Source organism: Nansenia antarctica (genome assembly GCF_963989245.1).
Source record: "Nansenia antarctica genome assembly, chromosome: 14".
Lineage (NCBI taxonomy): Eukaryota > Metazoa > Chordata > Actinopteri > Argentiniformes > Microstomatidae > Nansenia > Nansenia antarctica.
The window spans coordinates 24,275,834-24,346,056 of NC_137684.1; the positions used below are offsets into that span (position 1 = coordinate 24,275,834).

General features: G+C 44.0%; 5 protein-coding genes across 7 annotated transcripts in view; 1 reads left to right on the forward strand and 4 right to left on the reverse strand.

Annotated features, from left to right (window-relative positions):
• Positions 1-4,988: 4,988 nt before the first annotated feature.
• cnot1 (CCR4-NOT transcription complex, subunit 1) lies at positions 4,989-27,051 on the forward strand. Of its 2 annotated transcripts, none has more exons than XM_080544922.1 (48): positions 4,989-5,050; positions 6,529-6,821; positions 7,121-7,228; positions 8,359-8,457; positions 9,077-9,145; positions 9,333-9,387; positions 9,591-9,794; positions 10,227-10,395; positions 10,964-11,090; positions 11,206-11,316; positions 11,426-11,596; positions 11,706-11,833; positions 12,260-12,500; positions 12,723-12,842; positions 12,977-13,099; positions 13,222-13,373; positions 13,523-13,691; positions 13,925-14,126; positions 14,367-14,492; positions 14,914-15,038; positions 15,149-15,435; positions 15,584-15,661; positions 15,826-16,066; positions 16,198-16,338; positions 16,458-16,637; positions 16,753-16,869; positions 16,997-17,107; positions 17,204-17,281; positions 17,663-17,861; positions 18,187-18,338; positions 18,497-18,793; positions 18,883-19,023; positions 19,139-19,363; positions 19,481-19,675; positions 20,223-20,365; positions 20,516-20,624; positions 20,786-20,955; positions 22,552-22,783; positions 22,921-23,169; positions 23,640-23,803; positions 23,989-24,106; positions 24,221-24,322; positions 24,450-24,623; positions 24,744-24,956; positions 25,202-25,382; positions 25,485-25,617; positions 25,784-25,918; positions 26,155-27,051. In XM_080544922.1, exons 2-48 carry the CDS (start codon positions 6,720-6,722, stop codon positions 26,231-26,233), a joined length of 7,245 nt encoding a protein of 2,414 aa, XP_080401048.1. In that variant the 5' UTR covers positions 4,989-5,050; positions 6,529-6,719; the 3' UTR covers positions 26,234-27,051. The 2 variants fall into 2 exon arrangements, with proteins under 2 accessions (XP_080401048.1, XP_080401049.1); XM_080544923.1 differs by having other exon boundaries at positions 8,365-8,457.
• Positions 27,052-27,121: 70 nt separating this feature from the next.
• On the reverse strand, positions 27,122-33,404 carry setd6 (SET domain containing 6, protein lysine methyltransferase). Its single transcript, XM_080544951.1, has 9 exons — positions 33,279-33,404; positions 32,935-33,024; positions 32,624-32,768; positions 32,271-32,412; positions 31,517-31,711; positions 30,627-30,750; positions 30,222-30,402; positions 29,515-29,657; positions 27,122-29,219 (listed from the first exon to the last, which is right to left on the reverse strand). The coding sequence occupies exons 1-9, from the start codon at positions 33,303-33,305 to the stop codon at positions 28,893-28,895; spliced, it is 1,374 nt and encodes a 457-aa protein (XP_080401077.1). The 5' UTR covers positions 33,306-33,404; the 3' UTR covers positions 27,122-28,892.
• A 408-nt stretch (positions 33,405-33,812) lies between these two features.
• On the reverse strand, positions 33,813-39,354 carry LOC308170165 (cytochrome P450 2F2-like). Its single transcript, XM_080544926.1, has 9 exons — positions 39,174-39,354; positions 38,500-38,662; positions 37,921-38,073; positions 37,637-37,797; positions 36,993-37,169; positions 36,403-36,541; positions 35,732-35,919; positions 35,415-35,556; positions 33,813-34,706 (listed from the first exon to the last, which is right to left on the reverse strand). The coding sequence occupies exons 1-9, from the start codon at positions 39,333-39,335 to the stop codon at positions 34,513-34,515; spliced, it is 1,479 nt and encodes a 492-aa protein (XP_080401052.1). The 5' UTR covers positions 39,336-39,354; the 3' UTR covers positions 33,813-34,512.
• Positions 39,355-62,205: 22,851 nt separating this feature from the next.
• On the reverse strand, positions 62,206-64,421 carry LOC308170343 (cytochrome P450 2K1-like). 2 transcript variants are annotated; one of them, XM_080545115.1, is made up of 4 exons: positions 64,245-64,421; positions 63,434-63,621; positions 63,110-63,251; positions 62,206-62,753 (listed from the first exon to the last, which is right to left on the reverse strand). In XM_080545115.1, the coding sequence occupies exons 1-4, from the start codon at positions 64,279-64,281 to the stop codon at positions 62,566-62,568; spliced, it is 555 nt and encodes a 184-aa protein (XP_080401241.1). In that variant the 5' UTR covers positions 64,282-64,421; the 3' UTR covers positions 62,206-62,565. The 2 variants fall into 2 exon arrangements, with proteins under 2 accessions (XP_080401241.1, XP_080401242.1); XM_080545116.1 differs by having other exon boundaries at positions 64,318-64,416.
• A 4,397-nt stretch (positions 64,422-68,818) lies between these two features.
• The window catches only part of LOC308170342 (cytochrome P450 2D3-like), a 6,844-nt gene continuing 5,439 nt past the window's right edge, over positions 68,819-70,223 (reverse strand). The window contains exons 6-9 of the mRNA XM_080545114.1: positions 70,221-70,223; positions 69,779-69,966; positions 69,455-69,596; positions 68,819-69,349 (exon numbers count right to left, since the gene is read on the reverse strand). The exon at positions 70,221-70,223 is cut by the window's right edge and continues 136 nt beyond it. Of these exons, the coding sequence (XP_080401240.1) occupies positions 69,162-69,349; positions 69,455-69,596; positions 69,779-69,966; positions 70,221-70,223 (521 nt within the window). The 3' untranslated portion in view covers positions 68,819-69,161. The remainder of the gene's footprint in view (positions 69,350-69,454; positions 69,597-69,778; positions 69,967-70,220) is intronic.

The following is a 70,223-nucleotide window of genomic DNA, read 5'->3' on the forward strand; positions in this document are numbered from 1 at the left end:
AGCCTATAGTATCTGTTTTGGCTGGTGTTATCCCAAGGCGTCCATAAGTCTTTCTGACCACCACTGATTGCTGTGCCACAACAACAACAAAAAGTTGTTGGTGTTTAAGCCAAGAATAGCATTTGAACATGCTGCTTCTTTCTGCTACCTGAGTTTTGATCACCTGTCTTTTGGTCTTGTGTTTATCTCAGTCTCAGTCTAAAGAACAGGAATGTTGCTGTGATTTTTTTAACTGATTTGACGGCTGAATGCTGCAGGCTATTTGTCGATGCTATCCTTCCCTCTACCCTCTTACCATTAAATCACACCAGCGATGAAATCACTGAGAGAGGGGGGGGGGTATTTTGATGCAGCACTCATAGAAAACTCCACATACTTTTCCTTCTCGGCCTCGTAGTATATGGAATGCAGTCTACCAATCCTAACACTTCAAGAATACCTCTCCCACCTCGTTGTAGTTACTGAATAACCTGATCTCCAGACAGTGAGACGGTTCTGTTGCGCAACATTACAAAAGCCTTTCGAATGAAGTCAATGTCCTTATCCTTTGGTGCCACCTACTGGCCAACCAAGAGCTGGGTGCTTGAGAGTGCTGTTACCAGAAAACGTTTCTTTTTCGAAAAAAAAGTTTACTTTTTGTCTAATGTTGGAAATGTACAGAATTTATTTACTTTATTTTAAGTTCTCCATAATTTATTTCACTTTCTCTTTTGGTGTTTGTGTCTTAGCTATGTTTTTTTTTTTATATGTTTGCTAGTAATGATATACTGTTGGTAAAAAAGTGAATTATGGCTATTGTATGTCCATGCGAATCCTTTTAACTTTATTTACTAGGGCATTGGTGATTCAAAGATGAACAATGGATAAAGTAGAACTTCACGTACATGTATCTTCAACAGAATACATGTTGCCTCTTCACATTTGTATGGGTGGATTCAGTGGATTGACACAAAATCTAATTTGTTTTCTATGTTTTGGACATGGCTCACTCTTCCTCTTCTCAAGGTGGGCATAGATTGATACTTTGAACAATTTTCAAGAAAGAATATTTGGCTGTTGACCGTTTGTATGAAATTAAGAGAATAATATTTATTTTTTTATAAATCTGTCTTAATTGACACAGAGAATTTGTACCAAGTGTATGTGAGAAATGTAATTATGGCTACTGAACCAGTTATTGTGAGATGTGTATGTTTATCCCAATCATGTCACCTCTACCCCATGTTGGCGTGAAAAGGCCTCAGGTAACTGTTGACATTTTAATTTGTGGTCTTTTTTTTGTAATGCCAAAAAATGTGATCACCATGATTATATCTGAAAAGTAAGAGATTGCTCCTCTTGGTGTCTTTCTCAGGGACCCATACTCTTTGCTTTGGAAAAGTTCTTTATTGTTTTCATCAGCCACATGACATCGTCCCTCATCTCTGATGGAACTTCCTGTTACTGCTTAAATTGAAGAAAAAAACCAATACAAATTAAATTGGAAAAAAATGTTTTTATTTGAGATTGCAGTAGACAAAAACATTTTGTTGTGCTTGATAATATGGAACTGAAATTATGCAGCCTTAACTGTCTTCCCATTTTAGATTTTCATTCCAAAATCTTGTTTGTTCACATAAATTGTCTTATTTATGATCATTGGGATATTTACTATAGTCTGACTGAATACATTGTGACATTTGTGTTCTTCAGTATGTCACAGAAAATGAGACAATTTACTGAAGGGACAATAAGTGGATTCTTTGTTTATACATAATCATTTAAAATTCAGTTTGTCTCCACCTACAGTGGGTGTGAATGGCAGACGGAGGTACTAGGTTACGACTGCTCAGGGCTTGTCTTTTCAGTGACTGTTTCAAGACTTTGAATATTTATTTTGTGGTCTTCATGCTACAGAGGAAGGTTGACCTAAAGGAAATACATCTGATCACAAACTTGTTCATGCTTCTTTTCACTTTTCAAGATTAAACCTCTTGCATTAGTCAGAGAGAGAGAGAGAGAGAGAGAGAGAGAGAGAGAGAGAGAGAGAGAGAGAGAGAGAGAGAGAGAGTAAGAGAGGGGGAACCCAGGATAAATTGAGCCGTCAACGAAGTATTCACCATTCTCTTTGTATGCTACCTGTCAAGACGTATTGCACTAGCTCCCAGGTTTAAGCATGCCAGATAGCTTAAAAATTAGGTGTCCCCCATTCAAGTATAGGCGAGTTTCCATGCCTTGCATTTACTTTGATTATACATTCACATGTTCATGGTGCTATTTCCCTGGCTAGCTATACAGCCAATGTGCTCTCTTATTTATGCTGTTCAAACTAGACACCGTGCAAATCCCAATGCTGATATAGAGGAAGTTGACCTTACATTCTGCTCCCTGTACACCCACAGTAACAAAAAGACTAAGGCTTCTGGGAAGCTTTCAGTTACTCAACTCTTCACAACACTTTCAGCCTCGAAGCTTCCAACATGTTTGGCCATGCATGGCATTACTGGCCTGCTGGCAGGTTGTTGTTTTATTATCAGTATGCTATTATGAATTGTACAGTATTTATTTGTCTTTTTGCATTTTTAGCTCTTTTTATTATTATTTTTAAAGTTTGTGGGAACTGTTGTTGGTCATGGTGTGTCCTTATCTCTATCCTGCAGATGATCGTTTTTATTTGAATGTTAATAGCTCATTTCTTCATGACAAAAGAAGCTTTGGTCTTGTGACACTGTAACCCATCGCAAAGAATCTTTGAATATCAATTCCTGTATTTCAATGTGGCCTGTAAATAATAAAAGATTTTTAAGTGATGAAATGTTGCTTACTTACACACCCTTTGACTTCATATACAATATCACTTTGTCATCAATCCAGTCAATATGTTCAATGATATTGTTTGGAATGGGATCTCCCCATCCTGACTAACCTACATAAATTAGACAAAGCACATAACAGCTATTAGATTAGAGACTTTGTTCATAAAGCACAGAGTAGACTCGATTTTACACTAAATAAACCTAATGATCCTGCGTTGAATACAACGTATTTCTTTATAACTCTAATGGACATAGTGCTATTGGGGTTTAAGAGTGTACGCCATGGATTAATGCAATAAGCAACCTGCCCTGAGATGCAGCGATTCAAAGTTAATGTGCAGTTATTGAAGGGTACCCTTTTAAAGATGTACCATGTAGGTTTGTGTGTTGCTTCTCTGGTGACACTGAAAATCTGAAAATGTACAATATGCTATGTTTTCTAATAGTGACAAACATGTACAGTATGTATACACAACAATATACAAATGGTATGTAAAGGCCAGTGCTCGGCCATGACACTAGGTTTATCTACATACTGGACCTTTAATACACAAGGAAAGTGTGTGTGTGTGTGTGTGTGTGTGTGTGTGTGTGTGTGTGTGTGTGTGTGTGTGTGTGTGTGTGTGTGTGTGTGCGCGTGCGTGCGCGTGCGTGCGCGCTTTGTGAGAAATAGTTCCATATTTCAGCAGTAGGGGGACACAGACACACACACACACACACTGCAGTGTTCATCGATATGACAGGACTGGACAGGTGTAAGCAATTTAGGGAAAGCTCTGTTACACAGGCAAGAGTTGCTTCTACTATTCTCAGACTAGTAAGCTACTATTGCCTTGTAACAGAGCTTTCCCTTAATTGCTAACACCTGTCCAGTCCTGTCATATCTATGAACACTGCAGAGGAAGGGGTAAGGGGCTAAAGCCAGCCAAAACTGAACTGTTTTAGTGAGTGTCAGTGTCCCCCTACTGCTGGAACATGGAACATACACACATGCCCCCATACATTGACTCGTACGCACACGCACACGAACACGCACACACAGTGCATTGAATTGGCACCTACCCCCAGTGGAGGACATTAAATCAAATGCACGACTAAATATATGCAATTGCAATTTAATCACATATATTACACATGATCTAATCCACATCAACAGCCCTCTGTGCACTTCTCATTCTCATTATTAGTACTATTTTATTTAACATGTATTTACCCAGGCTACTCTCATTGAGATCAAATATATTTCCCAAGAGAAACCTGGTCCAATACACTATAATCAGGGGAGTGCTGTAATGTTGCAGGCAAAATAACACACTATAACACATTACATAAGTAAGACAGTAACGCACATTTACAATAAGAACATACAGTACAGGCCAAAAGTTTGGACACACCTTCTCATTCAATGTGTTTCCTTTATTTTCATGACTATTTACATTGTAGATTCTCACTGAAGGCATCGAAACTATGAATGAACACATAGGAATTATGTACTTAACAAAAAAGTGTGAAATAACTCTAAATATGTCTTATATTTTAGATTCCTCAAAGTAGCCACCCTTTGCTTTTTTGTTGTTAATTAAAAAAAAATATATATTTTGTTAATAAAATATATAATAATAATATTATATATAATAACATTATTATTAACACATATTATATTTAATATTATTATTATATATTTTATTAACAACAACAAAAGCAAAGGGTGGCTACTTTGAGGAATCTAAAATATAAGACATATTTAGAGTTATTTCACACTCCACATGTGTTCATTCATAGTGTTGATGCCTTCAGTGAGAATCTACAATGTACCAAATAGTCATGAAAATAAAGGAAACGCATTGAATGAGAAGGTGTGTCCAAACTTTTGGCCTGTACTGTACATACACACACAAACATAAATATCATCAGATGATCCTTTATGACATACAGCCAAAGCGTGTGTAGTTGGGCCCAACTTTATCCCATATAGCATATTCCAATAAAATAAATAGTTCGATTTTTTTTTTTCTTTGACTGTAAAAACCCATGCACCCATGCACAAACATCCTGTAGTGTCGCGAGCCTAGGCGCTCGAGCCCTTAGAAGACTGCACTGGGAGCGCGCTGGGGGTGACAGTCGCCATTTTATTTTTGAAAAATCCAAGCGAACCTGGAAGGAGAGAGAGAGAGAGAGAACCCGTTCAATTCGACAAGTTTTGGGGGAAGAAACCAACAGGAATGACCACCACCGAATACGTTTTAGGAACCACGGTGAGTATTTTTCACAATATCTCGTGAAGAACCGGCTAACGTTTTTGGAATAAAGACACATTTAGGCTACTACGCTTTAGCAGTGAGATGTGGGCTAGCCGTTTACGCGTCGTAACGTTGACAGCTAACGTTAGCTTAGCTTAGGCTACCAAAACTAACTAACTAGCTCTAAGCTTGATCTGACAACCAGCTCGGTTTTAAGAAACACGTGTCAATCGGAGTTTGTTCGGGACGATTTCATATATATTCCTTACTATGTACGTCCTTACAACAAGGTGCAGAACGTTGAGCTTTGAGCGATTATTTTAGCCCCATCGAATGCTACGAACGACATTTTGACACATGCTAGCTAGTGGCTAAGATGTGATGTAGAGCTAGCCAGCTAGCTAGCTGCTGCCAGGCCAGACTAACACACTAACACAGGAGCAATGCTAAAAGAAAAAAAACCTGTGCTAAAAAAATGTGGCTACATTTTAGCGTTTATTCCACTAACTAACTGTTAATTGTTACACCATAAACAAGTTAACCACGAGCCAGGAGAACTCACTAAGCAGTGGCTTTATTTGTTTTATTGCGTTACCCCACGGTGGCTAACTAGGGACCCTGGCGTTTGTGTTAGCTTAGTTAGTTAGCTCGCTATAGCTAGCCAGCTAGCCAGCCCAGCAATGTGCTTAGGCCAGCCAGTTAGCTGTTAGCTCTTTGTCTCAATGGGTTTTAGCTTGTCAGTCTGTTATCTAAGCTAACGTTAGCTTAGCTTACGGTCAAGGCTAAGAGAGGCAGAAGTTGTTATCATCATTTAAAGCTAACTAGCTAGCGTACCTTAGCTCGTTTACGCTATTGGGAATGAATCAAATCTGGTGTTAGCTTCACGACCCAAAGGAGATGTTTACGTTACGACTTATGAATCGAAATGGTTCTGAACTTGTGAAATGTTCAAGATTTACCCCGTTATTCATGTTAACGTTAGAAAACCCATCGCATTATCAGGGCAACACCATTTTGATTGAACGGGGAGCAGACAGTGAGTGTAGTTTGGAGCTAAAGGGCCCCAACGAAACCCCCCAACATTGGGATTATCAGACTATTTGCTTTTTTCTGTCTGGCCAAATCTTTTCGGAATTCTTTCTATACATAAGTGTTAATGTATCTGTACTGTTTTGTCGTATTGCACTGTATATAGGCGTCATATGGTGAAAACGTATCGGTGAATCCTAACCACAGGCGAGTAGGCCTCGAAGCCTGTCATATCACATTGTTTTCTTGCTCTAGGTCTTATTTCCCCGTTTCATTTTCTCCCCCCGTGTGCCTCCTGGTCTTTCCTCTGTTGTTCTAATAGTAGTGTTTGTTCAGTTAATGAGTAGGACTGCCTCATACTAGCATGTAATACTATGGTGTTTATATTGTATCTCTATAATACTGTATTGTGCAAAACAGTATTCATCCCATGATTATAAACAACTGTTCTCTTGACTTTTCAGATGCTGATCTTGGCATTGCTCTGAGGGACCCTAGTTTGCACCAAGCTCCACAGACCGAGGATTCTTATTACAGACATATTTCTACACCTTTGGGGGGGGGGGAGCAGAATTAACCTATTACTGCAGGGACAAAAGGGGAATAATGGTGATTTTGCGCCGGGCTCGGCCGCCTGCTTCCGCCCCATCCAGCAATGAATCTTGATTCGCTCTCGCTGGCTTTGTCTCAAATCAGCTATCTGGTGGACAATTTAACTAAGAAAAACTACAGAGCCAGCCAGCAGGAAATACAGCATGTGAGTAGCATTTTAGTTTTATGCTGTGAATTCGAAACAGTTGTTAATGCACAATATTGATTCTAAACACACAATTGATTTGGTTTTGTGCACTAGTTGTGACTAGTCCCCCAAAACTAGTGCACATTTTCACTGATTCAGACCTCTGGAACCTAGACAATAGGTCAACATGTTTGTTATAATGAAACATAACTTGAACTGTATTCAGAATCGCATCAGGTCTGTACTACACAGTTTTCTACTTGTGCCCGGTTTGTTTGTTGTTAGTGTCATAATGAATGTGCTTGCTCTACCCTCAGATTGTGAATCGTCACGGCCCTGAGGCAGACCGGCATTTGTTACGCTGTCTCTTCTCCCATGTGGATTTCAGTGGCGATGGTAAAAGCAGTGGCAAAGATTTCCATCAGGTAATTGTGGATTGTTAAATTGTGCTAAATCAAGGACAGGCCTATTCTATTACCTTTTACTGTAATTAAGTGAGAATTGGGGCTGTGACGGTTAGTGTGGTGAGTGCAGCGCTGCAACACTGACGTGAAGATGGTAATATTTGGCTGCTGAATGCTCATAATATAACATTTTCTTCATTATTAGACCAATGCGCACAATTCCATGACCGTCACAGCTGTAGTAAGAATTAGGGATGTTAAACGTGTAAGCGTTTAAAAGATATTTTAAGAGACGAGTTCCTGCCTGAAATCCGTGCTTATGGACATTCTGCACGTTGCCCTTGCATACAGGCTTCCACATTAAAAAAACTAAAGTTTTTAATACACGTACAGACTTATAATATTATTTTGTCAGCCGTCAAAAGAGACGCCCTTCGCACGGGACTAGTATTATGTGGTGGCCGTGTGAATCGGCCATGTCTGTAAAAAAAATCCACCACAAATAACCTACCTTTAGCTGATTCTGGAGGTCCTGGGCTAATAGAAGTCTAACGCAAATCGGCATGTAGGTAATTTGGGGTACGTTTGTTTTCTCCGCCCCTTTTTTTGCTGTGTGTTCGAGAACTAACCAACGCCTGTTGCGCTTGTTCTTCATAAAGAGGATGTTACACAGAGCCCTAACCCAACCCTAACCCATCATATCCAGGGGAACGTCCGTAAATTCCAGTAAAACATAGACTTTGCTTATCCTGCGCGAACGCACCACATGGCGGGGGTGAATTTCTAGTTTAGAGGTCACCAGATAATACTAGTCCCGTGCGAATAGGACATATGTTATTTTTCTTTTAGAATGTCTCTTCGTATCTCTATTGTTGGTGTTTTTGTTTTTTGTTTTCTGAATATGTGATTTATTGCCTGATGTCATCAGGTCAACAACAAAACATTTAAATGAAGAAATACTAGTTTGCTAATTAGATTGCTAATGTATTGCAGTATAAGGAATGTCAACTCCAAGGAAGCACTGTATGGGCTCGACGTGCTTGCCATTGATATTACTGTTGAAAGTGACGCGTTAATTCGGTGTTGTCCTTAACCTGTTTTGTTCTGTTTCCTCCTCTCCCCTTCACCTTTGTTTGTTCCACTTGCCCAAGACACAGTTTCTGATCCAGGAGTGTGTGTCGCTGATTTCAAAGCCAAATTTTATTTCAACGCTCTGCTACGCAATCGACAATCCTCTGCACTACCAGAAGGTTGGTAATATATTTCTGCTCTTTACACTAAACAACCCACCTTGGTGAAAAGTCTGCAATTCCCCTAAAAAAACGATTCTGTGGTCCCCTGGGATTTTCTGCATGTACAGTTAGACTCCATGTACCAAAACAATAGTGGCTGCACCATGGTGACTGTACTGAGCTGTGTGTGTGTGTGTCGTGTGTACGTCTCCATGGTACAGTACTGAGATGTGTGTGAGTGTGTGTGTGTGTGTGTGTGTGTGTGTGTGTGTGTGTGTGCATGTGTGTGTGTACGTCTCCATGGTACAGTACTGAGCTGTGTTTGTGTGTGTGTGTGTTTGTGTGTGTGTGTGTGTGTGTGTGTGTGTGTGTGTGCGTGTGTGCGCGTGTGTGTGTGTGTACGTCTCCATGGTGACAGTACTGAGCAGTGTGCTGTAGCCTGTGAGTCCACACAGAGTGATGAGAGGGTTCCTGCCGACAGGGCCTGTAGAGGTGTCGGGTCTCCTGTGCGATGGTTCCCTACATACATACTAATACCTAGTAATACATAGTCTAATAGTCTAATACCAATATATACAGTACCAGTCAATGGTAACACTCTGGTTAATACATTTTTCTAAACCTTCACCATTTTCAGAGTTTGAAGCCGTCGGCCCACCTATTTACTCAGCTGAGTAAAGTTCTTAAGCTAAGCAAGGTCCAAGAAGTAAGTGGCGTAATGATCTTATGATGAATATGTTGATCTGTTACAGCGTCTTTTAAATGGATACATATTTGGAAATGTGTTATCTTATGACTTCTTTTTAGTAGTGGTTTGTAATGGTGTTGTTATGGTTATCATGTTATAGAAGTGCTGTGTCAAGATTCCACACTAAACAACTTTTTCCCCCTAGGTGATATTTGGTCTTGCTTTGTTGAATTCGTGCAACGCAGACCTTCGTGGTTTTGGTAAATATTGTGTTTTCATGTTGTGATTAAATTTGACTTGAGAAATGTGAGGTGCACCTTATAGTGCAGTCTCTTGCATGAATTCTTCAGTATTACTTTGTTTATGTCTCATCGCAGGTGTAGTGAGTTATGATTTTATAGCAACAATTGGTGACGGTGACAACCGGTGGTGTTAATGTTTTTTCCCCTCCATCTCTCTTCAGCCGCGCAGTTCGTCAAACAGAAGCTCCCTGACCTCCTGCGTTCGTACGTAGACTCCGACCTTGGAGGGAACCAGGAAGGTGGCTTCCAGGATATTGCCATAGAGGTCCTGCACCTGCTCCTTTCCCACCTGCTGTTTGGCCAGAAGGGAGCAAGCGGTGTTGGACAAGACCAGATTGATACGTTCCTCAAGACACTGTGCAGAGGTGAGGGGCTTCTGTGTGCTACATCAGAAGAGGCAGAAGGAAGAATCCTGTATTCAATTAATTTGCAATGCTTGGGGCGCTTAGGTGGCGTAGCGGACTAAACGTTGACCACGTAACCGCAGGGTTTCCAGTTCTATTCCGGCAGTGGACATATCCTGCATGTCATCCCTTCTCTCTCTCTCTCTCTCTCTCTCTCTCTCTCTCTCTCTCTCTCTCTCTCTCTCTCTCTCTCTCTCTCTCACCCTTCCTTCCTGTCTAATCTCTACTATCTATCACAATAAAAATAAATAATATGAGTGGGACTGCCCCACTCAGAAAATAAATAAATAATAATTGGCAATACTTCCATTAAATGTATAAGATTGATGTCTCCAGTTGGAGTTGATTGTGTTCAGTTCTATTTGTTTGTAATTTTAATGTTGTGTGTTTCAGATTTCCCGCAGGAGCGCTGCCCTGTGGTGCTCGCACCACTGCTGTACCCTGAAAAACGGGACATTCTCATGGACAGGATCCTGCCAGACTCGGGAGAGTTAGCCAAGACCATGATGGAGAGTTCTCTCGCAGAGTTCATGCAAGAAGTTGGCTATGGCTTTTGTGCGAGGTGATTTCTTGCTACTGCAATTCCAGTCACTGATCCAGTTTGTCTATTGGTTGGTTTATGTATAGGCTAGAAAATGTGGTCTTAACTAGACCTGTAACAATTATGAAATAATTGTCTAATGGCAATCTTGACTGCTCCAACACGCTGGCTAACAACAAAGAAAGTCGCGTTAGCTAGATAGCTGCTCTGCATGTTTAGTACATCACAACATGCTGATTGATAGAACATGAACATGCTAAAGACACAGACAGACACAGAAAACTAGACGAGTCCCTTTTTTATTGATGATAAATCAGGTTCAATTTTATCATAATAAAAAGAGGCATGGTTTAGGCATAGGTTGCTGTGTTATTACATTATCTGGGTCACATAACAGTGAAACAATTATATTGTTAATCGCAATTGTTTCTGAGACAATTAATTGTACAGCAACATTTTGAATTGTTACAGGCCTAGTTTACATATAATTGAACGACCGTGGGCGTTATCTGTTATTGTTCTGCGTGTCTGTTTCTAATGATCGGTGTTAATGTTGTTTCTGCGTTTGTGCCTTTTTCTTCAACCGTAGTCTTGATGAATGCCGCAACATCATCCTGCAGTATGGGGTGCGAGAGGTCACGGCCAGCCAGGTGGCCAGGGTCCTGGGGATGATGGCACGCACCCACTCTGGCCTGTCAGATGGAATACCCTTACAGGTGAGCTGCTTCACCAAATATGGACCGTTAATCACCCTAAAGCACCAGTAGATTGACATTGAACAATTTCTTTGTTTGTAACTAATGTGTTATATTTCTTTTAACTCCTCCTCAGTCCATCTCTGCTCCGGGGAGTGGGATTTGGAGCGACGGAAAGGACAAGAGTGACGGCTCTCAGGCCCACACCTGGAATGTAGAAGTTCTGATTGATGTGGTCAAAGAAGTTGTAAGTCACACATTTAGAAATGCACTCATTCCCTCTTCAATTTGGCCTTTTTTTTTGTTTTGCTTTGCTTTTTGTATGACTTTTTTTTGTGCGTGTGTGTGTGTTTCAGAACCCCAATCTGAACTTCAAAGAGGTGACCTACGAGCTTGACCACCCTGGCTTCATGATCCGGGACAGTAAGGGACTGCAGATGGTGGTGTACGGCATCCAGAGGGGCCTGGGCATGGAGGTGTTCCCTGTCGACCTCATCTACAGGCCCTGGAAGCATGCTGAGGGACAGGTAAGGAAGGGATCCCGTAGGTGTGTGTGTGCACCTTTCCTCTGTCTGGGCTATTGCCCCTGAACCACCCTCCTCCTGACTGCTCATCCCTCCTGTATATCTCCTCCAGTTGTCATTCATCCAACACTCCCTCATGAGCCCAGAGGTGTTCTGCTTCGCCGACTACCCCTGCCACACAGTCGCCATCGACATCCTGAAGGCCCCTCCTGAGGACGACAACCGGGAGATCGCCACCTGGTACGTAGAAGCCGTCCTCACCCAGCAGAAACAGCAACCATGGGGCACTTAGGTGGCGTAGCGGGTCCCCGGTTCGATTCCGGCCGGGGACATCCTGCATGTCATCCCTCCTCTCTCTCTCACCCATCCTTCCTGTCTAAATCTTCACTGTAACTGTCAATAAAAATAAAAAATATGAGTGGGACTGCCCCACTCAGAAAAATTAACTTTAAAAAAAGAAAAGAAATAGCAACCAGGAGGCACCGTGCTTTTACTTCTGTAAAAGTTTATCTAGTCATTGTGGAGAATTTGGGGAGAAAAATAGTACTGGCATTACAATAAAGTATTTATTCATTTAGCCCTGTTGCAAGTATGACCATGTTTCCAATGTCATTATGGCGCTTCTGATGGTTTGTCGTCGTCTCCTGTGGCTTCTTCCCCTGACAGGAAGAGCCTGGACCTGGTGGAGAGTCTGCTGCGTCTCTCCGAGGTGGGCCAGTACGAGCAGGTCAAGCAGCTCTTCAGCTTCCCTATCAAGCACTGTCCCGACATGCTGGTGCTGGCGCTGCTGCAGATCAGCACCTCCTGGCACACCCTGCGCCACGAGCTCATCTCCACCCTCATGCCCATCTTCCTGGGCAACCACCCCAACTCCGCCATCATCTTGCACTACGCGTGGCATGGGCAGGTGGGTGTCGATATGCCGACGGCAGAGGTCAGATCTAACGTGAGCAGCAAGGGCATGTGGTGTTTGGAGGATATCAGTCGGTTGTGTGTTGTAAAGTCTTAGTCCCCCCTGATGAGTGTTAAACCACCACCGCCTCCTCAATCACTTGATTTGCTCCCTCCTCTCTAGTCGTTTCTGTATCAGACCGGGTCTGATGCTAATTCCGTATGATTCCGTTTGCAGGGCCAGTCCCCCTCCATCCGTCAGCTGATCATGCACTCGATGGCAGAGTGGTACATGAGAGGTGAGCAGTACGACCAGGCCAAGCTGTCTCGCATCCTGGATGTGGCCCAGGACTTGAAGGTAAAGGATCAACGGCTCATCTCAGGAAATGAAACGATAATCCACTTGTGTAACTTAGAGATTGAAGTCTACTTTTGTTCTCACAGACATTATTTTTACGACGCCTCTAACCTCTTGTTCCTCTTCTTCTCCAGTCTCTATCAATGCTGCTAAATGGTAATCCATTTGCCTTTGTTATCGACCTTGCTGCACTTGCCTCTCGCCGCGAATACCTCAAACTTGACAAATGGCTGACTGACAAAATCCGAGAGCACGGGGTGAGTCATAGATTGGCACCGCCTACGAAAAAAGTTCAACATCGCTACAGAAAGTGCTGTGCTGGGAGTTCTGTGTATGAGGAGGAAACTTAACTCATGAGTTTGTTTGTTTGTGATGTTAGGAGCCGTTCATCCAGGCATGTGTGACCTTCCTGAAGAGACGCTGCCCCTCCATCTTGGGTGGCATCGCCCCGGACAAGGACCAGCCGAAGAGCGCGCAGCTGCCCCCGGAAACACTGGCGACTATGCTGGCCTGTCTACAGTCCTGTGCAGGGTGAGAACAACTACTTTCATTTCAAAGTAGTATTGTACTGATGTACTGTTATCTTTTTAGAATACTTAACACAATGTCATTCATGCAGAAAATTCGAACTTTTACAAGCAGTTCCTAATTTGGTATTATAATTGAAATTGTGTTTTCAGGAGTGTGTCTCAAGAGCTCTCTGAGACAATTCTGACTATGGTTGCCAACTGTAGCAACGTAATGAACAAAGCCCGCCAGCCGCCACCGGGGGTGATGCCAAAGGGACGTGCTCCCAGCACCAGCAGCCTCGACGCTATTTCCCCTGTGCAGGTATCGGTGTCTCCTCAGGTAAAGTGCTTCAATTGCATCTCTGCTCTTGTGAAATGGAATACTGAAATTGGGGAGTCTGTATTGGCTGAAAAAAGGGCTACTCGTATGGTCCCCTAACCGTGATATTTCAATTTAACAGAAATTTGGTTGAAAAATAGAAAGTTGCAGCTTTTTGTTTTGCTGAAAGTTTCTGTTTGCTGTAAGTCTGTGGCCCAGTTCCTAATGTTTTTGCCCCCCCCTGTGTCTTCCAGATGGACCCCCTGTCTGCCATGGTCTCCCTGAACCTAGGGGGCTCAGCCACCTCCCACACACAGAGCATGCAGGGCTTCCCCACCCCACTGGGCTCTGCCTTCAGCAACCCCCAGTCCCCAGCGAAGGCCTTCCCTCCTCTGTCCAACCCCAACCCCAGCACACCGTTTGGGGGAATTGGAAGCCTCTCCTCACAGCTACCTGGTACGTGACCAGAAACACACTTTTAAAGGACATGCTACCTTTTGTTAGACTTAATACATGTTAGCATCCATTCTGTACTATGTGTAATTTGTTATGGCTGAAAATACTGAAATGCATTTCACAGATCTTAATTAAACAGTTTAAGACCCATGACTGTTTGAGATGAAAGTCCTGACAGTAAAGTTCCTGCTGTCTTGATTACTTTAGTGGGGGACTAAATGTGGTGGTTCTTTTGTCTAGGCCCTCTGGGATCAGGCATCAGCGCTGGTATTGGTTCTGGTCTTGGAATGCCGCCGGTGACCAGCGACCCGTTTGGAACGAGGAAGATGAGTACACCGGGCCTGAACCCGCCCACCTTTCAGCAGAGTAAGATGCAGGCCTGTAAGTGGTGGTGGTGTGACTGAGGGTGCCAAGCGCCTCAACTGTATTTCCTCTCAAAATTCTCTATCTGCAATAGCCTCAAATGAGGGTTTTTTCTTAAGTCAATTTCAGATGTTTTATCTTCTCATATCTATAAAGATTTGATTCAATTTGAGAACAACAAACATAAACTGAATCTAAGAGGAAATAAGGATCAGTCTTCCATTTTTGTCTGTGACAGCCACTTTGTTAATGCATTATCAAGTGTTAATGATGTCGTGTTGCTGTACTGTTCAATTGTTGTGGTGCATTGTTGTGTCTTTTGTTTGTGAATGGCATGTGAAATCTTTTTCACTCTTCTTTCATCACAACATTGGTTCTTTTGGGAATGTTAGATTTTGTCTTACCGTCTGTTCCCTTCCTCTAGCTGACCTCTCTCAGGTGTGGCCAGAGGCAAACCAGCACTTTAGTAAGGAGATTGATGATGAGGCCAACAGCTACTTCCAGCGCATCTACAACCACCCCCCGCACCCCACCATGTCAGTGGACGAGGTGAGTCGCCTCAGAATGGTCTGGAGAGTAGTAAAGCAGTTATTTCCCACAAACCGATTATTTTCCCAAATTGTCTGACTCACGTTCTCTCTCTCTCTCTCTCTCTGCAGGTGCTGGAGATGTTGCAGAGGTTCAAGGACTCCACCATCAAGCGGGAGCGGGAGGTCTTTAACTGCATGCTGAGGAACTTGTTTGAAGAGTACCGCTTCTTCCCCCAGTACCCCGACAAGGAGCTGCACATCACCGCCTGCCTGTTCGGGGGGATCATAGAGAAGGGCCTCGTCACCTACATGGCCCTTGGGCTGGCCCTCAGATACGTCCTCGAAGCCTTAAGGAAACCCTTTGGATCCAAAATGTATTACTTTGGAATCGCTGCTCTAGATAGATTCAAAAATAGGTATGTTGGTTTTATTATTTGTTTTTTTTTATTCAAATGTCCACCCTGAATATTTGCATGGGCAAACTAGTATTTAGTTTGACTTGGAATTATTCAGATTAGGTCTGGCTGCAGACTTATTGTGTTATTGTGATCTTTCCCTCTCTAGACTGAAGGACTATCCCCAATATTGCCAGCACTTGGCTTCAATTGGGCACTTTCTGCAATTCCCCCACCATTTACAAGAGGTAAACGGGTTTCTTGAATGTTAATTGGTCCCACAGTCTGTTAATTCCGCATCTAATATGGCTGTCCAACTCTTCTTTAAACTGATCTCCGCACCCCCATAGCCTGGGTTGCGGATCTTACTCCAAGATAAATAAGTCTCTCGCTCTGCACTTTTCATATCCTGTGCGTGCAGTATATTGAGTATGGCCAGCAGTCACGGGACCCTCCGGTGAAGATGCAGGGATCCATCACTACCCCAGGAAGCCTGGCGTTGGCTCAAGCTCAGGCCCAGATCCAGCCACCCAAAGCCCCCCAGTCTGGACAGCCCAGCACCCTGGTCACCACAGCTACCACCACCACCACTGTCGCCAAAACCACTACCATCACCCGGCCCACACCAGGCAGCTTCAAGAAAGATGTGCCGGTGAGTAAAACTACAGAAAGGACTTTGGTCAGTATATTCGCTTTAACCCGTATTCACTTTATTGCTCCATATGTTTACAATTATTTTGCCCTCAGAAAATGTTAATTGTTTTTTAATCATAATCTCATCAGCCCTCCATCAACACCACAAACATTGACACTCTCCTGGTGGCGACAGACCAAACTGAGAGGATTGTGGAACCCCCAGAGAATGTTCAAGAGAAGATCGCTTTCATCTTCAATAACCTTTCACAGTCCAACATGACTCAAAAGGTGGGTTGTTGTTATTATTATATGGTTTTATTTGTTTACTGTTTGGCGATTTGTTCTGTTTTGTTTTCCCACTTGTGCCTATGTATTTCTCCTAAAATGGTTTTATTTGGACGTCTCAGGTGGAGGAGCTAAAGGAGACTGTGAAGGAGGAGTTCATGCCCTGGGTGTCCCAGTACCTGGTGATGAAGCGAGTCAGCATCGAGCCCAACTTCCACAGCCTCTATTCCAACTTCCTCGACACCCTGAAAAACCCAGAGTTTGTCAAAATGGTCCTGAATGAAACCTACAGAAACATCAAGGTGGAATATTAGGAATTTACTGACCATTTTTCTTTCACCAGTGGAAAATATGATTTTCTAAGTGATGCAATAAGAACATATTTTAAAACACCAACTCTCTTGTTCTGTCCTGTAGGTTCTCCTTACCTCGGACAAGGCAGCTGCAAACTTCTCTGATCGATCCCTGCTGAAGAACTTGGGCCACTGGCTTGGAATGATCACTCTGGCTAAAAACAAACCAATCCTCCATACAGTGAGTAGCTAGCTCTAACAGTCATATTTGTAATCAGACTCTTTCAGCTGCATTTTCTAAGTTAAAAGGTTGAATAGCTCAAGTGTGCCGTCTTATGTTGATGTACTATCTTTTTTATTCTTTTCAGGATCTGGAGGTGAAATCCCTCTTGCTCGAGGCCTATGTCAAGGGTCAGCAGGAACTACTGTATGTGGTCCCATTTGTGGCCAAGGTGCTGGAATCCAGTTTACGTAGCATGGTAAGACCACAGTGTCAGCTACACCACTTGACCTTCACTTGGGTCCAGGTTGTCTGATTCCAGTAGATCTTTAATGTTGTTTATTGTGTCTTCCAGATCTTCCGGCCCCAGAACCCCTGGACTATGGCCATCATGAATGTTCTGGCAGAGCTGCATACAGAGCATGACCTTAAGGTCAGGAGATCATCTTTATTTATTTTATTTTTTATCACTTGAGTATTGATTGGGTTTCAGCATAGACATGGACAGAACATCAGATCTACATCTTAAAGAGTAAAACAAAGGGCAGAGAAACACAGCATAACCCCTAAACAGATGGGTAAAAAAAGTGAAAAGGAAAAGATGTCTGGAGGTGTTTCAATAAACATGTTACGAGTAATATATTCTGAATGGGTATTCAATTAGAAGGTGTCACGTTTCATACAAATGTTCCATAATTTTCCATCATCTTTTTACTTTCACGATCAACAGCATTTACTTCTTTTTTTTCTTTTCGTCTTTAATGCGTTTTCGTTGTTCCATTCACTGATTGTCGTTCTGCTTTCCTCACTACAGCTAAATCTCAAGTTTGAGATAGAGGTGCTGTGTAAGAACCTATCACTGGACATCAACGACCTGAAGCCTGGTACCCTGCTGAAGGACAAAGACAAGCTGAAGAGTCTGGAGGAGCAGCTCTCTGCACCAAAGAAGGAGGTCAAGCCACCTGAAGAAATGCTTCCTATTGTCAGCACAGGTAGCCAGCTCTTCCATGGAGGTATGTGATTTCTATTGATTTATTCCAGACACCTCGTGTGTCTTTCCATTTCCCCATGTGTTGTATTCCCTTGAAATTCACTTCTGATGTGTTATCTGAATGTATTTGTTGTAGCAGATTGTTTTCGTTTTTTTTTTACTTATTTTGTCCATGAATTTGACGTTCCATCATTTCAATGCAAATTGACGACGTAACGTATTTAAGTTGTTTATAATGTTTAATTTGTTGACTTTTTCTTTTCTTTTTTTATCCATTGCTCCTTGAGCCTGTGAGCTTGGCTTTCCCTTCCAGGATTTTAATCCCGATAGCGTTTTGTAACCAACAGGAGACTTTCTTCCATTTGCGGCTGCACCATCCACTCCTGCTACAACCACAACTTGCACAGCAACTGGGCCACCTACCCCTCAGTTTAGCTATCATGACATCAACGTGTACGCTCTCGCAGGGCTAGCCCCTCACATCACTATCAACATCAACGTAAGTAATAATAATAATAATAATAATTTATTTGATTTATATAGCGCTTTTCCGAGGCTCAAAGACGCTGAGTATGCGTCTGTAACACCGTCAGAGCTGTGGAAGTACACATGGTAACTCTGGGAACTGTAGTCCTAACAAACCTATTCTCCCTGCAGATCCCCCTGCTCGGGGCCCACCCCCAGCTGAAGCAGTGTGTGAGACAGTCCATCGAGCGTGCGGTACAGGAGCTCGTCCACCCTGTGGTGGACCGCTCCATCAAGATCGCCATGACCACATGTGAGCAAATCGTCCGGAAGGACTTTGCCCTGGACTCTGAGGAATCACGCATGCGCGTGGCGGCCCATCACATGATGCGGAACCTGACCGCCGGCATGGCCATGATCACCTGCCGGGAGCCCCTGCTCATGAGCATCGCCACCAACCTGAAGAACAGCTTCGCTGCCGCTCTGAGGGTACGAAGCCACCTTCATTCTCTCTCTCAAATCAGACACACTCCCAAAACCACCTGTTGCTTATAGCTGTATTCCCTCCCCCCCTCCAGGCTCCCACCCCCCAGCAGAGAGAGATGATGGAGGAGGCTGCTGCCAGGATCGCCCAGGACAACTGCGAGCTGGCCTGCTGCTTCATCCAGAAGACGGCCGTGGAGAAGGCGGGGCCTGAGATGGACAAGAGGCTGGCCACGGTGAGGGTCACTGTTGGGCTCTCGGCTCACTCTGCATTCATCCACAGAGAGGCTCTTGTCTTGACAGCCTGCTGTGAGTTTGACTGACTGTCGTCCCGTCCCGTTGTCTCCCCAGGAGTTTGAGCTGAGGAAACACGCCCGTCAGGAGGGCCGGCGGTACTGTGACCCGGTGGTGCTGACCTACCAGGCTGAACGCATGCCGGAGCAGATCCGACTCAAGGTCGGAGGAGTAGACCCTAAACAGCTGGCTGTGTACGAGGAGTTTGCCAGGAACGTCCCAGGCTTCCTACCCAGCAACGACCTGTCTCAGCCCACTGGATTTCTTGCTCAACCCATGAAGGTGAGCCGGAAAAGGCCGTTGTCAATATACAATCTTGAAATAACTAATGTTAATCATGCGTTGAGCTGCAGAGGAATGCTATTACAATGCCCCCCCCCCTTCTCTCCTGTATCACAGCAGCAGGCATGGGCCACAGATGACGTGGCTCAGATCTATGACAAGTGCATGGCAGATCTGGAGCAGCACCTGCACGCCATCCCACCAGCGCTGGCCATGAACCCCCAGACCCAGGCCCTGCGCAGCCTGCTGGAGGCCGTGGCCCTGGCCAGGAACTCCCGCGACGGCATCGCAGCGCTGGGCCTGCTGCAGAAGGTAATGCTGGAGCCCTCTGGTACCCTAATCACACTGCAGAGCTGTAGTGTTCTGATCCGGGTTCCCACGGGTCCTTGAAATGCTTGAAAGTTTGTGAATTTGAGAAAAAGAAATCATGGTCTTAAAAGCTTTTGAAAATAGACATGGGTCATTGAAAGTGCTTGAATTCCCGTCGCTCTCTCTAAAAACATTATATATATATTCAAAAACGTTTTACTTAGCTCGTCAACTAGTTCTGTCTCAAACTATGAATTTGAGGGAATTGAGTCTTGAAGGTCCTTGAAAGTCCTTGAAAGGGGCTTGAATTTGATGTGTGGGAACCCTGTCTGATATGGTTAGACAGCATCCACCAGTACGGCATCTAACAGTGCTAGAAAGGACCACGTGAAAAGACCATTTCCGAGCCAGCACAGTTCTTGTTTGAGTCAGCCCTGCAGTGACTAAACCCAGTCCCAGTCCCACACTGAGATTACACAGGTCACACCTAGAAAAGCTATCTTCCTAACCTCACTTTTGTCCAACTCTCTTCCCTGCCTGTCCTCCCCAGGCTGTGGAGGGGTTGCTGGATGCCACCAGCGGCGCTGATGCTGACCTGCTGCTGAGGTACAGAGAGTGCCACCTGCTGGTGCTCAAAGCCCTCCAGGACGGACGGGCCTACGGACCACAGTGGTGCAACAAGCAGATTACCAGGTGTGTACCCCCACCCACTCTAGAATCATCCACGAACTCCAATGGGAGTGGGGGAATTTAATGAACTCTAAAAGGATGGAACCATAACGTAAGGGACAACTCCTCCAGGCTGAGTACATGTTGTAACCACCTCACCTCTTGTCCCCCAAGGTGCCTGATCGAGTGTCGCGATGAGTACAAGTACAACGTGGAGGCGGTGGAGCTCCTGATCAGAAACCACCTGGTCAACATGCAGCAGTACGACCTGCACCTGGCTCAGGTAAACCCCGCCTGCTCTCTATGGACCCACTGATGGACAGATGTTGCATGATGCCATCTGAATAGTCAGGCTTGGTTAAATCAACAAAGTTAATGAAGTGACACTGCATGGCGGTTCTGTGTCGAACGTTGGTTATGACCCTTTGTTTTTGCGTCTTCCAGTCGATGGAGAACGGCCTGCACTACATGGCGGTGGCGTTTGCCATGCAGTTAGTGAAGCTGCTGCTGGTGGACGAGCGCAGTGTGAGCCACATCACTGAGGCTGACCTCTTCCACACCATCGAGACCCTCATGAGAACCAGCGCCCACTCCAGGGCCAACGCACCAGAGGGGTAAGTGCCGTCAAGAAACCTGAATCAGTAGTTGCTGTAGTTTGCTTTCAGCTGCCTACACTTTGTAGGAATGTCTGTGTTCCTTTCACATTACACAGGGAGGAGACATTTTATCGCATGATGTGCGGCTTTCACGTAGATAAACTGGCATGAATGTGTAGTGTGCAGTGGGCACGGTGTAACTTTTTTTGATATTGATTGGGAGGACCTTTCAAGTTCACCGTGTCCTTGAACGGCCTCGGAAATTCTCAGTGTCCTACTCAAAGATTACGTGGCAAATGTTGTGTAATATGAACGCCGCTTTAGAGAGTACATTGTTTATGGTGAATGCACTCCATGATAAGAGGTTGGTTGATGTGCAAGTCTTCAAGCAGTCACAAATCTGATCAGATTTCAGCCTATGCAGAATGCACAGTTTTTCCCTGAAAAAGTCAAAACACATAATCCAAATATCTGTACCATATTGGCAAAAAGGATTATTGTCAAGGTTGAAGACAAAGTTGTGCTCAAACCCATATACAGATTGTGTAATCTGGAGCAAGGGGTATAACCCATAGATGTGTATTTTAATTGTAAATAGAAATCCCCAATAAATGAAAACTAATTGAGCTTAAGGACTAGAAGCTAATTCACAGATGAATTCACTGGGAGGGCGGTCAATGCGAGGTAAAAGCCAAGAGCATCTAGTCCTCGTTCATGGGATATGTTTGTATAAAGGCTTTCTACATCTAAGGTAACCAAAATGATATCTCCAGGTAGATCTTTAATTTCAGAAATGTTATTAATGACATCATAACCCAAAATCCAACTCATGTCTCCTTGGAAATGTTACTTCATTTTGTTATTGTCAATCATGTCAATTTTCTGCTATTTAGTTTTGTGCATATTCTCTGCTATCACAGATATGAAAAGCTGTTAATTTTACAGATAATAATAATAGTGTCTTAGATTTATATAGCGCCTTTCAAGGACACTTTACAAATTGACATAACAGTCAGACAGGGGCCGAAGGCCTTGGTGAACAGGTGGGTTTTGAGAGCTCATTTGAAGGTGTCCAGGGTAGGGGCGTTGCGGATCACTGCGGGGAGAGTTCCAAAGGGTGGGGGCTGCCACACTGAAGGCCAGGTTCACCCTGGTTGGTGCGGGGGGTAGGAAAGCAGACCCATGTCTGTCGGACCGCAGGGTCTGGCATGGGGTATGTTGACGGAGGAGGTCATAAGTACTGGGGGGTGCAGGCATGGAGAGATTTGTTGGTGAGGGAGGATTTTGTATAAGATGTGAGACCGGATGCCAGTGGAGGTGGGTGAGGGAGAGGGTGATGTGCTGTGGGTGAGAACCCTCGCAGATGAGTTCTGCACATACTGGAGCCTGGCTCCGGTGGCTCCGGTTTCAATGGTGTCATAGTGCGCCTTATATCCATGGTAAAAGAGGAGCAAAACAACAGTTGATAGCATGGTCAAATTGTATATCACAACGTGGATCATACAGGTAAAACAAAACACCCAGCCCTACTTGTAGTACTGCTGCCCCTTTATGTAGAGCCTCTAACGTGTGTGTGTGTGTGTGTGTGCGTGCGTGCGCTCCCTGTCATCCCAGGCTTCCTCAGCTGATGGACGTGGTGCGCTCCAACTACGAGGCCATGATCGACCGCGCCCACGGAGGACCCAACTTCATGATGCACTCTGGCATCTCCCAGGCGTCCGAGTACGACGACCCTCCGGGCCTCCGGGAGAAGGCAGAGTACCTACTGAGGGAATGGGTCAACCTGTACCACTCGGCAGCCGCTGGCCGCGACAGCACCAAGGCCTTCTCTGCCTTCGTGGGACAGGTACAGTACGACAGTCACTCCCAGCTGCTAGAGCTGTTCTCCAGAGAAAGTGTTAATGTGCTCAACACAATGGAAAATAGGTTATAGCCAGTGTAAATTCTCACTATACTGGACCGGCTCCCCCTTCCCTTCCTTAGATGCACCAGCAGGGTATCCTGAAGACCGATGACCTGATCACCCGTTTCTTCCGGCTGTGCACGGAGATGTGCGTGGAGATCAGCTACCGCGCCCAGGCCGAGCAGCAGCACAACCCCGCCGCCAGCGCAGCCATCATCAGGGCCAAGTGCTACCACAACCTGGACGCCTTCGTGCGCCTCATCGCCCTGCTGGTCAAGCATTCCGGAGAGGCCACCAACACGGTGACCAAGATCAACCTGCTCAATAAGGTGAGGACGGGCTGGAAGAACCTAGAGGTGGAATAGAACCTAGAACCTAGAGATGGAATAGAACCTAGAGATGGAATAGAACCTAGAACCTAGAGATGGAATAGAACCTAGAACCTAGAGATGGAATAGAACCTAGAGATGGAATAGAACCTAGGGATGGAATAGAACCTAGGGATGGAATAGAACCTGGGATGGAATAGAACCTGGGATGGAATAGAACCTAGGGATGGAATAGAACCTAGGGATGGAATTGAACCTAGAGATGGAATAGAATGGGGAGCTTTAGGAACAAGCTCTCTCCCTACTGATCGCTTCTCTGGAAAGACATTGTTAGAACCATAACTCCGCCAGTCATTGTCTGGACAATTGTAATTGGAGCCGTTATTATTATTTTAAAAATATCATAAGAAATGTAAGTTACGGTAGCTGTTATTGTGCTCATGTGGACCTGTCCCCTCTCTGTGTCTCAGGTTCTTGGTATTGTAGTTGGAGTGCTGATCCAGGACCATGATGTGAGGCAGACAGAGTTCCAGCAGTTGCCTTACCACCGTATCTTTATCATGCTGCTGTTGGAGCTCAACGCCCCAGAGCACGTGCTGGAGACTATAAACTTCCAGACCCTCACTGCCTTCTGGTAAACACCCAATACTGACACAGGAGAATACAACACCAGTTGTCTGAATTGAAGTAGCCATTTCTTATTTTAATAGAGCAAATATCAATGTGGAGGTTATGTCAGGGTTGTCAACCACTCTGATTAGAACAGTGTCCTGTGGGGTCTGTGGTTCTGATGCTGTGTGTTTGTTTCCTATCTCCCAGCAACACCTTCCACATCCTGAGGCCCACCAAAGCCCCGGGCTTTGTCTATGCTTGGCTGGAGCTGATCTCCCACCGCATCTTCATCGCCAGGATGTTAGCGCACACCCCGCAACAAAAGGCAAGGCCGATTCACCGACGGAAGAGATTTGGTGGAATTTCCAGTGCTGCTTTTTTAAAACCAAGAAAATGACAACCGTCTAACACGGTCTACCTTTGCTTTCTTTCCCCCCAGGGTTGGCCCATGTACGCCCAGCTGCTTATCGACCTGTTCAAGTACCTGGCCCCCTTCTTGAGGAATGTAGAGCTCAACAAACCTATGCAAATCCTCTATAAGGTATGCAAATAACGGCAGTTAACCTTCTTCTTTTCCTGGATGGATGAAACACATAGAAGTTGTAGAAGTAAAACCTGGTCCAGACCATGGATTTGATGGCCGTGTTCTCCTCTCCCCCCCCTCCCAGGGCACTCTGCGTGTCCTTCTGGTCCTGCTGCATGACTTCCCGGAGTTCCTGTGCGACTACCACTATGGCTTCTGCGACGTCATCCCGCCCAACTGCATCCAGCTTCGCAACCTGATCCTGAGTGCCTTCCCACGGAACATGAGGCTTCCGGACCCCTTCACCCCCAATCTGAAGGTACAGCTCCCCGCTGCAGGGATCACCCACTAGACATCTAGCTGAATTACAACAGATAACTGTCTCCTTTCAACAGTTGTTCGGGTATTTGAAATGACACTGTCTCCATCTCTCTGCTAGGTTGACATGCTCAGTGAGATCAACATCGCTCCCCGCATCCTCACTAACTTCACTGGAGTGATGCCCTCTCAGTTTAAGAAGGACCTGGACTCGTACCTGAAGACCCGCTCCCCTGTCACCTTCCTTTCTGAGCTCCGCAGCAATCTGCAGGTAGGGGGCGCCACTCTGGGTCCCTGGAAGTATTTGCAGCACAACGAGACATCTTTAGACCAGGTTAAGTTTTGACTCTTTGAGCAAATGTTTAAATATGTAATATGTGTGTTATCTGTCAAGTGGGTGTGTGTGTGTGTGTGTGTGTGTGTGTGTGTGTGTGTGTGTGTGTGTGTGTGTGTTGGTGTTTGTGCTTCTTCATGCGTGTCTGTCTAGAAGGTCATTTGAAATGAAACTAGTGTCGTCTTCAATTGGAAATTCGGTTGGGTTTTATATTTGTTTTTCTTTCCAACAAAACCCGATTTCAGGCGTCCACTGAGCCAGGGAACCGTTACAACATCCAACTGATCAACGCTCTGGTGCTGTACGTTGGGACTCAGGCCATCGCACACATCCACAACAAGGGCAGCACCCCCTCTATGAGCACCATCACTCACTCAGCCCACATGGACATTTTCCAGAACCTTGCGGTGGACTTGGACACTGAGGGTAAGACAGTGACTCACACCTCCACGGAACTATACCTTTTTTTCCCCAGTCCATGTGGTACTATGACTGCACAGTTCTTATTGCGTCTTCTCTTGATTCCAGGGCGCTATCTGTTCCTGAATGCGATCGCCAATCAGCTGCGCTATCCCAACAGTCACACCCATTACTTCAGCTGCACCATGCTCTACCTGTTTGCTGAGGCCAACACAGAAGCAATCCAGGAGCAGATCACCAGGTAATCTTGTTTGACATGTGTATAGTAGTTCCACTGAACAAGAAACCTATTACACAGAAGGAGGAAGAAGAAGAATGGAACGCAGGTGTATTTGTTGTGCTTTAGTTTCCCGTGTGTCTCCCTGTTCTGCTGTTCTTTGCTAACGAGGCTCCCCTCCCCTCTACAGGGTTCTTCTGGAGAGGCTGATAGTGAACAGGCCTCACCCCTGGGGACTGCTCATCACCTTCATCGAGCTCATCAAGAACCCTGCCTTCAAGTTCTGGAGCCACGACTTTGTGCACTGTGCCCCGGAGATAGAGAAGTACGTGCTCTTTCATTCCCTCCCAGAGTTGGGCTATGACTCATCTGATGAGGCCACCTCACCAGCAGAATAAATAGCTGGAGGATGTCACCACAATTGGCAACACAATATTTTATGTCCATTCTGCTCTGCTTTTGTTGAAAAAAAAAAAAAAGAGAATATCTTGCATAAAGATGCGTAGCTACAATGGAAAGGCCTGGACTAAACGCCCTCCCCTCCGCTGTCTTCTCTCTCAGGTTGTTCCAGTCAGTGGCTCAGTGCTGCATGGGTCAAAAGCAGGCTCAGCAGGTGATGGAGGGCACTGGTGCCAGTTAGTCAGCCAGCCAGCCTGCAGGAGAGATACTAGGGCCAACCCCTCCCTCCCTGGACCCACCCCACCCCACTTTCATTACTGTTAGCACTGGACGAACTGGCAACGACCATTTGAATATCAAGGACTGCTGCTCATGGATCTAAGAGTTTCTTTTGGCCTGAATATGGAGAAGTTATTTGGACATGCTGTTTAATATAATTTTTGATGCTTCGATGTAAATATTAAAAGGGAGATGGAGAGTTAGTTAAGAGCAGATGTGTGGAAAGAACAGGTGTCCAACAAATGAAAATATAACATGTAAAGACACACATGTACACACATTCACTCACTACCAAAGCCCCCTGTTTGTCTCCCTCTTACAGATTTAGTTTTGCATTTTTCATGACTGATTTATTTGCATTCAGAGGCTTAATGGTAGAGGATATAAAAAAGCGGCCTGGATTTTGTTTTTTTGATTTGAGTGGGAAGAGAAGGCAGTGCACTAGATTCTCTTATAGGGGTTTCACTCCTGATCTGCTTGGGGTGTGGTGGGGGGGGGGTTAATGGTCTTTCCATTTTAAACAGTGGGTTAGAGGTTCTCCCCGGCACTTGTAAAATTGTGGAAAATTTAAGATGAGATCTAATCTTAAAATTTGTACAAAGATCCAAATTGCAGAACAACAAAAGAAGGACCAATACAACCCATTTTGTAAGGATTTTGAATGTTTTGTAAATGTATTGGTCCGCGTGTTGTATTTTGTAGTCCTTTATAGTTGCCTTTAGTTCTTGCTACTTATTTCCTGTATGTATGCATACTGTAGTTAACGCATTAAACAATTGAACTGCATTTTTGTGTTTTTCCCTTCATTTCAAGAATGTCTCGACACGGTTGGCTGTTTGTCCATGTTTTATTATAGAAAACGTGTGCATTTTTACTACTGGCAAATGGCTGTACATTACAACAGGTGTACATAGGGTACAAGGAGTGGCAGTCAAGAGTAGCCAGTTCACTCAACAGCTGCGGAAGTTCATATTACCATACAAGACTTGAAAGATTGAAAATTGTGGTCAACAGAAGTATATAGAAATATCCTCATTTACAGTGGGGTAAATAAGTACTGAACACATCAACGTTTTGTCCAGTAAATGTATTTCCAATGAGCCTATTCAAGTGAAATTTGCACCAAACTTAGGTATTAACTCATGTTAGAAAAAATAACTAATTAGGAGGCAACTCTACCTCCAATATGTGCTGATTAATGCCAGCTGGGTTAGAATATATTGATGGGCTATAAAGGTTTTTTTTGTTACCACGGTGCCAGATGGTAAAAGCAAAGAGCTGTCTCAAGACCTTTACAACCAGATTGTTGTAAAACATGGAAATGGAATTGGCTACAGCTGTATTTCACAACTTCTGAATCTTCCAGTAAGCACCATTCGGGGGCATTATCCATAAGTGGAAGCAACATCACTCCACCATCAACCGGCCACGCACAGGAGCTCCTCGCAAGATTTCTGATCAGGGAGTCAGAAGGATACTTCTGAGGAGCCAAAGAGCCAAGGACCACGAGGAAAGAGCTCCAGAAAGACTTGGAGGCAGCAGGTACAACTGACAGAAAGGACAGTAGGCAATGCACTCCACCGCCATGGCCTCTGTGCACGCTCAGCCCGCAAGACTCCACTACGGGGAAAGAATTCATGTTGAAGCTCGTTTAAGGTTTGCCAAACTACATTTGGACAAGCCAGTGAACTACTGGGAGCATGTACTCTGGTCAGATGAGACCAACATTTTTTTGTTTTTATCAACACCTTGTTTGGAGGAGAAATGGCACTGCACATCACCCGAATAACACTATACCAACAGTGAAGTTTGGAGGTGGAAATATCATGGTGTGGGGCTGTTTCTCCTCTCTTGGTACTGGCAGACTTCATATCATTGAAGGAACAATGAATGGAGCCATGTACAGAGAGATTCTTGAGATTAACCTGCTGCCATCCACCAGGATGCTGAGGATGAGACGTGGGTGGACCTTCCAGCAGGACAGCGAATTGGTTTCAAAGAAAGAAAATCAGCTTGTTGCAATGGCCCAGTCAATCACCTGACTTAAACCCAATTGAACATTTGTGGAAGCATCTGAAGATCCAGATTCACAAGAGGGTCCCCCGCAATCTTCAAGATTTAAAGACAATCTGTGTATGGACCAAAAATCACACCTGAATACTGCGGGCGACTAGTTACTTCATACAGAAAGTGCCTTGAAGCTGTCATTACAGACAACGGCTTCTCCACTAAGTATTGAATTAATTTCAGTTAGTGTGTTCAATACTTTTTTCCTGTTTCACTCCACTTTATTACACATAACTTTATTTACATATGGACTTCAATGTTTCGATTTTTTTTTTGTCTGGATTGTTTGAGTTAATACCAAAGTCTGGTGCAAATTTCACTAGGCTCATTTAAATTGGAAATAAAATTGGAAATTGGAAATAAATTGGAAATAAAATTTACTGGACAAAACGTTGATGTGTTCAATACTTATTTCCCCCACTGTATAGGAGTTAACATTTGTCAGTTATATTGTTTAAACACTCACTGGCCAGATTTATTTTGGCAGTCTGAGTCGTAGGCTTTTTGAGTGGCACTGACACGATTTTCGAAGGAAATCAGTGGCGTTGAACGCTTCAGGGTTTAGTCAGGTCCAGCAGCTTGTGTAGGATGGTCTCCTGTCCGTAGCGGACCTGCAGGGCTCTCCTCTGCCTGCTGCCCAACTTAGTGTGGGCGTCCCGGTCCGCCACCGTCACCCTGTCCCTCTCCACGGCCTCCCCGAACGAGTCCAGGGTGAAGCGCGCTGCCCCGTGGAGCAGGCGCCTCCACAGAGGCTGCAGGCCGGGCAGGCCCTCGTTGGAGAGAGCCCGTAACATCTCCTCCTCGTCGTCGTCATCCTCCACCTCCTCCCAGCCTTCGTTTTCTCTGAAGTCCTCAAACTCATCCGTTGACATGCACAGGATCTAGAGAGAGGCAGAGAGCGGTGTGTATGTTATGGTACATGTGGGAAAACTAGGGTTAGGTGCTAGGGTGACTTGGTACATGCTGGCATGTCTAACGCTAACCTTAACCCTAACCCTAGCACCTAACCCTAGTTTTCCCACATGTACCGTAACATGTGTACTTGAGCAAAGGACTAAATGCACTCTAATAAAGGTTTTAATACTGTATAGGATTGCATAAAATAGTAAACTACTGATTTGAAATCATTTTTTAAATGACTGGATATTTAATTTGTTCCATCAGATAAATGTTTACCTTGAGTGTTGTGTACATCTCTGTGTCTGTGAGGGACCCGGACTTGCCGAAGATGAAGACCCCCTGGTCTCCCACCATCTCCATCTCACAGAGCAGGCTCCACTTCTCCACTAGGAGGCGATGTTCAGACTCAGATTGGGTTACTGGGACAGGAAGAGGAAAACAATGAGATAAATGGTGTAATTGCAGTATACAGAGTAGATTGTCCTACAAAGACACTTAGATTTAGATTTAGTCATCTAAAAATTATATCCAAGGACTTTCATAAAACCTTGGTACAAATTTGAGCTTTTCAAAAAATGCAGGTTGAGAGAGGACGCTGGCGTTGCTTGTTCGCCGCTTCTCTGTCCGAAATCTAGGTGTAATTGCAGTATCCAGAGTAGATTGTCCTACAAAGACACTTAGACTTAGATTTAGTCATCTAAAAATGTATTAGACCCCTATACTTTCTTTTCTTTCTTTTTTGTTTCTTTTTATTATTATTACTACTTATAATCTTTTCAGTTTGTAAAGCGTCTTTGAGTGTCTAGAAAAGCGCTATATAAGTCTAATGTATTATCATTAGAAATGTGTCTGATTTGGTCTGAGATGCCCGCAATCCAGGATACAGTGGTCACCTGTTTGTGTTGATTCAATTGTACAATGTTATTTGTATGACGAATTTAAGAATCTCCTGTGTGTGTGTGTCAGAGATATGCTTTAGTCACCTTGCACAGCTGCTTTGTATACGTTGGACATGGGGATGTCTGCGGTGTCGTTGCTGTTGCTGTCATACGGCTCAGAGAACCCATACATGTGTAGGAGCTGCCAGTTAGCCATCTGACCATAAGTGTTGAAGACCTCCTCTCCTTTCTTGATGCTCCGGACTGACACCATCTTTAGACACTCCTGTCAGGGCAGAGAGAATGGGCCATATATTACCATCACTGCATTACACTAGTTTCTACGAGTCAAACAACACATATAGTGAGATGCCCAATTACAATATATATAATTTTATGACCCAAGCAATACATATCCTCGAATTTTGGAGTGGGTATACTGTTCTACTTGTATTCAGGCTACTCGATACTATACACAGTGAATGACAAAGGCAGGAGGGTTCCTCTCACCGGCGTGTATTCCAGGTTGGCGTTATGATTGGACACATGGTTCAGCATGTCTGCCATGGGCACCATCATCGGTGGATTGGGGTCCTTCTCATCCTCGTCGTCCTCATCCAGGGGCTCCTGAAAACTGCAGACAGGGAGAGAGAGAGAGAGAGAGAGAGAGAGAGAGAGAGAGGGGAGAGAGAGGGAGAGAGAAAGAGAGAGAAAGAGAGAGAGAGAGAGGGAGAGAGAGAGACAGGAAACAAGACATGTGGAGTGTATTATGTGAGGTTATTCAGAATAGAAAAGTGAGGCATGTTTATCAACACTCCAAGCATAACAGCTGCCCAACAGCTTCAGAAATGGATAACATACAACGAAGCAGGACAAAATGCCTTTCACCATCAAGATATATCAAATAGCTGCAATTATGAGTGACAAATATGAATGGTAGCTGTTGAATGATGTCCCTCTAAAGGTGCTTGTCTTTTCAGTAAGAATAGGCGTCTACTTGCCTGGGGTAAAGATACAATTGAAGTGTAACTGTACTGTATGAATAAGTGTAACTGTACTGTGACTGTCAGTCTAGAACCCTAGCCTTTCTCTGGTGAATGAATGAATGAATGAATATTTATTTCGACCATGATTTAAAAATAAAAAACTGATAACTAATAACAAAAAGTACAAGTATCACTGTTCGAAAGGCAGTAGGATGAAGCCTAAGCTTATCATGTCCTACCCCCTATCCGTCACCGAGAACAATAATACTTAAATCATATAATAAATTAATGAATACATAAATTACAGTATCCACAGTACTAATAATTATTTTCCATTCTTAATATTGAAACAACACAAAATAAATAAATAAACATAATTTTCCATTCTGGTGTCTGACCTGTGTGACCTCTCACCTGTAAGCCATGACGAATGCCACCAGGCTTCTGTAGAGGTCCAGTGTGTGCTTGGCTGGGTCCCAGAGGTCAGGGTGTAAGCTCATGAAAGGAAGGACAATGTCTGTGTACTCCTTCTGGATGTTGGTGAGGTCAGTGTCCACTGCCTCTGGAATCCCTGTCCCCTTCAGGAGGGTGTCCCTCTCCTCTTTCGCCCTGCACACGTCATGCCAGAGAGACGACCATAAGGTAACGGGAAAAAAAACATACAGATCAATTTTGTACAGCTGTTTCACAGAGAAGCAGACGGAAACTAAACATAAAGAACTGCATACCAGGCTCCGCACCATGGGGGACCGAGCCTTCTGCTCGGCTGCGCCGCGCCTGTGGAACAGCCTTCCTAGCCAGCTAAGGGCAGTACAGAGCCTGTGGAACAGCCTTCCTAGCCAGCTAAGGGCAGTACAGAGCCTGGACTCTTTTAAGACAGGCCTAAAAAACCTTTTTATTCAAAAAGGCCTTTGACTGTTGAACCTGTGTTCATTCTTGTGATTTATAAAAAAAAAGTTTTACTATGTTTTAAACATATTATGTTTTTAGGTTGTTTTGTTTTTAACTTATTATGTTTTTACGTTTAAAAAAAAAATATATATTATTATTATTATTATTATTATTATTATTATTATTATTATTATTATTATAAGAGATTAAGTTAACTCAGCTCAGAATAATGAAACATCAAGGCATCTGGATGCATATTTGCAAAGCATTTCCTTACCAGAACATGGGGTGATCCAAAGCCTTGAAGTCAGGCCAGAGGGACAGGTAAGGCTTCCAGTGGGACTGGTGACAGGTGTACTCGTACATCAGAGCCAGGAGGAGCGGCACCCAGCCAGACGTGTTCTCCAGAGACGCCTTACCTGGAGGGGGAATCACACCTGGGTGAAACGCCTCATGACGCTCAAACATGCACACGTGTGTGTGTGTGTGTGTGTGTGTGTGTGTGTGTGTGGTGTGTGGTGTGTGCGTGCGTGTGTGTGTGTGTGTAATTGAGGGAGAGAAAGTAAGTAAGAAAGAAAGAAAGAGAGCTAGAGAACGACAAGAGAGATGCCCCGTCTTTAGACCACTCACTCTTCTCCAGCAAAGCCTTGACCTTGGTGGTGCTCTGGTGCAGGAGAGCATCTCTGGGGAGGGAGAACAGCACCTCACCCTCGTCTATGTCCTCTTTGGCCAGCATGCCGTACTCTGCCACTGTGCCATCCTTACTGACGTACACCTGGAGCAGGGGGAGGCAAAACACTGTTTGTTGAATGAGCGAACACACACACAGCAGCCACAGAGCATCAGTCTTTCACAAAGCACCTGTAGATGTGTAGAGTATTGGCCATTAATAAGAGCAGAGTCCAAACCTGAGGAGCAGCTAGTCATGATCATATTCATACCTTGGGGTTCAACTTCAGTCCCACCCCTTCACACCACTGGAGGAAGTTTTGCAGAGGGTCCACCGCAGACTTGTCTAAAGAGCCGTCTAACTACAAGGAGCAAAGCAACAACAAAATGTCATGAGGATCAAATATTCAGTTCCCATGAGTGAATATTGGACCGCACATACATACGGGCTAGCTAAATCACCGATGAATGGGGAAAACGGCACTAACGTTAGCTAATTACGGCTGATATTGTCTTTCTTGACTAGCGTTATGGCAGGGCAACACAGGAGGCAAAGCAGATCATCACAGATTTGGAGGCAAGCTAAATAGCTAGAGCAAAAACATCATAACCAAACCTTGAGTCTTTTAGTATCTGTTGCCATTCTGTCCAAAAGACTACGCGATCGAATTTATATCGGGTTGTAAAATTCACGGATACAGAATAGATGCTAGACCATTTTTGTTGTTGACATGTGTTGATTCATTTCCGCAAAACACGTGCCGTCGCACGTCTGACGTCACGTCGCAGTAATAACTGCGAATACTTGTTTGATACGTAAACATAACATAATAATCTGTCTGATTTCAATGTTAAAACTGCCTCAATTGAAGTTATCGGTGGTGAAAAAATATTTAAACAGTTTTTTTATTATTAATAAAATCAAAAAAAGAAAAAAAAATAGGGTGGAGCATTGGAGTGCCCAAAACTAAAATATACATTTTTATGTTTTGTATATAATTATTACTTACTTACTTAACATAAACGAGCTACTAAAATATAAACCATGTTTTTACAGCCGACCATTGCGTATATGTGTATATTCATTGCTATTATTTGCCTTCATGTTTCATATTTCTAGTGGTGGAATACATTGATACATATTTCTGCTTTTCATGTTGATCTTTATTATTAGATTAGATTAGATTAAACTTTATTGTCATTGCAGAGTACAAGTACCAGACAACAAAATGCAGTATTATGTCACTCAAACCAAAAATACCATGCATCATGACCATTTAACATTAAGCAGAAGGTTTAGCACACAGGTTCATAACCTTTCATCCACATACAGCTTCCTGTATGTTGTCGTGCCTGTACTTTATGATTCAACTCTGCACAATCCGTCATACGAATGGGCCATTTATAGTGTATAGAGAAATATAGATCATTTCAAGCTTATCTGACAGGAATGAAATGTAACACAAAACCTTGGTCCAACTTTGGTGCCAATTTCAACAATGTCGCGCCTTCACTTTTGTCCCACTTACTTATCAGTCTCTATGCTATCTGTAGAAAAACCTTCACCCTCACACTGTATCTGTGTTATCTTCTCACATCAAAGGATTCCAGTAATCAGTGTAGTAATTGTACTCTCCTAATCACTCATCAAATAGGAATCTCCCATGAAAGTAGTATGTTGACTAAAGAAAGTCCATCAGTACAAAACAATCTGTATTTTTCTTTGCACACCATTGTTTATGGGTGTTTCACTACAAATTGAGTAGAGAGACAGCTTGCCAAGTCTCTTGTTTTTTACTTCTATATAAAAAATAACATAAAAGATCAATTCATGTACAGTTTAAGAGTCCTCAGCACCCAGCCTGGACTCTTAGCCTCACAGACACGTTGTAAGGTTTGGGTGCCTGGGTGACACCGAACACAGGAGTGTAGTCAGGTTCCCCTGCGTCCTCAGGCCAGACAAACTGGAAGCGTCGCAGCAGAGTCACTATAATCAGGAAGAGCTCCATGCGAGCGAGTCCTTCCCCAAGACACATACGAGGCCCTGAAACATGAATATCAGATTTAATATGTACACTGTACATTCAAATCAAAACTTTGTTTTGCACATTCACACTCAAACACAGAGATGATTCACTATCCAGTCAAGGACTGTGTTAGGATGTTTTCTTTTTCAAAGGTCCTATTGTTCATTCACCAGCTGCTTAGTCATGATGTTACATATCTTATCAGTGTTCCTGTTTTAATATGCACATTATCAGTATTGTATCCTAAGAACACATACGACCCATTGTAAGCTACTGTCTGGGAACGTGTCTGATGACCATGAATCCAGGTGTTGTAAGAACGATAAGAAACTCTCACGTCTAACACAAGACAACACTCTATTTCATAGTTTTAGAACATTCTAATAGGCCATTCAGCTCTTACATCATAGTGGCCAAAAGGGGAAGGACTCTGAGTTTCATGAAAATATATATGTGATGATTTGAACACTTAGACAGACCTTTCCTCTGAGACCGCCTCAGGTTAAGGTGCTATACTCTGTACTCTATACGTGTGATCTTCAATAAACTTCCACTTGTGCAATAGAAAACATCTCTCCTCTTCCTTGGAGCAGTCAATCAAAAGAACCGATTCTGATTCTGATTCTAACAACTGGAGGAATTATGTTTCTGATTCAGGAGTTTTTAAATGCATAACCTTATAAAATCACAGGTGCCAAGATGATCGCTGATATTCCTGAACTCACCAACAGAAAAAGGCATGAAAGCCTCATGCTTCTCCAGTTCTCCCTGCTCGTTCAGGAAGTTGGAAGGGTTGAACTCACGAGGGAACTTCCACTGACCCTCCTCGTGCAGCACAGAAGAGAGGTTGGGAATGACTAGAGTTCCCTGTAGTGAGAGGAGAGGGGTGAAAGGCATTGAGAATGAGATACAATAAAACGAGAGGTAAAAGGGTAGAATTGGACATACAATCCCTGTCAATGGAAACACCTGTTGTTATTGGTGGGGAGAGAAAGTTCTAGAAAGTTGAGCTGTAGGTGGCCGACTGTAACCCAAGCCTCACCTTGGGGATTTGGTAGCCCATCAGCTCAGTGTCTCTGGTGGTGCAGTGGAACACGCTGAGGGGCAGGGTGCTGGCGAAGCGCTGGGCCTCGTGGATCACTGCCTGCATGTAGGGCATCTTGTGTCTGTCCTCAAATGACGCCTGGGCTTTCCCCTCCAGAACCACGTCAATCTCCTGCTGGCACCTCTCTGGGGACAAAGACAAAAGAAGGAACAGTTGCTGAGTAACACTGAATTAGGATTCCCTAGCCCTCTCGCTAAAGTGTGCAATTATTCACCACCACCCCTCGTGGATTTGGTGGTGTAAGCATACAGCAGGGACTTTCCTGTCAGAAGATTTCTAACATGAGTTTATTCGTTTTGAATTCATGAGCAGTGTTGCGGGTAACAAGGTGACTATGCACTACAGTAATACATAACTTTTATAAGTTACGGAGTAATAGAACAAGTTACTGTGTTCAAATATTGTAATATTATTAGTTACTTTTTCAGTAACTGTAACTTTTACTTTCAGAATCATATCTCTGTCACTTTCAAATAACGAATCCCAACATTGTTCTTGAGGGGTAGTGAACCAGTGCACACACGATAGAGAAGATAATTCAGAATAAGAATATTAATATATATATACAGTAGTTGTGTGACAGGCCAGGGCGTAGCCTACTGACTCACCCTGCACCTCAGGATTGGTCATGAGGTAAAGCATGGTGGAGCGGATGGTGTTAGACGTCGTGTCTGTCCCAGCAAACAGGAGGTCCAGCAGAAGAGTAATCATTTGGTCGTCATCAAATGGTGAGCTGTTGTCATTTGTCTAAGGAAACAAAGCATAAAGGAATTTTTCACTGGTGAATTATACAGTACATAGATGTGTGCAGAAATATGCTGATTGTGAGAGACTGTAGGCTACTTCTATAACACCTCTGAAGTAAACTTCCACTTATTCAATGGTTACTCAACTGGACAGTCTTTGCCAACCACTAGGCCTACTATATAATTGGTCCAAACTAGATCCTGGGGTACCCCCCAGGTTGCATATTTTTGTTCTTTCCCCCGCATTTACCACCCTGATTCAACCAATCACGATATTAATCATTAGTATAATAGAAGTGTTGCTGCTGGGCTAGAATATGAATGTGCAACCCTGCAGTGGTGGTGCTGGGACAGAATATGAATGTGCAACCCTGCAGTGGTGGTGCTGGGACAGAATATGAATGTGCAACCCTGCAGGCCAGAGTGGATCATCACTAATCCAGAGCGCACACCCTCTTGTCCATCTGGTCCAGGTAGCTGTCTATGACGTCTCGTGGCTCACATGGGACGCGGGTGGCTCTGTGCTGCTCCAGGATCTCCCGGGCGTGGAGCTGGATGGTGCGGTAGTCTCTCAGAGGCCTCTGGAAGGGCAGGGGCAGTCTCCTGAGCAACGGCATGGTGTCATAGATCTGCAGAGAGTAAAACACGTGTGACGTGATCAAATCAAATCAAGTTTTGTTCCTCTCAAGATGTGACTCGATGAGCTTCACATGATGACAGAGCCGCAAGCAGGCAAAGGTAAAAAACCTGAACACTGTGCAGCCAGGAAAATCCCCTTGCAGCCCTCTACTCATAGAGCGACTACTACCAGTTTGCCTACCAGCACACAGCAGTGGCCCCCAACCCCCCCCCCCCCCCCCCCCCCCCCCCCTGGGGGGGCCCCAGCCACCCCACACACCCGACCCACCACCAGCACACCCGGCCCAGCCAACCAAGCGCAGACCATAATATGTGTCACACACATATCTTTAACAACAGCTTTAACCATGTATCGACCATTTATCACGATTCTATCATGCGTTAAAGAAAGTGGTGTCTGAGAAGTCATAATGTGGTCTTGTTTCTTTGAATCAAGAAGACAGACATTGTTCCATACCATGCCCCAAGGTCCATTGGCAATCTTAGAGTTTTCCGCCATGATTTTGATCATGGTCTGAAAGAACTCGTGGTCATATTCATATCGAGCTCCGAACATAATGGAGCAGATGATGTCACACGACGCGTTGTGAAATAGAGTCTGGGGGTCGATGGATTTTCCTACAACACACAATTCACAATACACAGGCATAAGAGGAACTTCATTTTTCAAGTGTGACCAAAACATATTCCTCCTTTTAAACTCTGAGCACTCCTGCTTTGCATAGGAGTAGAACTATGTACCAGCACTCTGCTCCAGTAATGCAGTGACATGTGAAATCTCCCCCAGGATCCTCTCCTCCATGGACTCCTTTCCCAGGCCGAAGTTCCTCAGGGTCATGAGGGCAAATCGACGATGTTCTTTCCAGCTTGGCCCATAGTCGGCCATGATGACGCCTGGAATGGCAAATACACACAGACAGGAAGTAGTGTGATATTGTGAATTATGCTCCCATGTCAAGCCATGGCATGTTATGTTAATGCTTTTGTCTAGAGTAGACCAATAAGAAATAATAAGATACCTTTTTCCTTTGAATCACTTATTGTTCAGGTGGTACACAAATGATCATTTTCTGAACTTCTTCTGAAAATGTTACATTGCTGTGGCCTGGGGGTGGTCTAGTGCCGCGGTCTACAGTGCACACATATGCCCATGTCGGCATGGGTTCGACTCCGGCCCATGCCCTGCTGACATGCCCTCTCTCCCTTCTTCTCCTTACTTTCCTGTCTCTCTTCACTATATCTGTCCAATAAAATGAAAAATATGAGTGGGACTGCCCCTTTTTATTTGGTACCAGTGAGCTGGTCTGTTGTCCTCCGTACCTTTGCCCTGTGTGAGGTGGCTGAGGAGGAGTCCATGGGGCCGTCCAGCAAAGTCAACAGCCTTGGTCACCAGCGCCTCCCTCATAGCCTGAGTGCCGTTGAGAATCACTGCTGGCCTGCCTCCAAAATAGAGGCTGAACACTTTCCCATAGCGCTCTGACAACTGTTCCAATGGAGAAACACTCATGTTACAGATTGTATTACCCAAAATCTGAGAGAATCTGAGAGAAACGTTTTTTATCATGCCGATTCTTTTCTTGTCATCAGCAATGATTTACTCAGCAATGACACTTTAGAAATAGATGCAAAGAGTTGTTGCTGTTGTTTTAATTGTTTTTTTAAAACAACGTTTTTATTTAAAGAGTAGATGATACACTGTATACACATACTTATCACAAATGACTCTTTGGGTTTTTTCCAAACAGAGTGCAATAATGTTCATGAAATGAAAATATTTTTTACAGAAATCCACATGAAAATGAATGCAATCATTACATTACATCATTATATTCTGTGATCAAACCAAGACCCGGTGTGTACTACAAGGGACATATGATAAAATGTTCTTAAAGTATCCCCCCAAAAATCAGAACGTCAAAACCTTTTTTCTTCTGGGTCTCAGGAATGGACGTTGCCATGTGTATGTTGTCTTATCATGAAATATTCCACTTTACCCTCTCCAAGTCGCCAATGGGGTTCTCAAGGTTCAGCTGCAGTAGATTTCCAAATATTGGGATGGGTTGAGGACCAGGGGGGAACTTGGTGGCCCTGCGAGTCCTGAGGAGGTAGAAGAGGAGGCAGATGGCGAGCCACAGCAGGATCACAGAGCCCAGCATGACGACTGTGTCCCACTGCACTCTGCTCCCGCACACAGCGGGACAACACCACAGCAGATTGTCATGTGACCTTCACCCGGGAGGGTTCCTTGGTAGCCTAGTGACCATGTCGTTGCTCAGTTCCATTGATAGTACAGTATCATGTCCTCACTCTCCATAAAATTGGATAGCCTGGTTATATTACCCCACATTAACCACTGTAGCCTACTGTCTATTCATTGACATGCACATACTTTTAGCAAGCTGAAGGGTAATTTTTTTTATAGGGTGCCTTTTCCGTCCCCAGAACAAATCATGTTGTATTTTGTCTACATTTGGACAAATACTAATTCCATTCGTTTTTTCATGTATAGTCAATTGTTATTTATTATGAATACAATGATATGGGCTTCTAAGTTGTTGTTTTTTACATTTTAAAAGCTTTGGTTAAAGACGTAAATGGGATTTTGCCATGTCCCCAGTGTTGTTCATTCAACTTCAATCTAAAAAGTAACTAATACATTTTTCTAATAAAAACATATACTGTACATTTCCAAATATGTTATTATTATTTAATTTTCCTGAGCAATATCTATTGAATCAAATATAATTCTAATATTTTTTTTCACAATTTTGTACAAAAAATTAAGGTTGTATGTTGGTCCCTGCGGTCACTGTCCACCCTGTTGAGCTGTGTTAATGTCCCTTTAAATATATATACAGTATATATTTCTCAATCACATCACTCTCATGAGGTGACATCTCATCAGTGGAGGGAAATCAAATGTGGTAAGCTGTGTGATTTTCTACCTCTTTTACCATCTGATTTTGATGTTTTTATCAAGTGAGTTTCATGTGGTTGAACATAACGTGTCCACCCTGTTAGGCCTAAACATTGAGGAGATCAATCAAATTGAATAATAAAAAAAAAAGTGTTTAGTGCAAATTAGATTCCTCATCAAGTATTCATGGTCATGCTAGGCATTATGCTAACACAGGCAGGCTAAAGGCTAACTTTAACTCAAAATGTCCACCCAGTTAGTGTCCACTCTGTTAGCCCTATTCAACTAACAACTATTTATTCTAAATAAAATACAATTTAGGTGCCTGAGCTTGACCACTATGTTTTTCAGCAAGTTAGATATGTCTGATTGGGTGAAATGTATTTTTTTCGGTGTTCTGTCGGGCGTTTGACTGACCATTTATATGCAACGTTTGCAGGAAAAGTGCTATACAAATAAAAAGTTATTATTATAGGCAACTATGGGCGTAAAAAGGGTGGGACAAGACGCTCATTCACGTGCGCAACATTTTAGAGTTGATTGTGATTCATAAATGGAAGCAGGCGTGGGACTTGCAAATGCCACTGGCGTGCGCACCGTTTTATTAATCCGAATGTTGGTGTGGGTAAATGTGTAGGTACGCAAGCCGTTTACGCCAGTTATACGCAAAGCTTTATAAATGAGGCTGGTCCCATAGGCTACATGAAGTCAACAATGAGCTCAGGAACACAAAATTGAGAAATATGTAGAGAAAGATTTAATGTAGACATCTTCCACTTAATGCTTAATATGTCCGGGAGCCATGGGGTTGAACCAGCTTTTCTGCAACCTCCTTGATGACATGTTTGGTGGAGGGTACCTCCCTGATTGGCTGGTTCATGGAGGGAATCTCCCTGATTGGCTGACCGGCTGCATAGTAGGACTGGACCACCAGGCGGGGGAAGTCAGACCGTTTGACCTCCAGACACTTCCTCCTCAGGCTCATGTCCAGCCTGGGCTCTTGCTGCTCCTGCAAAGCCCTCTGGGAAGGGTTGGTGTCACCAGTACTAGCAGGCTGGGGCAGGATGACCGTTCTCAGGTTAGGCTTTGTGTTCAGGTTGGGGTTAACCTGTGGTCTGCTCTTGTCCCTCAGCCGGCTGTCCCACAGAGAGAACACCACAGAGCCGGTCACATGGCCCATGACCCTGCTGTCTCCCGTGGCCAGCGAGGGCTCCAGAAGAGGTGTCAGGTCTCCCACGTACCTGATGACCCGCTGGGGGAAGCCCCAGAGACGATGGCTGAGTTTGCCTCGGACGTGCGACTCCAACTTCTCTCTGGTCTCCTGAGAGATGAAGGGGACGGAGGCGCCCTGCAGGAACATCATGATGGGCTTGCCCTCCGTTGCCGTGGTGAACCGTGGGCAGGAGGCACTCGTGCCGGACTCCAGGGGGCGTCTGAGGCGGCACTGGGCCTCCGGGGGTCCACGCCTCCACTGCGCGACCAGCCGGCCCGGTCTGGGGGTAGGGCTCTGGTTGAGAGTGGCGTGGGGGTTAGTGGTCAGGTCTTGTTTGTGCTGGTAGTGATGGAGGTCCGGGTCAGAGTCTTGAAAATCCAGAGACAGCAGGGGGTCACGGGTCGTGTTCTCAGAGGAACTGTGACAGGCACTGGAGTCTTGCTGGCAGGCTGAACTTTTTGACTGGAAGAAGTCTGGCACGCCTGGACACCTGTCCCCCCCCCCTCTTCTGTTCCTATGGCGACACGTTCTACAGGGCCTCTGAGAGCAGCAGCTGGACGACTGAGCCGAGGAGGAGGGCCAATTGGAGCAGGAGGCGGAGTCAGAGGAAGGGGAGGGCCAATTGGAGCAGGAGGCGGAGTCAGAGGAGGAGTCAGAGCCCAGGTGAGTATCCAGCTTAAACCCCAGGATGTCCAGCATCTTCTTCAATCGCTGCTTTCTGCAGGAGGACAACAAACAGGGCTCTCATTCTGGCTAACACAGCAGGCATTTAGGCTGTTCATGTTATCATCAAACCACTTTAGTTTAACAAAGAATTATGACAAATCATAATTAATGGAACTTACATTTTTTGGTCAATTGTTTGTGTCGAGATTTCCTCCTGTTCAAATATACAAAATGGGAATGTAAGTATTAGCCTGTTAAATACACAAGCCCTGGCACACAGCCCCTAAGACACAGCCCTGACACACAGCCCTGACACACAGCCCTAAGACACAGCCCTGACACACACACAGCATTAAAACACACAGCCCTGGCCCCTGACACACAACCCTAATCATAACACACAGCACACTAGCCCAACGGTGCTTTCCGCTAATTCATATTAATATTGACGAGCAGTTGTTTACCTCGCTTGCCGGGAGCGCGGTGCAGCCACCTTTCCTCCGGTTAATCATCCAGCCCAGGAGCCAGAGCAAGGAGAGGATAAACCCCATGAGCTGCAATCCAAAGACCGCATCGAAACCTGGAAGCTCCGAGCTGGGAACCAACCTTGGAACCGAGCTGGGAACCAACCATGGATCCAAGCTTGCAGACGACTGAAGTGCACGAATTCGGAAGCGCACGAATTCGGTTGAAGTGGCTGACATGTTAACGGTCCGGTAACATCGCCATGGCTATAGATAAGATATAGATATGGATAAGTAAGCGCAGTCTGTCGCAATATGTGTACTCTCTGATAGATACAGCGTTTCTGAATGTCGTTGACGATTGTTATGGGCTAGCAATGTATGATATGACGTTATGTTATTATGACGTCATGGCGTCACCAGGACAACAAAATGTATTGTTGATTGTTGCATCATTGTTTGCCCAAAAGCACTTCGTTGTGTCTTGCATATTGTGTAAATGACCAATACAATTTTATTTAATATTTTATTGCACTGTAAATAGCTCTGCGACTCTTCCATAGTAATATCCTTTCAGTCTGATATGCATTGGTGCATTTTTTCTTGTTTTTTGTTTTTTGACTATTTTGTTTTTGATTTTGTCTTTGCCATTTTAATTTTTTCACATGTTCGAAATAAAGCTTTCATATCATATAATATCATATCATATCATTGTTGCTAAACCGTATACTCCATATGCGAGGGTTCATTGTTGCTAGGAGGTCCGAGAAAATCGGTTTTTAGCGACTACTACTTAACTAATTCTGACATCGAGAAGAACAAGTGAGGCAAAGTAATGCCCCATGCTTTAAACTTCATCTGTAGCGATGTTAACCTGTTGTTGGCACCGCATCTTTCTCACATTTTCAACTCCTGCTTGAGCTGTAGCCTACTCAAGTAGAATTTTGTGTTGAATTTGGATTTAAAAAAAAACTTGTAATATTAGTTTCATTGAACTACTTAAACAGTTATTGTGTAATTTGTTTATTGCAAACAGCTGAGAAATAGTTTGCCAATAGACCTAATGTGCAATTGGGGGTTGAATAATTTTGATTGCAACTGTACAAGACAGGTTGCTCGTCTCGATTCATTGGTTGTGACCTGTGTGAAAGATGCTTTAGAGACAAGGAACAACCGCAGAACAAACATTTATAAATACTTTTATTAAGAATTCAGCAAGCCAAACATTCCACATAACTTATGTTAAACTAATGTTTGCTAACTATTTATTTTACAAAAATATTACATACCAGTCCAATAACATTTTAACAACGTATGCTCTTCAATGGTAATGCATGTAAGGAAGAAGACAAAGGTGGAGGACATATTTACTTGGAATGAACCAACATTTTGGCACACAGTGCACTTGAAGTGTTCCATCAATCTTAATCAAGGTTATACAAAGCAAAACTGACAGCAACAATTATTTGTGTAAAACACAATAACAAGTACAATAGATGTACGTACAACAACAACAACAACAACAACAACAACAACATACAGGGTTTAACTATATCACATCGATAATATCAGACTATACCTGTCCGACCTCTTCCCCCTCACTGGTTCCCTCTCAGCCTTACACCTAGTCTATAGGGCTTGGGGGACAGAGTAACTCCAAACACAGGAGTGTAGTCAGGTTCCCCTGCGTCCTCAGGCCAGACAAACTGGAAGCGTCGCAGCAGAGTCACCATAATCAAGAAAAGCTCCATACGAGCTAGTCCTTCCCCAAGACACATACGAGGCCCTGAAACATTAACAACAATAACAAGAAAAAAGCTCAATCAGCCATTTATTTCCATCCATCATCAACATTTATCTATAGCGATGTACTTTGTTTTGCGCTATATACCTGCAGAGAAAGGCAGGAAGGCCTCAGGCTTCTCAAACTCTCCCTGCTCATTCAGGAAGTTGGAAGGGTTGAACTCATGGGGGAACTTCCACTGACCCTCCTCGTGCAGCGCAGAAGTGAGGTTGGGAATGATGAGAGTGCCCTGGATAGAGAAATGAACATAGAGAAATAAGAAGATGGAACAACAAAGTGGATTTGTTGAAGAGAGAAGACGAGAGAAAAAGAGAGAGATGAGGGGGTACAGAGGGAGATATGAATACAGTGTACAGATGAGACTAATGATTAAGCATCACTGATATATTTATCCATGATTCTTCTTCTTACCTTTGGGATGCTGTAGCCCATCACCTGGGTGTCTCTGGTGGTGCTGTGGAACACACTGAGGGGGACAGTACTGGCAATCCGCTGGGACTCGTGGGTCACTGCCTGCATGTAGGGCATGTTGTGTCTGTCCTCAAATGAAGCATGCTCCTTCCCTTCCAGAACCAAGTCGATCTCCTGCTGACACCTCTCTGAGAGAATTAAAGGGTATATGGGTATTTTAGGAAACAATTAGGTATTTTAAATCTGTGTAGTATAGATGCAAAAATCTAATCACATTGTATTTCTATATATTGTCAAATGTTACATTATAATAATTATAATGGAGTGACACATTATTCCCAAAATCTATAGATCTAGAGAATAGAGCCATTAAATTAATTTGAAGGCATATACTATATATGTATATATGCCATATAGTAAGCAGATCAAGTTTAAAGACAGACCCTGAATCTCTGGATGGGTCATAAGGTAGAGGAAGGCAGTAAGCAGCGTGTTGGAGGTGGTGTCTGTTCCTGCAAAGTGCAGGTCCAGAACATACATGATGAGCTGGTCCTCTGAAAAAGACGATCCATCGTCTCCTCTCTAAAAGGGAGAGCACAGCAGTGTTAGTGTTGATTTAATGTTTAGGCTTTGTCTTCTGCCAATCCACATATCGGTCACTCTTTAATAATAATAATAATCAAGGACACCTTACAAAGCATGATTTAAAAACAAGCAACAGATTCAAACAGATTCAAACAGATTCAAACAGGTTCAAACAGTGATTCAAACAAACAAAACAAGACAAAACAAAAGACAAAAGAACAACCATCAGTTAAAAATACGCCAGTTTAAAGAGGTGGGTTTTCAGGCAGGATTTGAAGGTGGAAAGAGAGTCAGTGTTGCGGATGTCTTGTGGGAGAGAGTTCCAGAGACTGGGGGGGCAGAGTGACTGAAGGCTCTAGACCCCATAGTGGTCAGGCGGGCAGAAGGTATAATGAGTTGAAAGGCAGCGGAGCTACGTACGAGTGCAAGAGGGAGTGTAGGTGTGAAAGAGTTCAGAGAGATATGGGGGTGTAAGATTGTGAAGGGCCTTGAAGGTTCAAGGGTTCAAGGGGACGCTCAACACTGTACACTGTGCCAGAAAAGAAAAAGACAATAGTAACAATAAAAAGACACAGGACATGAGAGACATTAAGTGCTGAACATAAAGTGCTGTGCAAGTAGCAACACTATCCTGCGCTATATAAAAAGACTCATTTTGAGGTATTTCTACTCATTGAGGTTAGGATTATTTGTTAACCCAGCAGTTATTATCATTGAAATGCTACTGTTGTGATGTGGGTCATGCAATCAGTATATTGGTGAACCATGGGGAATCTTTAAAAAAAAAAAGTGTTTAAAGTAGATGGTAAAAAGAGAAGAAGAACGCATCATATATTGTATATTGGCTGATGGTGTGGTCTCACATTGAATAATAGAAAAATCACATAGAACTAAATAATAGACAGTACATATACACATACTTTATCTAGTTCATCCAGGTAACAGTCAATGAAGTCCCTGGGTTCTCCAGGAATTCTGGTCTTCTTATGCTCAGTGACCAAGCCAGTCGACATACTTTGGGCTATTTTTGCATTTTTAAACATCTTCTGGAAGGGCAAGGGCAGGCGTCTCACCATAGGCAGGAAGTCATAAAGCTGTGGACAGAGTCAGACCTAAACTGTCACCACCAAAGATCTACTGTACAATACCTGCTGCAGTGCTTCCTGTATGTTGTTTTCACACCTGTTCAACATAGCTAGTGTGTATTAACAGGAAATTCCAAACAGTACTTGACAATGTGTCATTTTCATTGCACTAACTATATCAAATATAATTCAAATATTTTTTTTCACAATTTTGTACAAAAAATTAAGGTTGTATGTTGGTCCCTGCGGTCACTGTCCACCCTGTTGAGCTGTGTTAATGTCCCTTTAAAAAAAAAAACATATTTCTCAATCACATCACTCTCATGAGGTGACATCTCATCAGTGGAGGGAAATCAAATGTGGTAAGCTGTGTGATTTTCTACCTCTTTTACCATCTGATTTTGATGTTTTTATCAAGTGAGTTTAATGTGGTTGAACATAACGTGTCCACCCTGTTAGGCCTAAACATTGAGGAGATCAATCAAATTGAATAAAAATAAAAAAAGTGTTTAGTGCAAATTAGATTCCTCATCAAGTATTCATGGTCATGCTAGGCATTATGCTAACGCAGGCTGGCTAAAGGCTAACTTTAACTCAAAATGTCCACCCTGTTAGTGTCCACTCTGTTAGCCCTATTCAACTAACAACTATTTATTCTAAATAAAATACAATTTAGGTGCCTGAGCTTGACCACTATGTTTTTCAGCAAGTTAGATATGTCTGATTGGGTGAAATGTATTTTTTTCGGTGTTCTGTCGGGCGTTTGACTGACCATTTATATGCAACTTTTGCAGGAAAAGTGCTATACAAATAAAAAGTTATTATTATAGGCAACTATGTGGGTAAAAAAGGGTGGTACAAGATGCTCGTTCACGTGCACAACATTTTAGAGTTGATTGTGATTCATAAATGGAAGCAGGCGTGGGACTTGCAAATGCCACTGGCGTGCGCACCGTTTTATTAATCCGAATGTTGGTGTGGGTAAATGTTCTTGCTTTGCATAGGTACGCAAGCCGTTTACGCCAGTTATACGCAAAGCTTTATAAATGAGGCAGGTCCCATAGGCTACATGAAGTCAACAATCAGCTCAGGAACACACAATTGAGAAATATGTAGAGAAAGATGGACAGTTTAATGTAGACACTGTATCCAAAATATCCCAAATATAATGCTTAATAATATAATGCTTAATATGTCCGGGAGCCATGGGGTTGAACCAGCTTTTCTGCTGTTTCTTGTTGCATCAGCCATGACTGCAGCATCCTCACTCAAATGAGAGCTTTTTTTTCCCGGGGTGGTTTCTGTGGAATATTATTCCGGCGTTTCATGACCAGGTTCTCCTCCACACGCCTCAAAGCTTCCTGGGTCATAAACGATACCTTCATCCTGAGGGGAGCTGCTGAGGAGAGCTGCTGCTTGCTGATAGGCTGGCTGAAGGGAACCTCCCTGATGACCTGGCTGGTGGAGGGAACCTCCCTGATTGGCTGGTTGGTGGAGGGAACCTCCCTGATGACATGGTTGGTGGAGGGTACCTCCCTGATTGGCTGGTTGGTGGAGGGAACCTCCTTGATGACATGTTTGGTGGAGGGTACCTCCCTGATTGGCTGGTTCATGGAGGGAATCTCCCTGATTGGCTGACCGGCTGCATAGTAGGACTGGACCACCAGGCGGGGGAAGTCAGACCGTTTGACCTCCAGACACTTCCTCCTCAGGCTCATGTCCAGCCTGGGCTCTTGCTGCTCCTGCAAAGCCCTCTGGGAAGGGTTGGTGTCACCAGTACTAGCCGGCTGGGGCAGGATGACCGTTCTCAGGTTAGGCTTTGTGTTCAGGTTGGGGTTAACCTGTGGTCTGCTCTTGTCCCTCAGCCGGCTGTCCCACAGAGAGAACACCACAGAGCCGGTCACATGGCCCATGACCCTGCTGTCTCCCGTGGCCAGCGAGGGCACCAGAAGAGGTGTCAGGTCTCCCACGTACCTGGTGACCCGCTGGGGGAAGCCCCAGAGACGATGGCTGAGTTTGCCTCGGACGTGCGACTCCAACTTCTCTCTGGTCTCCTGAGAGATGAAGGGGACGGAGGCGCCCTGCAGGAACATCATGATGGGCTTGCCCTCGGTTGCCGTGGTGAACCGTGGGCAGGAGGCACTCGTGCCGGACTCCAGGGGGCGTCTGGGGCGGCACTGGGCCTCCGGGGGTCCACGCCTCCACTGCGCGACCAGCCGGCCCGGTCTGGGGGTAGGGCTCTGGTTGAGAGTGGCGTGGGGGTTAGTGGTCAGGTCTTGTTTGTGCTGGTTGTGATGGAGGTCCGGGTCAGAGTCTTGAAAATCCAGAGACAGCAGGGGGTCACGGGTCGTGTTCTCAGAGGAACTGTGACAGGCACTGGAGTCTTGCTGGCAGGCTGAACTTTTTGACTGGAAGAAGTCTGGCACGCCTGGACACCTGTCCCCCCCCCCTCTTCTGTTCCTATGGCGACACGTTCTACAGGGCCTCTGAGAGCAGCAGCTGGACGACTGAGCCGAGGAGGAGGGCCAATTGGAGCAGGAGGCGGAGTCAGAGGAGGGGGAGGGCCAATTGGAGCAGGAGGCGGAGTCAGAGGAGGAGTCAGAGCCCAGGTGAGTATCCAGCTTAAACCCCAGGATGTCCAGCATCTTCTTCAATCGCTGCTTTCTGCAGGAGGACAACAAACAGGGCTCTCATTCTGGCTAACACAGCAGGCATTTAGGCTGTTCATGTTATCATCAAACCACTTTAGTTTAACAAAGAATTATGACAAATCATAATTAATGGAACTTACATTTTTTGGTAAATTGTTGGTGTCGAGATTTCCTCCTGTTCAAATATACAAAATGGGAATGTAAGTATTAGCCTGTTAAATACACAAGCCCTGGCACACAGCCCCTAAGACACAGCCCTGACACACAGCCCTGACACACAGCCCTAAGACACAGCCCTGACACACACACAGCATTAAAACACACAGCCCTGGCCCCTGACACACAACCCTAATCATAACACACAGCACACTAGCCCGTGCTTTCCGCTAATTCATATTAATATTGACGCGAAGTTTTACCTCGCTTGCCGGGAGCGCGGTGCAGCCACCTTTCCTCCGGTTAATCATCCAGCTCAGGAGCCAGAGCAAGGACAGGATACACACCATGAGCTGCAAACCAATGACCGCATCGAAACCTGGAAGCTCCGAGCTGGGAACCAACCTTGGAACCGAGCTGGGAACCAACCATGGATCCAAGCTTGCAGACGACTGAAGCGCACGAATTCGGAAGCGCACGAATTCGGTTGAAGTGGCTGACATGTTAATGGTCCGGTAACATCGCCATGGCTATAGATAAGATATAGATAATAGATATAGATAAGTAAGCGCAGTCTGTCGCAATACGTGTACTACTCTCTGATAGACACAGCGTTTCTGAATGTCGTTGACGATTGTTATGGGCTATATATCAATGTGTGATGACGTGATGTTATTATGACGTCATGGCGTCACCAGGACAACAAAATGTATTGTTGATTGTTGCATCATTGTTTGCCCAAAATTACGCTGTGTCTTGCATATTGTGTAAATGACCAATTCAATTTTATTTCATATTTTATTGCACTGTAAATATAGCTCTGCGACTCCTTCCATATATCCTTTCAGTCTGATATGCATTGTTGCATTATTTCTTGTTTTTTGTTGTTTAACTATTTTCTTTTTGATTTTGTCTTTGCCATTTTAATTTTTTCACATGTTCGAAATAAAGCTTTCATATCATATCATATCATTGTTGCTAAACCGTATACTCCATATGCGAGCTCTCCTGTTGCTAGGAGGTCCGAGAAAATCGGTTTTAGCGACTACTACTTAACTAATTCTGACATTGAGAAGAACAAGTGAGGCAAAGTAATGCCCCATGCTTTAAACTTCATCTGTAGCGATGTTAATCTGTTGTTGTCACCGAATCTTTCTCACATTTTCAACTCCTGCTTGAGCTGTAGCCTACTCAAGTCGAATTTTGTGTTGAATTTGGATTTAAAAACTTGTAATATTAGTTTCATTGAACTACTTAAACAGTTATTGTGTAATTTGTTTATTGCAAACAGCTGAGAAATAGTTTGCCAATAAACCTAATGTGCAATTGGGGGTTGAATAATTTTGATTGCAACTGTACAAGACAGGTTGCTCGTCTCGATTCATTGGTTGTGACCTGTGTGAAAGATGCTTCAGAGACGAGGAACAACTGCAGAACAATCATTTATAAATACTTTTATTAAGAATTCAGCAAGCCAAACATTCCACATAACTTATGTTAAACTAATGTTTGCTAACTATTTATTTTACAAAAAATATTACATACCAGTCCAATAACATTTTAACAACGTAGCTCTTCAATGGTAACGCATGTAAGGAAGGAGACAAAGGAGGAAGAAATATTTACTTGGAATGAACCAACATTTTGGCACACAGTGCGCTTGAAGTGTTCCATCAATCTTAATCAAGGTTATACAAAGCAAAACTGACAGCTAGGAACATCGCTAGTATCATGTCCTCACTCTCCATAAAATTGGATAGCCTGGTTATATTACCCCACATTAACCACTGTAGCCTACTGTCTATTCATTGACATGCACATACTTTTAGCAAGCTGAAGGGTATTTTTTTTTTATAGGGTGCCTTTTCCGTCCCCAGAACAAATCATGTTGTATTTTGTCTAAATTTTGACAAATACTAATTCCATTCGTTTTTTCATGTATAGTCAATTGTTATTTATTATGAATACAATGATATGGGCTTCTAAGTTTTTTTTTTTTTACATTTTAAAAGCTTTGGTTAAAGACGTAAATGGGATTTTGCCATGTCCCCAGTGTTGTTCATTCAACTTCAATCTAAAAAGTAACTAATACATTTTTCTAATAAAAACATATACTGTACATTTCCAAATATGTTATTATTATTTAATTTTCCTGAGCAATATCTATTGAATCAAATATAATTCAAATATTTTTTTTCACAATTTTGTACAAAAAATTAAGGTTGTATGTTGGTCCCTGCGGTCACTGTCCACCCTGTTGAGCTGTGTTAATGTCCCTTTAAAAAAATATATATATATTTCTCAATCACATCACTCTCATGAGGTGACATCTCATCAGTGGAGGGAAATCAAATGTGGTAAGCTGTGTGATTTTCTACCTCTTTTACCATCTGATTTTGATGTTTTTATCAAGTGAGTTTAATGTGGTTGAACATAACGTGTCCACCCTGTTAGGCCTAAACATTGAGGAGATCAATCAAATTGAATAAAATAAAATAAAGTGTTTAGTGCAAATTAGATTCCTCATCAAGTATTCATGGTCATGCTAGGCATTATGCTAACACAGGCTGGCTAAAGGCTAACTTTAACTCAAAATGTCCACCCTGTTAGTGTCCACTCTGTTAGCCCTATTCAACTAACAAACTATTTATTCTAAATAAAATACAATTTAGGTGCCTGAGCTTGACCACTATGTTTTTCAGCAAGTTAGATATGTCTGATTGGGTGAAATGTATTTTTTTCGGTGTTCTGTCGGGCGTTTGACTGACCATTTATATGCAACTTTTGCAGGAAAAGTGCTATACAAATAAAAAGTTATTATTATAGGCAACTATGGGCGTCAAAAAGGGTGGTACAAGATGCTCGTTCACGTGCACAACTTTTTAGAGTTGATTGTGATTCATAAATGGAAGCAGGCGTGGGACTTGCAAATGCCACTGGCGTGCGCACCGTTTTATTAATCCGAATGTTGGTGTGGGTAAATGTTCTTGCTTTGCATAGGTACGCAAGCCGTTTACGCCAGTTATACGCAAAGCTTTATAAATGAGGCAGGTCCCATAGGCTACATGAAGTCAACAATCAGCTCAAGAACACACAATTGAGAAATATGTAGAGAAAGATAGACAGTTTAATGTAGACACTGTATCCAAAATATCCCTAATATAATGCTTAATATGTCCGGGAGCCATGGGGTTGAACCAGATTTTCTGCTGTTTCTTGTTGCATCAGCCATGACTGCAGCATCCTCACTCAAATGAGAGCTTTTTTTTCCCGGGGTGGTTTCTGTGGAATATTATTCCGGCGTTTCATGACCAGGTTCTCCTCCACACGCCTCAAAGCTTCCTGGGTCATAGACGATACCTTCCTCCTGGGGAGAGCTGCTGAGGAGAGCTGCTGCTTGCTGATAGGCTGGCTGAAGAGAACCTCCCTGATGACCTGGCTGGTGGAGGGAACCTCCCTGATTGGCTGGTTGGTGGAGGGAACCTCCCTGATGACATGGTTGGTGGAGGGTACCTCCCTGATTGGCTGGTTGGTGGAGGGAACCTCCTTGATGACATGTTTGGTGGAGGGTACCTCCCTGATTGGCTGGTTCATGGAGGGAATCTCCCTGATTGGCTGACCGGCTGCATAGTAGGACTGGACCACCAGGCGGGGGAAGTCAGACCGTTTGACCTCCAGACACTTCCTCCTCAGGCTCATGTCCAGGCTGGGCTCTTGCTGCTCCTGCAAAGCCCTCTGGGAAGGGTTGGTGTCACCAGTACTAGCCGGCTGGGGCAGGATGACCGTTCTCAGGTTAGGCTTTGTGTTCAGGTTGGGGTTAACCTGTGGTCTGCTCTTGTCCCTCAGCCGGCTGTCCCACAGAGAGAACACCACAGAGCCGGTCACATGGCCCATGACCCTGCTGTCTCCCGTGGCCAGCGAGGGCTCCAGAAGAGGTGTCAGGTCTCCCACGTACCTGATGACCCGCTGGGGGAAGCCCCAGAGACGATGGCTGAGTTTGCCTCGGACGTGCGACTCCAACTTCTCTCTGGTCTCCTGAGAGATGAAGGGGACGGAGGCGCCCTGCAGGAACATCATGATGGGCTTGCCCTCCGTTGCCGTGGTGAACCGTGGGCAGGAGGCACTCGTGCGGGACTCCAGGGGGCGTCTGGGGCGGCACTGGGCCTCCGGGGGTCCACGCCTCCACTGCGCGACCAGCCCGCCCGGTCTGGGGGTAGGGCTCTGATTGAGAGTGGCGTGGGGGTTAGTGGTCAGGTCTTGTTTGTGCTGGTAGTGATGGAGGTCCGGGTCAGAGTCTTGAAAATCCAGAGACAGCAGGGGGTCACGGGTCGTGTTCTCAGAGGAACTGTGACAGGCACTGGAGTCTTGCTGGCAGGCTGAACTTTTTGACTGGGAGAAGTCTGGCACGCCTGGACACCTGTCGTCCCCCCCTCTTCTGTTCCTATGGCGACACGTTCTACAGGGCCTCTGAGAGCAGCAGCTGGACGACTGAGCCGAGGAGGAGGGCCAATTGGAGCAGGAGGCGGAGTCAGAGGAGGGGGAGGGCCAATTGGAGCAGGAGGCGGAGTCAGAGGAGGAGTCAGAGCCCAGGTGAGTATCCAGCTTAAACCCCAGGATGTCCAGCATCTTCTTCAATCGCTGCTTTCTGCAGGAGGACAACAAACAGGGCTCTCATTCTGGCTAACACAGCAGGCATTTAGGCTGTTCATGTTATCATCAAACCACTTTAGTTTAACAAAGAATTATGACAAATCATAATTAATGGAACTTACATTTTTTGGTCAATAGTTGGTGTCGAGATTTCCTCCTGTTCAAATATACAAAATGGGAATGTAAGTATTAGCCTGTTAAATACACAAGCCCTGGCACACAGCCCCTAAGACACAGCCCTGACACACAGCCCTGACACACACAGCCCTAAGACACAGCCCTGACACACACACAGCATTAAAACACACAGCCCTGGCCCCTGACACACAACCCTAATCATAACACACAGCACACTAGCCCAACGGTGCTTTCCGCTAATTCATATTAATATTGACGCGCAGTTTTACCTCGCTTGCCGGGAGCGCGGTGCAGCCACCTTTCCTCCGGTTAATCATCCAGCTCAGGAGCCAGAGCAAGGACAGGATACACACCATGAGCTGCAATCCAATGACCGCATCGAAACCTGGAAGCTCCGAGCTGGGAACCAACCTTGGAACCGAGCTGGGAACCAACCATGGATCCAAGCTTGCAGACGACTGAAGCGCACGAATTCGGAAGCGCACGAATTCGGTTGAAGTGGCTGACATGTTAACGGTCCGGTAACATCGCCATGGCTATAGATAAGATATAGATATAGATAAGCAAGCGCAGTCTGTCGCAATACGTGTACTACTCTCTGATAGACACAGCGTTTCTGAATGTCGTTGACGATTGTTATGGGCTATATATCAATGTGTGATGACGTGATGTTATTATGACGTCATGGCGTCACCAGGACAACAAAATGTATTGTTGATTGTTGCATCATTGTTTGCCCAAAATTTGCGCTTCATTACGCTGTGTCTTGCATATTGTGTAAATGACCAATTCAATTTTATTTCATATTTTATTGCACTGTAAATATAGCTCTGTGACTCCTTCCATATATCCTTTCAGTCTGATATGCATTGTTGCATTTTTTCTTGTTTTTTGTTGTTTAACTATTTTCTTTTTGATTTTGTCTTTGCCATTTTAATTTTTTCACATGTTCGAAATAAAGCTTTCATATCATATCATATCATTGTTGCTAAACCGTATACTCCATATGCGAGCTCACTGTTGCTAGGAGGTCCGAGAAAATCGGTTTTAGCGACTACTACTTAACTAATTCTGACATCGAGAAGAACAAGTGAGGCAAAGTAATGCCCCATGGTTTAAACTTCATCTGTAGCGATGTTAATCTGTTGTTGTCACCGCATCTTTCTCACATTTTCAACTCCTGCTTGAGCTGTAGCCTACTCAAGTAGAATTTTGTGTTGAATTTGGATTTAAAAACTTGTAATATTAGTTTCATTGAACTACTTAAACAGTTATTGTGTAATTTGTTTATTGCAAACAGCTGAGAAATAGTTTGCCAATAAACCTAATGTGCAATTGGGGGTTGAATAATTTTGATTGCAACTGTACAAGACAGGTTGCTCATCTCGATTCATTGGTTGTGACCTGTGTGAAAGATGCTTCAGAGACGAGGAACAACTGCAGAACAATCATTTATAAATACTTTTATTAAGAATTCAGCAAGCCAAACATTCCACATAACTTATGTTAAACTAATGTTTGCTAACTATTTATTTTACAAAAATATTACATACCAGTCCAATAACATTTTAACAACGTATGCTCTTCAATGGTAACGCATGTAAGGAAGGAGACAAAGGAGGAAGAAATATTTACTTGGAATGAACCAACATTTTGGCACACAGTGCGCTTGAAGTGTTCCATCAATCTTAATCAAGGTTATACAAAGCAAAACTGACAGCAACAATTATTTGTGTAAAACACAATAGCAAGTACAATAGATTTACGTACAACAACAACATACAGGGTTTAACTATATCACATCGATAATATCAGACTATACCTGACCTCTTCCCCCTCACTGGTTCCCTCTCAGCCTTACACCTAGTCTATAGGGCTTGGGGGACAGAGTAACTCCAAACACAGGAGTGTAGTCAGGTTCCCCTGCGTCCTCAGGCCAGACAAACTGGAAGCGTCGCAGCAGAGTCACCATAATCAAGAAAAGCTCCATGCGAGCTAGTCCTTCCCCAAGGCACATACGAGGCCCTGAAACATTAACAGCAACAACAAGAAAAAAAGCTAAATCAGCCATTTATTTCCATCATCAACATTTCGTGACGTTAGAATTATAAGGTTCTATCTCCATTTTTGGTCAAAATTTAGTTTTTTACATAATCTGATCCATTAGGTGTTTACTAATGCCTGTGTGGCGTTATTTTTAAAATGTTGACCTTTTTTAGTTAGTAATTAATAAATTACAAAGGTTCCATCTCACAAAACATAATGGAATGTAAAAACGTTGACGCTCAATATCTCTGAACTGCCCTAAACGGAGATGGAACCTTATAATTCTAAGGTCACGATTTATCTATAGCGATGTACTTTTGTTTTGCGCTATATACCTGCAGAGAAGGGCAGGAAGGCCTCAGGCTTCTCAAACTCTCCCTGCTCATTCAGGAAGTTGGAAGGGTTGAACTCATGGGGGAACTTCCACTGACCCTCCTCGTGCAGCGCAGAAGTGAGGTTGGGAATGATGAGAGTGCCCTGGATAGAGAAATTAACATAGAGAAATAAGAAGATGGAACAACAAGGTGGATTTGTTGAAGAGAGAAGACGAGAGAAAAAGAGAGAGATGAGGGGGTACAGAGGGAGATATGAATACAGTGTACAGATGAGACTAATGATTAAGCATCACTGATATATTTATCCATGATTCTTCTTCTTACCTTTGGGATGCTGTAGCCCATCACCTGGGTGTCTCTGGTGGTGCTGTGGAACACACTGAGGGGGACAGTACTGGCAATCCGCTGGGACTCGTGGGTCACTGCCTGCATGTAGGGCATGTTGTGTCTGTCCTCAAATGAAGCATGCTCCTTCCCTTCCAGAACCAAGTCGATCTCCTGCTGACACCTCTCTGAGAGGATTAAAGGGTATATGGGTATTTTAGGAAACAATTAGGTATTTTAAATCTGTGTAGTATAGATGCTATAGTCTAATCACATTGTATTTCTATATATTGTCAAATGTTACATTATAATAATTATAATGGAGTGACACATTATTCCCAAAATCTATAGATCTAGAGAATAGAGCCATTAAATTAATTTGATCATGGGGTACCCCCCAGGTTGCATATTTGTTTTCTTTCCCCTGCATTTACAACCCTGATTCAACCAATCACGGTATTAATCATTAGTATAATAGAAGTGTTGCTGCTGGGCTAGAATATGAATGTGCAACCCTGCAGTGGTGGTGCTGGGACAGAATATGAATGTGCAACCCTGCAGTGGTGGTGCTGGGACATTTAATTGTTTTTTTAAAACAAAGTTTTTATTTAAAGAGTAGATGATACTCCGTATACACCGTATCTTTCAATCCCAATACTTAAATTATCCCCCCAAAAATCAGAACGTCAAAACTTTTTTCTTCTGGGTCTCAGGAATGGACGTAGCCATGTGTATGTTGTCTTATCATGAAATATTCCACTTTACCCTCTCCAAGTCGCCAATGGGGTTCTCAAGGTTCAGCTGCAGTAGATTTCCAAATATTGGGATGGGTTGAGGACCAGGGGGGAACTTGGTGGCCCTGCGAGTCCTGAGGAGGTAGAAGAGGAGGCAGATGGCGAGCCACAGCAGGATCACAGAGCCCAGCATGACGACTGTGTCCCACTGCACTCTGCTCCCGCACACAGCGGGACAACGACACAGCAGATTGTCATGTGACCTTCACCCGGGAGGGTTCCTTGGTAGCCTAGTGACCATGTCGTTGCTCAGTTCCATTGATAGTACAGTATCGTGTCCTCACTCTCCATAAAATTGGAAAGCCTGGTTATATTACCCCACATTAACCACTGTAGTCTACTGTCTATTCATTGACATGCACATACTTTTAGCAAGCTGAAGGGTAATTTTTTTTATAGGGTGCCTTTTCCGTCCCCAGAACAAATCATGTTGTATTTTGTCTACATTTGGACAAATACTAATTCCATTCGTTTTTTCATGTATAGTCAATTGTTATTTATTATGAATACAATGATATGGGCTTCTAAGTTGTTGTTTTTTACATTTTAAAAGCTTTGGTTAAAGACGTAAATGGAATTTTGCCATGTCCCCAGTGTTGTTCATTCAACTTCAATCTAAAAAGTAACTAATAAAAACATATACATTTCCAAATATGTTATTATTATTTAATTTTCCTGAGCAATATCTATTGAATCAAATATAATTGTAATAATTTTGTTTACAATTTTGTACAAAAAAATAAGGTTGTATGTTGGTCCCTGCGGTCCACCCTGTTGAGCTGTGTTAATGTCCCTTTAAAAAAACAAACATATTTCTCAATCACATCACTCTCATGAGGTGACATCAGTGGAGGGAAATCAAATTTGGTAAGCTGTGTGATTTTCTATCTCTTTTACCATCTGATTTTGATGTTTTTATCAAGTGAGTTTAATGTGGTTGAACATAACGTGTCCACCCTGTTAGGCCTAAACATTGAGGAGATCAATCAAATTGAATAATAAAAAAAAAAGTGTTTAGTGCAAATTAGATTCCTCATCAAGTATTCATGGTCATGCTAGGCATTATGCTAACACAGGCTGGCTAAAGGCTAACTTTAACTCAAAATGTCCACCCTGTTACTGTCCACTCTGTTAGCCCTATTCAACTAACAACTATTTATTCTAAATAAAATACAATTTAGGTGCCTGAGCTTGACCACTATGTTTTTCAGCAAGTTAGATATGTCTGATTGGGTGAAATGTATTTTTTTCGGTGTTCTGTCGGGCGTTTGACTGACCATTTATATGCAACTTTTGCAGGAAAAGTGCTATACAAATAAAAAGTTATTATTATAGGCAACTATGGGCGTCAAAAAGGGTGGTACAAGATGCTCGTTCACGTGCACAACATTTTAGAGTTGATTGTGATTCATAAATGGAAGCAGGCGTGGGACTTGCAAATGCCACTGGCGTGCGCACCGTTTTATTAATCCGAATGTTGGTGTGGGTAAATGTTCTTGCTTTGCATAGGTACGCAAGCCGTTTACGCCAGTTATACGCAAAGCTTTATAAATGAGGCAGGTCCCATAGGCTACATGAAGTCAACAATCAGCTCAGGAACACACAATTGAGAAATATGTAGAGAAAGATAGACAGTTTAATGTAGACACTGTATCCAAAATATCCCTAATATAATGCTTAATATGTCCGGGAGCCATGGGGTTGAACCAGCTTTTCTGCTGTTTCTTGTTGCATCAGCCATGACTGCAGCATCCTCACTCAAATGAGAGCTTTTTTTTCCCGGGGTGGTTTCTGTGGAATATTATTCCGGCGTTTCATGACCAGGTTCTCCTCCACACGCCTCAAAGCTTCCTGGGTCATAAACGATGCCTTCCTCCTGGGGAGAGCTGCTGAGGAGAGCTGCTGCTTGCTGATAGGCTGGCTGAAGGGAACCTCCCTGATGACCTGGCTGGTGGAGGGAACCTCCCTGATTGGCTGGTTGGTGGAGGGAACCTCCCTGATGACATGGTTGGTGGAGGGTACCTCCCTGATTGGCTGGTTGGTGGAGGGAACCTCCTTGATGACATGTTTGGTGGAGGGTACCTCCCTGATTGGCTGGTTCATGGAGGGAATCTCCCTGATTGGCTGACCGGCTGCATAGTAGGACTGGACCACCAGGCGGGGGAAGTCAGACCGTTTGACCTCCAGACACTTCCTCCTCAGGCTCATGTCCAGGCTGGGCTCTTGCTGCTCCTGCAAAGCCCTCTGGGAAGGGTTGGTGTCACCAGTACTAGCCGGCTGGGGCAGGATGACCGTTCTCAGGTTAGGCTTTGTGTTCAGGTTGGGGTTAACCTGTGGTCTGCTCTTGTCCCTCAGCCGGCTGTCCCACAGAGAGAACACCACAGAGCCGGTCACATGGCCCATGACCCTGCTGTCTCCCGTGGCCAGCGAGGGCTCCAGAAGAGGTGTCAGGTCTCCCACGTACCTGATGACCCGCTGGGGGAAGCCCCAGAGACGATGGCTGAGTTTGCCTCGGACGTGCGACTCCAACTTCTCTCTGGTCTCCTGAGAGATGAAGGGGACGGAGGCGCCCTGCAGGAACATCATGATGGGCTTGCCCTCCGTTGCCGTGGTGAACCGTGGGCAGGAGGCACTCGTGCCGGACTCCAGGGGGCGTCTGGGGCGGCACTGGGCCTCCGGGGGTCCACGCCTCCACTGCGCGACCAGCCGGCCCGGTCTGGGGGTAGGGCTCTGGTTGAGAGTGGCGTGGGGGTTAGTGGTCAGGTCTTGTTTGTGCTGGTTGTGATGGAGGTCCGGGTCAGAGTCTTGAAAATCCAGAGACAGCAGGGGGTCACGGGTCGTGTTCTCAGAGGAACTGTGACAGGCACTGGAGTCTTGCTGGCAGGCTGAACTTTTTGACTGGAAGAAGTCTGGCACGCCTGGACACCTGTCCCCCCTCCCTCTTCTGTTCCTATGGCGACACGTTCTACAGGGCCTCTGAGAGCAGCAGCTGGACGACTGAGCCGAGGAGGAGGGCCAATTGGAGCAGGAGGCGGAGTCAGAGGAGGGGGAGGGCCAATTGGAGCAGGAGGCGGAGTCAGAGGAGGAGTCAGAGCCCAGGTGAGTATCCAGCTTAAACCCCAGGATGTCCAGCATCTTCTTCAATCGCTGCTTTCTGCAGGAGGACAACAAACAGGGCTCTCATTCTGGCTAACACAGCAGGCATTTAGGCTGTTCATGTTATCATCAAACCACTTTAGTTTAACAAAGAATTATGACAAATCATAATTAATGGAACTTACATTTTTTGGTAAATTGTTGGTGTCGAGATTTCCTCCTGTTCAAATATACAAAATGGGAATGTAAGTATTAGCCTGTTAAATACACAAGCCCTGGCACACAGCCCCTAAGACACAGCCCTGACACACAGCCCTGACACACAGCCCTAAGACACAGCCCTGACACACACACAGCATTAAAACACACAGCCCTGGCCCCTGACACACAACCCTAATCATAACACACAGCACACTAGCCCAACGGTGCTTTCCGCTAATTCATATTAATATTGACGCGCAGTTTTACCTCGCTTGCCGGGAGCGCGGTGCAGCCACCTTTCCTCCGGTTAATCATCCAGCTCAGGAGCCAGAGCAAGGACAGGATACACACCATGAGCTGCAATCCAATGACCGCATCGAAACCTGGAAGCTCCGAGCTGGGAACCAACCTTGGAACCGAGCTGGGAACCAACCATGGATCCAAGCTTGCAGACGACTGAAGCGCACGAATTCGGAAGCGCACGAATTCGGTTGAAGTGGCTGACATGTTAACGGTCCGGTAACATCGCCATGGCTATAGATAAGATATAGATAATAGATATAGATAAGTAAGCGCAGTCTGTCGCAATACGTGTACTACTCTCTGATAGACACAGCGTTTCTGAATGTCGTTGACGATTGTTATGGGCTATATATCAATGTGTGATGACGTGATGTTATTATGACGTCATGGCGTCACCAGGACAACAAAATGTATTGTTGATTGTTGCATCATTGTTTGCCCAAAATTTGCGCTTCATTACGCTGTGTCTTGCATATTGTGTAAATGACCAATTCAATTTTATTTCATATTTTATTGCACTGTAAATATAGCTCTGCGACTCCTTCCATATATCCTTTCAGTCTGATATGCATTGTTGCATTTTTTCTTGTTTTTTGTTGTTTAACTATTTTCTTTTTGATTTTGTCTTTGCCATTTTAATTTTTTCACATGTTCGAAATAAAGCTTTCATATCATATCATATCATTGTTGCTAAAACCGTATACTCCATATGCGAGCTCACTGTTGCTAGGAGGTCCGAGAAAATCGGTTTTAGCGACTACTACTTAACTAATTCTGACATCGAGAAGAACAAGTGAGGCAAAGTAATGCCCCATGCTTTAAACTTCATCTGTAGCGATGTTAATCTGTTGTTGTCACCGCATCTTTCTCACATTTTCAACTCCTGCTTGAGCTGTAGCCTACTCAAGTCGAATTTTGTGTTGAATTTGGATTTAAAAACGTGTAATATTAGTTTCATTGAACTACTTAAACAGTTATTGTGTAATTTGTTTATTGCAAACAGCTGAGAAATAGTTTGCCAATAAACCTAATGTGCAATTGGGGGTTGAATAATTTTGATTGCAACTGTACAAGACAGGTTGCTCGTCTCGATTCATTGGTTGTGACCTGTGTGAAAGATGCTTCAGAGACGAGGAACAACTGCAGAACAATCATTTATAAATACTTTTATTAAGAATTCAGCAAGCCAAACATTCCACATAACTTATGTTAAACTAATGTTTGCTAACTATTTATTTTACAAAAAATATTACATACCAGTCCAATAACATTTTAACAACGTATGCTCTTCAATGGTAACGCATGTAAGGAAGGAGACAAAGGAGGAAGAAATATTTACTTGGAATGAACCAACATTTTGGCACACAGTGCGCTTGAAGTGTTCCATCAATCTTAATCAAGGTTATACAAAGCAAAACTGACAGCAACAATTATTTGTGTAAAACACAATAGCAAGTACAATAGATTTACGTACCACAACAACAACAACATACAGGGTTTAACTATATCACATCGATAATATCAGACTATACCTGACCTCTTCCCCCTCACTGGTTCCCTCTCAGCCTTACACCTAGTCTATAGGGCTTGGGGGACAGAGTAACTCCAAACACAGGAGTGTAGTCAGGTTCCCCTGCGTCCTCAGGCCAGACAAACTGGAAGCGTCGCAGCAGAGTCACCATAATCAAGAAAAGCTCCATACGAGCTAGTCCTTCCCCAAGACACATACGAGGCCCTGAAACATTAACAGCAACAACAAGAAAAAAAGCTCAATCAGCCATTTATTTCCATCATCAACATTTCGTGACGTTAGAATTATAAGGTTCTATCTCCATTTTTGGTCAAAATTTAGTTTTTTACATAATCTGATCCATTAGGTGTTTATTAATGCCTGTGTGGTGTTATTTTAAAAATGTTGACCTTTTTTAGTTAGTAATTAATACATTACAAAGGTTCCATCTCACAAAACATAATGGAATGTAAAAACTTTGACGCTCAATATCTCTGAACTACCCTAAACGGAGATGGAACCTTATAATTCTAAGGTCACGATTTATCTATAGCGATGTACTTTTGTTTTGCGCTATATACCTGCAGAGAAGGGCAGGAAGGCCTCAGGCTTCTCAAACTCTCCCTGCTCATTCAGGAAGTTGGAAGGGTTGAACTCATGGGGGAACTTCCACTGACCCTCCTCGTGCAGCGCAGAAGTGAGGTTGGGAATGATGAGAGTGCCCTGGATAGAGAAATGAACATAGAGAAATAAGAAGATGGAACAACAAGGTGGATTTGTTGATGAGAGAAGACGAGAGAAAAAGAGAGAGATGAGGGGGTACAGAGGGAGATATGAATACAGTGTACAGATGAGACTAATGATTAAGCATCACTGATATATTTATCCAGGATTCTTCTTCTTACCTTTGGGATGCTGTAGCCCATCACCTGGGTGTCTCTGGTGGTGCTGTGGAACACACTGAGGGGGACAGTACTGGCAATCCGCTGGGACTCGTGGGTCACTGCCTGCATGTAGGGCATGTTGTGTCTGTCCTCAAATGAAGCATGCTCCTTCCCTTCCAGAACCAAGTCGATCTCCTGCTGACACCTCTCTGAGAGGATTAAAGGGTATATGGTTATTTTAGGAAACAATTAGGTATTTTAAATCTGTGTAGTATAGATGCTATAGTCTAATCACATTGTATTTCTATATATTGTCAAATGTTACATTATAATAATTATAATGGAGTGACACATTATTCCCAAAATCTATAGATCTAGAGAATAGAGCCATTAAATTAATTTGATCATGGGGTACCCCCCAGGTTGCATATTTGTTTTCTTTCCCCCGCATTTACAACCCTGATTCAACCAATCACGGTATTAATCATTAGTATAATAGAAGTGTTGCTGCTGGGCTAGAATATGAATGTGCAACCCTGCAGTGGTGGTGCTGGGACAGAATATGAATGTGCAACCCTGCAGTGGTGGTGCTGGGACAGAATATGAATGTGCAACCCTGCAGTGGTGGTGCTGGGACAGAATATGAATGTGCAACCCTGCAGTGGTGGTGCTGGGACAGAATATGAATGTGCAACCCTGCAGTGGTGGTGCTGGGACATTTAAAAAAAAAAAAAAAAAAAGGTTTTATTTAAAGAGTAGATGATACTCCGTATACACCGTATCTTTCAATCCCAATACTTAAATTATCCCCCCAAAAATCAGAACGTCAAACCTTTTTTCTTCTGGGTCTCAGGAATGGACGTAGCCATGTGTATGTTGTCTTATCATGAAATATTCCACTTTACCCTCTCCAAGTCGCCAATGGGGTTCTCAAGGTTCAGCTGCAGTAGATTTCCAAATATTGGGATGGGTTGAGGACCAGGGGGGAACTTGGTGGCCCTGCGAGTCCTGAGGAGGTAGAAGAGGAGGCAGATGGCGAGCCACAGCAGGATCACAGAGCCCAGCATGACTGACTGTGTCCCACTGCACTCTGTGTCCCACTGCACTCTGCTCCCGCACACAGCGGGACAACGACACAGCAGATTGTCATGTGACCTTCACCCGGGAGGGTCCCTTGGTAGCCTAGTGACCATGTCGTTGCTCAGTTCCATTGATAGTACAGTATCGTGTCCTCACTCTCCATAAAATTGGAAAGCCTGGTTATATTACCCCACATTAACCACTGTAGTCTACTGTCTATTCATTGACATGCACATACTTTTAGCAAGCTGAAGGGTAATTTTTTTATAGGGTGCCTTTTCCGTCCCCAGAACAAATCATGTTGTATTTTGTCTACATTTGGACAAATACTAATTCCATTCGTTTTTTCATGTATAGTCAATTGTTATTTATTATGAATACAATGATATGGGCTTCTAAGTTGTTGTTTTTTACATTTTAAAAGCTTTGGTTAAAGACGTAAATGGGATTTTGCCATGTCCCCAGTGTTGTTCATTCAACTTCAATCTAAAAAGTAACTAATACATTTTTCTAATAAAAACATATACTGTACATTTCCAAATATGTTATTATTATTTAATTTTCCTGAGCAATATCTATTGAATCAAATATAATTCTAAAAATTTTTTTCACAATTTTGTACAAAAAATTAAGGTTGTATGTTGGTCCCTGCGGTCACTGTCCACCCTGTTGAGCTGTGTTAATGTCCCTTTAAAAAAACAAACATATTTCTCAATCACATCACTCTCATGAGGTGACATCTCATCAGTGGAGGGAAATCAAATGTGGTAAGCTGTGTGATTTTCTACCTCTTTTACCATCTGATTTTGATGTTTTTATCAAGTGAGTTTAATGTGGTTGAACATAACGTGTCCACCCTGTTAGGCCTAAACATTGAGGAGATCAATCAAATTGAATAATAAAAAAAAAAGTGTTTAGTGCAAATTAGATTCCTCATCAAGTATTCATGGTCATGCTAGGCATTATGCTAACACAGGCTGGCTAAAGGCTAACTTTAACTCAAAATGTCCACCCTGTTAGTGTCCACTCTGTTAGCCCTATTCAACTAACAACTATTTATTCTAAATAAAATACAATTTAGGTGCCTGAGCTTGACCACTATGTTTTTCAGCAAGTTAGATATGTCTGATTGGGTGAAATGTATTTTTTTCGGTGTTCTGTCGGGCGTTTGACTGACCATTTATATGCAACTTTTGCAGGAAAAGTGCTATACAAATAAAAAGTTATTATTATAGGCAACTATGGCCGTCAAAAAGGGTGGTACAAGATGCTCGTTCACGTGCGCAACATTTTAGAGTTGATTGTGATTCATAAATGGAAGCAGGCGTGGGACTGGCGTGCGCACCGTTTTATTAATCCGAATGTTGGTGTGGGTAAATGTTCTTGCTTTGCATAGGTACGCAAGCCGTTTACGCCAGTTATACGCAAAGCTTTATAAATGAGGCAGGTCCCATAGGCTACATGAAGTCAACAATCAGCTCAGGAACACACAATTGAGAAATATGTAGAGAAAGATAGACAGTTTAATGTAGACACTGTATCCAAAATATCCCTAATATAATGCTTAATATGTCCGGGAGCCATGGGGTTGAACCAGCTGGTTCATGGAGGGAATCTCCCTGATTGGCTGACCGGCTGCATAGTAGGACTGGACCACCAGGCGGGGGAAGTCAGACCGTTTGACCTCCAGACACTTCCTCCTCAGGCTCATGTCCAGCCTGGGCTCTTGCTGCTCCTGCAAAGCCCTCTGGGAAGGGTTGGTGTCACCAGTACTAGCCGGCTGGGGCAGGATGACCGTTCTCAGGTTAGGCTTTGTGTTCAGGTTGGGGTTAACCTGTGGTCTGCTCTTGTCCCTCAGCCGGCTGTCCCACAGAGAGAACACCACAGAGCCGGTCACATGGCCCATGACCCTGCTGTCTCCCGTGTCCAGCGAGGGCTCCAGAAGAGGTGTCAGGTCTCCCACGTACCTGATGACCCGCTGGGGGAAGCCCCAGAGACGATGGCTGAGTTTGCCTCGGACGTGCGACTCCAACTTCTCTCTGGTCTCCTGAGAGATGAAGGGGACGGAGGCGCCCTGCAGGAACATCATGATGGGCTTGCCCTCCGTTGCCGTGGTGAACCGTGGGCAGGAGGCACTCGTGCGGGACTCCAGGGGGCGTCTGGGGCGGCACTGGGCCTCCGGGGGTCCACGCCTCCACTGCGCGACCAGCCCGCCCGGTCTGGGGGTAGGGCTCTGGTTGAGAGTGGCGTGGGGGTTAGTGGTCAGGTCTTGTTTGTGCTGGTAGTGATGGAGGTCCGGGTCAGAGTCTTGAAAATCCAGAGACAGCAGGGGGTCACGGGTCGTGTTCTCAGAGGAACTGTGACAGGCACTGGAGTCTTGCTGGCAGGCTGAACTTTTTGACTGGGAGAAGTCTGGCACGCCTGGACACCTGTCCCCCCCCCCTCTTCTGTTCCTATGGCGACACGTTCTACAGGGCCTCTGAGAGCAGCAGCTGGACGACTGAGCCGAGGAGGAGGGCCAATTGGAGCAGGAGGCGGAGTCAGAGGAGGGGGAGGGCCAATTGGAGCAGGAGGCGGAGTCAGAGGAGGAGTCAGAGCCCAGGTGAGTATCCAGCTTAAACCCCAGGATGTCCAGCATCTTCTTCAATCGCTGCTTTCTGCAGGAGGACAACAAACAGGGCTCTCATTCTGGCTAACACAGCAGGCATTTAGGCTGTTCATGTTATCATCAAACCACTTTAGTTTAACAAAGAATTATGACAAATCATAATTAATGGAACTTACATTTTTTGGTCAATAGTTGGTGTCGAGATTTCCTCCTGTTCAAATATACAAAATGGGAATGTAAGTATTAGCCTGTTAAATACACAAGCCCTGGCACACAGCCCCTAAGACACAGCCCTGACACACAGCCCTGACACACACAGCCCTAAGACACAGCCCTGACACACACACAGCATTAAAACACACAGCCCTGGCCCCTGACACACAACCCTAATCATAACACACAGCACACTAGCCCAACGGTGCTTTCCGCTAATTCATATTAATATTGACGCGCAGTTTTACCTCGCTTGCCGGGAGCGCGGTGCAGCCACCTTTCCTCCGGTTAATCATCCAGCTCAGGAGCCAGAGCAAGGACAGGATACACACCATGAGCTGCAATCCAATGACTGCATCGAAACCTGGAAGCTCCGAGCCTGGAACCAACCTTGGAACCGAGCTGGGAACCAACCATGGATCCAAGCTTGCAGACGACTGAAGCGCACGAATTCGGTAGCTCACGAATTCGGTTGAAGTGGCTGACATGTTAACGGTCCGGTAACATCGCCATGGCTATAGATAAGATATAGATATAGATAAGTACGCGCAGTCTGTCGCAATACGTGTACTACTCTCTGATAGACACAGCGTTTCTGAATGTCGTTGACGATTGTTATGGGCTATATATCAATGTGTGATGACGTGTTGTTATTATGACGTCATGGCGTCACCAGGACAACAAAATGTATTGTTGATTGTTGCATCATTGTTTGCCCAAAATTTGCGCTTCATTACGCTGTGTCTTGCATATTGTGTAAATGACCAATTCAATTTTATTTCATATTTTATTGCACTGTAAATAGCTCTGCGACTCCTTCCATATATCCTTTCAGTCTGATATGCATTGTTGCATTTTTTCTTGTTTTTTGTTGTTTAACTATTTTCTTTTTGATTTTGTCTTTGCCATTTTAATTTTTTCACATGTTCGAAATAAAGCTTTCATATCATATCATATCATTGTTGCTAAACCGTATACTCCATATGCGAGCTCACTGTTGCTAGGAGGTCCGAGAAAATCGGTTTTAGCGACTACTACTTAACTAATTCTGACATCGAGAAGAACAAGTGAGGCAAAGTAATGCCCCATGCTTTAAACTTCATCTGTAGCGATGTTAATCTGTTGTTGTCACCGCATCTTTCTCACATGTTCAACTCCTGCTTGAGCTGTAGCCTACTCAAGTCGAATTTTGTGTTGAATTTGGATTTAAAAACTTGTAATATTAGTTTCATTGAACTACTTAAACAGTTATTGTGTAATTTGTTTATTGCAAACAGCTGAGAAATAGTTTGCCAATAAACCTAATGTGCAATTGGGGGTTTAATAATTTTGATAGCAACTGTACAAGACAGGTTGCTCGTCTCGATTCATTGGTTGTGACCTGTGTGAAAGATGCTTCAGAGACGAGGAACAACTGCAGAACAATCATTTATAAATACTTTTATTAAGAAATTCAGCAAGCCAAACATTCCACATTCCACTTATGTTAAACTAATGTTTGCTAACTATTTATTTTACAAAAAATATTACATACCAGTCCAATAACATTTTAACAACGTATGCTCTTCAATGGTAACGCATGTAAGGAAGGAGACAAAGGAGGAAGAAATATTTACTTGGAATGAACCAACATTTTGGCACACAGTGCGCTTGAAGTGTTCCATCAATCTTAATCAAGGTTATACAAAGCAAAACTGACAGCAACAATTATTTGTGTAAAACACAATAGCAAGTACAATAGATTTACGTACAACAACAACAACAACAACAACAACAACAACAACAACAAAATACAGGGTTTAACTATATCACATCGATAATATCAGACTATACCTGACCTCTTCCCCCTCACTGGTTCCCTCTCAGCCTTACACCTAGTCTATAGGGCTTGGGGGACAGAGTAACTCCAAACACAGGAGTGTAGTCAGGTTCCCCTGCGTCCTCAGGCCAGACAAACTGGAAGTGTCGCAGCAGAGTCACCATAATCAAGAAAAGCTCCATGCGAGCTAGTCCTTCCCCAAGACACATACGAGGCCCTGAAACATTAACAACAATAACAATAAAAAAGCTCAATCAGCCATTTATTTCCATCCATCATCAACATTTATCTATAGCGATGTACTTTGTTTTGCGCTATATACCTGCAGAGAACGGCAGGAAGGCCTCAGGCTTCTCAAACTCTCCCTGCTCATTCAGGAAGTTGGAAGGGTTGAACTCATGGGGGAACTTCCACTGACCCTCCTCGTGCAGCGCAGACGTGAGGTTGGGAATGATGAGAGTGCCCTGGATAGAGAAATGAACATAGAGAAATAAGAAGATGGAACAACAAGGTGGATTTGTTGAAGAGAGAAGACGAGAGAAAAAGAGAGAGATGAGGGGGTACAGAGGGAGATATGAATACAGTGTACAGATGAGACTAATGATTAAGCATCACTGATATATTTATCCATGATTCTTCTTCTTACCTTTGGGATGCTGTAGCCCATCACCTGGGTGTCTCTGGTGGTGCTGTGGAACACACTGAGGGGGACAGTACTGGCAATCCGCTGGGACTCGTGGGTCACTGCCTGCATGTAGGGCATGTTGTGTCTGTCCTCAAATGAAGCATGCTCCTTCCCTTCCAGAACCAAGTCGATCTCCTGCTGACACCTCTCTGAGAGGATTAAAGGGAATGGATATTTTAGGAAAACAATTAGGTATTTTAAATCTGTGTAGTATAGATGCTATACTCTAATCACATTGTATTTCTATATATTGTCAAATGTTACATTATAATAATTATAATGGAGTGACACATTATTCCCAAAATCTATAGATCTAGAGAATAGAGCCATTAAATTAATTTGAAGGCATATACTATATATGTATATATGCCATATAGTAAGCAGATCAAGTTTAAAGACAGACCCT

Excerpts from the sequence above, each read along its gene's own strand:
- cnot1 (XM_080544922.1), top strand. The coding sequence starts at position 6,720 with ATGAATCTTGATTCGCTCTCGCTGGCTTTGTCTCAAATCAGCTATCTG. Across the intron at positions 11,834-12,259 it reads AACCGGGAGATCGCCACCTG|GAAGAGCCTGGACCTGGTGG; the intron begins GTACGTAGAAGC and ends TTCCCCTGACAG. Across the intron at positions 19,676-20,222 it reads CGCTGGGCCTGCTGCAGAAG|GCTGTGGAGGGGTTGCTGGA; the intron begins GTAATGCTGGAG and ends TGTCCTCCCCAG.
- setd6 (XM_080544951.1), bottom strand. The coding sequence starts at position 33,305 with ATGGCAACAGATACTAAAAGACTCAAG. Across the intron at positions 33,025-33,278 it reads CAGATACTAAAAGACTCAAG|TTAGACGGCTCTTTAGACAA; the intron begins GTTTGGTTATGA and ends TGCTCCTTGTAG. Across the intron at positions 30,751-31,516 it reads GCATTCGTCATGGCTTACAG|TTTTCAGGAGCCCCTGGATG; the intron begins GTGAGAGGTCAC and ends CCCTGTCTGCAG.
- LOC308170165 (XM_080544926.1), bottom strand. The coding sequence starts at position 39,335 with ATGCTGGGCTCTGTGATCCTGCTGTGGCTCGCCATCTGCCTCCTCTTC. Across the intron at positions 37,170-37,636 it reads CCAATGGACCTTGGGGCATG|ATCTATGACACCATGCCGTT; the intron begins GTATGGAACAAT and ends TACTCTCTGCAG. Across the intron at positions 36,542-36,992 it reads TGGACCAGATGGACAAGAGG|ACAAATGACAACAGCTCACC; the intron begins GTGTGCGCTCTG and ends TTGTTTCCTTAG.
- LOC308170343 (XM_080545115.1), bottom strand. The coding sequence starts at position 64,281 with ATGGCTACGTCCATTCCTGAGACCCAGAAGAAAAAAG. Across the intron at positions 63,252-63,433 it reads TGGGCTACAGCATCCCAAAG|GGCACTCTCATCATTCCCAA; the intron begins GTAAGAAGAAGA and ends TTCTCTATCCAG. Across the intron at positions 62,754-63,109 it reads CTTCCTGCCCTTCTCTGCAG|GGCCTCGTATGTGTCTTGGG; the intron begins GTATATAGCGCA and ends TTAATGTTTCAG.